Below are 72,089 nucleotides of genomic sequence, written 5' to 3'. Positions count from 1 at the left end.
TAATTGTCAATTTAATTCACAAAACCTTTTATGAAGAGTTCTCTTTAAAAAAAAAAGTCAGTATTAAAAAATTAATGAGTTACTAGCAAATGGAAGGAAAAAGCTTGTATTACATTCAGCACCCAATACAAACCACAGATGGAGTAAATTCCCTAGATTTTTAAGTAGTAAATGGGAGAATCAAGCCAATTCAGCATTCACTACTTTCTATTACTGTTTGCAACACATTTGTGCAAATCATTTAGAGTGAAACTGCTTGAAGGTGTCATTGGCAAAAAAAAATTCCTGAGGACTCAAACAGAATATTCAAAACTGGAAAGAGAAGAACACTAAACAGTTCTAAGCCAGGGCAGACTTCAATTACATGGATTATTTCAGGATTAAGGAGATTTTTGGGAGGACTATTAATCCCCCCCAAAATAATTTCATTAGTAACACTAAACTAAAATCACAACCTCTTGGACTCTTAATGGTAAGTCAATATAGAATGTAAATGTTAGGTGAAAATTAATAATTCATTACTTGAACAGAGGAGTACTCCCAAACAGCACAATCTGCTTGACCAGTCCAACCCCAATCAGTGTGACGGGGAAGATAAAATACACCAAAAAGCTCTAGTGTCAAGACAAAGGACAGGGAGGGCTCACTCAGCAATTATGGTCATTCAGACTTGACTTAGGGAACCAAAATCAACTTAAACAACAAATTCGCCACCAATTCACCAGAATAATCAGAGTAGGAAAGCAATGAATGCAATCAGATCTTAAATAAACACATTTTCTCCCCGTTTTTTTCTTTCTTCCTGGGCCCAGCTCTATTCAGGGGCAGGAAATGGAAGATGCAGTCAGTCCCCATCTATTCCTTGTTGTTTCTGCTGTTTCTTCCTCTTCAGTGGAAAATCTCTTGTGGTGCATTGAAATTATGCCCAAAATAAAATCATCAGTGCTAGCTTAGGTTTGGAAGCAAAATCAAGCTATATTTACAAGCAAGCTAAAATGTAGAAGCATAAAACAATGCACATGTACAAAATTTATATACTTATAATTATCTATAAATGATTTAGGGCTAAAAGGATGAGCAAAGGGCTGCAGCACCTCTATGAGGACAGACTGAAAGAGTTGAAGCAGTTCAGTCTGGAGAAGAGGAGGCTCCCAGGTGACCTTCTTGTGGCCTTCCAGTATCTGAAGGGGTCCTACAAAACAGCTGGGAAGGGACTTTTTAGACTATCAGGGAGTGACAGGACAAGGGGGAATGGAGCAAAGCTGAGGTGGGGAGATTCAGAGTGGACATGAGGAGGAAGCTGTTGAGCATGAGAGCAGTGAGAGCCTGGACTGAGTTGCCCAGGGAGGTGGTTGCAGCCCCATGGCTGGAGGTGTTTAAGGCCAGGCTGGATGAGGCTGTGGCCAGCCTGTTCTAGGGTAGGGTGTCCCTGCCCATGGCACAGGGATTTGAACTAGATGATCCTTGTGGTTCCTTCCAATTCTGACTGATTCGATTCTAAATCAAAAAGAACAAAGGCTCCCTTGAATCATTCCCCCACCCCTCTGGAGAAGGCAACGAGGGAATAACGCTCTCCCCAGAGGGAAAGCAGAGAAAGAAAGGTCTGGTGTTAGTACTTAACCATAGTAAGAATCTCAGCCAAGGTCAGCATAGCAAAAAGTACCAGCCCAAGCAAAGAAAGACAGAATAGTTTTGCAGCACACTTTACCCTAACCCAGCAAAGAGAACGAAATAGACTTATTTATTATTTTTCTTTTGCATCCAATCTGATTTACCTTTTACTATTTTTTTCCTATTCTATGTTTATAATTTCAAATTAGGCTAGAGGGATAGTTTTAAACCACTAAAACCAAAGAAAAAATAACTTTTCCTCTTAAACACTTAGGTTATCACAGAGACACTGATTGGCTCAACTTTGGCCAGAGGTGGGTCCAGCTTGATACTGGAGGAACTTCTGGAAGCATCTTACAAGCATCCACACCTGTAGCCCCCTCCCTATCTCCACACAGTAATAAATACATGCACCACCTGTGCCTGGCAAAGAGTTATAAAACCTGTAAAAAAAAATTACAGGTGGTCATGGACTTCTGATGCAAATGAAGCCCACAGTCCCCGAGGTAAGAGCTGTCCTTCAACACACCCTTCAAACTGATGAATGTGCTTAAAACACAATATAACAAAGACCAAGAAAAAACTTGAACACCAAACCTCTGATAGCTCTAACTATTTGTTTGTTAGCTTTCTCTCTGACCCTGCTTTGAACAGGTGAACTGACTTGCCTCCAGGAAAATATTCTAAAAATAAGCCTTTCCCAAAGCAGTGTGGTATAGAACTGCTTGATTAAGAAACAAGGATCAATTTCTTCACCTTTTTTCTTTTACCAATCTTATCTATGGGGCCCTTGCGCTTACTGCCACGATCCAAATTGTTGACACTGCTTTACTGCAAACTCAGTCCCTACATTCTTTATTTCTCCTTCCAAGATACTCTGGAAAGTGATAGCTCTGCAGAAAATGTGCACTGATGTCAGAAATACTCCCTCACTGGAAGAAATGCTTACAGCTACTTTGCAGACAACAGTTTAATGCAGGAGAGCAAGTTGTCCAGCCTGCCTTTGTTCTGAATACTTTCTGCACTACTAAACAGGACTTGTGTATCACAGGGAGAATTATTTTACCCCCATTAGATGAATTACTATCCATTTTGGTTAAGCAGCCACAAATTGCTATAAAGTCTTCTGCACTATGAACTCAGACACCTAGGAATATTTGAAATCTTCCAAAGCAGGCAGCCCAGCTGGGAGCTTTCCCACTGGGATTAATAGTGTTGTGGTAACTCTTGATCCATGTCTAATCTAATTCTACATATATCACATCTAAATACTTTAAAGGAGTTTACTTCTGTCTTTCATTTGCTTGCTTGGCAATACTCCTAATTAGATACCTATTTCTTCTTTTCCAGTCCTTAGCTTCCTGTTGAATAAGACTTTTTTTGCCCAAAACAATAAATCACCTCAAAAGATACTTAAACACATTAGGTAAGAATTAAGATATATTTGTTTATAGAGCTAAATTAATACCTTCACATAGAAAGAGAAAGGTTATTCTGATAAAAATAAAATGATCTTCATATAAAAACCATCACATAAAAATAGTTTTGTAGCTCTTTATGGACTCGCCCTCAATAATCAATATGCCATCAAAAACAGCTGTCCTTCAAACAGAATATAACAGACATTGTGTAAGATAACTTTGAACATTCAGCTACTACTTCTATATGTATTATTTTGAAAGCTATTCAATACTAGGGAAAAATCAATACAATATGATTAGTTTAGCCTGGAGAAGAGGAGGCTCAGGGGTGACCTCATTGCTGTCTACAACTACCTGAAGGGACATTGTAGCCAGGTGGGGGGTGGCCTCTTCTCCCAGGCAACCAGCTGCAGAACAAGGGCACACAGTCTCAAGTTGTGCCAGGAGAGGTCTAGGGTGGATGTTAGGAGGAAGTTGTTGGCAGAGAGAGTGATTTGCATTGGAATGGGCTGCCCAGGGAGGTGGTGGAGCCATCATCCCTAGAGGTGTTGAAGCAAAGCCTGGCTGAGGCACTTAGTGCCATGGTCTGGTTGACTGGCTAGGGCTGGGTGCTAGGTTAGACTGGATGAGCTTGGAGGTCTCTTCCAGCCTGACTGATTCTATGATTCTGTGTCAGTGATATGAATCCTAGATGTAATTATTTTGTCATTTTACATTTGATTACTCAAGAATGTGAATGTTCTTTATATAAAGATAGCTTGCTGTATACACCCTCCATATAAGAAGTGTATTTTAAATCTTCACCTGAACACTTTTCTATATTCAGTTCAGTAGATTAATAAATAATCAGCTATGTTTTCTGAAATTGTGATTGGTTGTTTTGCATACTCATAAAATCATAGAAGCACTTTTTGTTAAACTACTGACCTCAAGCAGAAGGCTCTGCCTCTGTGCATGTGTACATGTACAGAGACATACTGCAAATGATTTGTGAAGTTATGGTCTGTCAGAGTTTCTGAAAAAAGGACATGAGATAAAAATTTTCCTTCTCATTTTTGCTCTGTAAATCAACTAAATCTGACCTAGTGCTGCAGACAGAAATAAAGAATATCTGGACAGAACAGTGAACAATTGAGACAGCAAAATGAGAAAAAGAAGCTGTAGTCCAGTTCTAATCTTCAGTGGCCAGCAGCAGTAAGACAAATAGCAGTTGATATAAACTGGAACAGAAAGGGCTTCACCTCAATGTGAGGGGAAAATTCTTTATAGTGAGGTGATGGAGCACCAGAACAGGTTGCCCAGAGAGGTCATGGAGTCTCTTTTTCTGGAGGTTTTCAAAGTCTGCCTGGATGCATTCCTGCGTGGACTACCCTGAGTGATCCTGCTCTGGCAGGGGGGTCAGACTCAGTGATCTCTGGAGGACCCTTCCATCCTCGAAGGTTTTGTGGTTCTTGAACACCTCCAGGGATGTTGACTCCACCACCTCTCTGGGCAGCCTACTCCAGTGCCTCACCACTCAGTGATTTTGTGACTCAGGACAACCAGGCCACAACCTCCCTTCAGGTAGTTGTAGACAGCAATAAGGTCACCCCTGAGCCTCCTCTTCTCCAGGCTAACCAATCCCAGCTCCCTCAGCCTCTCCTCGTAGGGCTGTGCTCAAGGCCTCTCCCCAGCCTCGTCGCCCTTCTCTGGACACTCTCAAGCATCTCAATGTCCCTCCTAAACTGGGGGTTTATGTACTGGAAGATGACAAAATCTTGACAAATACTTCAAAACCAAGCATTTTATACAGTATATTTTTTATGAGGTATGTTTGTTTCAGATGTAATTTGAGTGGAACAACATTTAGACACTGATTAATATAACCTTTATCATTATAATTCTTTCTGGCATAGAACAGGAAGTTGTGGAGAGTTTATTTTTGTTTGGTTGGGGTTTTTTTTTTGTGTGGTTTTGGTGTTGGGCTTGTTTTTTTGTTTGGTTGGTTGGTTTGGGGTTTTTTTGTTTGTTTGTTGGGTATTTTTGTTCTAACCAAGCAGAGACATCATTAAATGTGTTCTGCAGAAACAAGTAATGCCACAGCCATGGGGTGGAATTTTAAAGCCCTGGAGATTTATCAAATGTTTGAAGGATTCCCAACACTTCAATATTTTAATAGCTCAAGAAACACAGAAAGGAGGTGGTTGAGTCACCATCCCTGGAGGTGTTCAAGCAAAGCCTGGATGATGCACTTAGTGCCATGGTTTAGTTGACTGGATAGGGCTGGAGAATAGGTTGGACTGGATGATCTTGGAGGTCTCTTCCAACCTGCTTGATTCTATGATAAGTTTAAAATCACATAGAACTACTGAATCATAGAATAATTTATGTTACAAAGAAGACCTCTAAGATTATGCTTAGATTATAGACTTGATTATGTACTTAAGGATCTAGACTACAAAAAAAAAGAAGCCTGCATAAGGACTCAGCTGAATCCAATGGGATTAGGGCTTTCCAAAGTGTTAATTGGATATAAATTTCACAGAATACAATAAGAGTATCACAATAATGCTGAAAGTCAAACTATTTAACTACTTGAATACATATTTTAATTTCTATGTTTTACTTTCAAGCACTAATAAGACATTCAGAAATCTCAAAGCTGTTTTATTATCTCTGTGCATTCTTTCTCCTTTCCCCTTCCATTCCCATGTTTTAAATACTTGTTTCTGCACTTACATATTTTGCAGATATGCTTGCAATAACACAGTCACCTTGCCAATATAAATTTACTTCATTGCACCAAAAATCTTAGCATGTTAATCAAAGTAAAGTGTATAGGAACGTAAATATTATTAGCACAATAAGGATGATGTTCTTCTATTGGGTGAGAGAATATAAAATCTGAATGGGCAATTAACTCTGTCTGCACAAAGAAACTAAAGAAATGAGTCAATAATTGAAAATACAGTGCTACACTTCATGTATTAAATATTTGGGGATTTCAGACTACTTGGATGAACTCATCAATCTTAAGAGAAAATCGTTGGACTGGATGATCTTGGAGGTCTCTTCCAACCTGGTTGATTCTATGATTAGTATCTTTTCTTAAAAACCATAAATGGCACAACTGAAAAAGCAGTTTGAACAATATTTGCCACTCCTTTGTAAAAGGTGCCTGTAAAATGGCTTTCTTTAATTTAGCATTTTTTTCCTTATGAGATAAAAAAATTAACTTTTAATAATTTTATAAGCTTCTTTAAGCAATTTTTCCCCCCTGCACACAGCTAAACACTTTGTGATTCAGTCTATGCAGAGGCAAATGTAGTGGTAGATATATTCAAATAAAGTGATGGGTTGCTTACACTGAAATATCACTTTCCTTCAATGACATTTTGATTTTCTTGAATCAGCAGACCATGAAAGCTCATTTGGGCAGATAGTAGCTCAAAATAAAATCTCCTCTAGCTCTGTAATCATCTTTTTTAGTATTTAGGCTACCAAAAAGACAGAGCTCATCTTCTCATTCTATTTTGAAGACAAAAAAGCAATTTTGAGCTGAACCACAGGAGGTTTAGTGAGGCCTGGGCATCAAAAACTGCTGGACATAGGTGATTTGAATTCTTAGATGGGAAGAAGGTACATGTGCAATACAGAAGCAGGCACTAAAAAAATTGAAAATGATAGAAAACTGCTTGAGCTTGAGTACATAATCAGAAACTCACTGAAGTTTGTGAGATGCAGTGTCAGCAGGGGGAAAAAATTATTTTCTTTTGCAGCCTCAGAATGGTTGGTGGAAAGGCACAGTTGTTTCTCCAAAAAGATGGAAAGATAGTGAGAGGAAGAGTTGAGCTGCAGAACTTAAAGGCATCAGAGAAAACATAGTATCGGTGGCACACAAAGGAATTCAATAAAAATAAAATCCCTGAATATTGTGATATTTCTCTCTCTTGGTTTTAATTATTTTTAATTGAAAAATGAAAACACAAATGAACAAACAAAAAAAGATCCTTTTACAGGAAAGGTGTTTTAATGCTTTCCTGTACCAAGAGTTGTAATGGAAAATAAACAAAAATGCAACCAAAACCACACAATGAAGAAATCATAGAGTCATAGAATCAACCAGGTTGGAAGAGACCTCCAAGATCATCCAGTCCAACCTAGCACCCAGCCCTAGCCAGTCATCTAGGCCATGGCACTAAGTGCCTCAGACAGGCTTTTCTTGAACACCTCCGGTAACAGTGACTTCACCACCTCCCTGGGCAGCCCATTCCAATGGCAGTCACTCTCTTTGGCAAGAACGTCCTTCTAACATCCAGCCTAGACCTACCCCGGCCCAACTTGAGTCTGTATCCCCTTGTTCTGTTGCTGGTTGCCTGGCAGAAGAGACCAATCCCCACCTGGCTACAAACTCCCTTCAGATAGTTGTAGGCAGCAATGAGGTCACCCCTGAGCCTCCTCTTCTCCAGCCTAAACACCCCCAGCTCCCTCAGCCTCCCCTCATAGGGTTTGTGTTCCAGGCCCCTCACCAGATTTGTTGCCCTTCTCTGGACACATTCCAGCACCTCAACATCTCTCTTGAATCAAGGAGCCAAGAACTGGAATGTTGTTTTGCAGATCTGGCCAGATCCTTTTCCTTGGCCAGGCAGCATAAATATCAAAGCATTGTCCTGGTACTATGTAATTCAATTAAAGAGACATTAACAGAGAGAAAGAAAGGACAAGATTAAGATACTGAGAACATAGCATGAGAGATCTGAGAACACAATCTCACCTCTTTGAAAGATCACCACTCAGCTGCAGTTACAATGAACAATGACTCCCCCTGATGCCTGAAGGTATGGCTTGCAGAATGACCCAACAATGAAACAAAGAGTATTTACAGAATTCAGAGAAGGTGTTTTGGGCACTGCAAATGACAGTCATCCCACCTGATTTTAACCATCTAATCACAGAATTTCTATGTGAGTTTGTTGTGTAAATGGTTTCCAAAGAACATAAATTGTTTCTCTAGGATAGCCCATCTTAATTCTGTCAGGGAAACACAATCTTAATATTCAGCCTTGAGGACTAATTCAGCATAAACATTTCATTAAACTAAAATTCCAGTGAAGCCTCAAAGGCAAGACACAAGGCCAAACATCATGTTTAGTTTATGTGTACTAAGGAGACACATTTTCTGTATGGAGGCAAGTAACAGCTAATAATGCTATTAAATGTTAGCAATTCAATCCAGATACGCTACACAAAGTCCAAATTATGCAATTGTAAGAGCTCATTCAAAAATGATACCCATAGAACTGGTATGCACACATTTTCTATAACCTGTATCTTTATTTTACATTTTACCCACTTGTCCTGGAAGGCTAACAGGCCTATTAGATATCCTGACTTGCCCTACTCTTCTGCTGATGGGAGAAACAAGGGCAGGAGAAAAACAAAGGCTTGGGCCATTATGTCCCATCCCAAAGTGATAAACAGGTACCCACAGGTGTTTAGGTACTGTTGGAATCTTGTCTATAAGGGTGATCAAGCCCTGGTTTGACCTAATATGGTCAGTTTTGCAAGCAGAGAGGTCATTCTTCCCCTGTACTCTACACTGGTTAGACCACACCTTGAGTACTGTGTTCAGTTCCTGGCCCCTCAATTTGAGAAGGACATTGAGATGCTTGAACGTGTCCAGAGAAGGGCAACGAGGCTGGGGAGAGGCCTTGAGCACAGCCCTATGAGGAGAGGCTGAGGGAGCTGGGATTGGTTAGCCTGGAGAAGAGGAGGCTCAGGGGAGACCTTATTGCTGTCTGCAACTACCTGAGGGGTGGTTGTAGCCAGGAGGAGGTTGCTCTCTTCTCTCAGGTGGCCAGCACCAGAACAAGAGGACACAGCCTCAAGCTACGCCAGGGGAGATTTAGGCTGGAGGTGAGGAGAAAGTTCTTCACTGAGAGAGTCATTGGACACTGGAATGGGCTGCCCGGGGAGGTGGTGGAGTCGCCGTCCCTGGAGCTGTTCAAGGCAGGACTGGACGTGGCACTTGGTGCCATGGTCTGGCCTTGAGCTCTGTGGTAAAGGGTTGGACTTGATGATCTATGAGGTCTCTTCCAACCTTGGTAATACTGTGACACTGTGATACTGTGGTCTCTGGGGACAAAGGAGCCATTACACTAGGGCAAGCATTGAGCTAAGTTGCAATTGCCTAGCCTTACTTTGCTTAAAGATAGTTGCTTGAGGATGCAGTTGACCCTTTCAGACTCCAGGATATATTGAGCTTACCAATATATCAACCAAATCTTTCTGCACGACTGCATGGCATTCTCTTGTCCTCCAATCTTACAGATCACATCACTTCAGGTTTAGAATCAAAAAAGTTTCTTTATAAAAGAAGTGCCCAGCACTTACCAAGATCTCTCTGTGAGGTTACTATACCCTTGAGAGAATGAATGGCTCCTCCTAATATAAAATCATTGCCAAACTTACTTAGTGTGCATTCAACTTATGTGTCCAGGTCATTGATAAAAATATTGAAGAGAAATGGTCCTAAAATTGTACCCAGGGGACACATCGTAATTTGTAAGAAATGCTGTGGAATCTTCATCATTTATTCCATTTTTTAATAATATCTTAGACAAACAACTGTCAGAAAGAGCTTATAAATGTTTTACCTTCTGGCAGAGGAATGGACTAAAGTACTTTTGAAAATGTCTTTTTAGACTGATTTTTTTCTAACTGGTGTAATTGCACACTTTTAATAGAAATGTTACAATAAGAAAGATTAATTCCACAAGTATACCTTTAAAGTATCAACCTGGGGAACAGAAATGTGAAGTACAAAGAGCCATTATGAAGGAAGAGTGAGAGAACTGGGTTTGTTCATCTTTGAGAAGAGAAGGCTTAGAGAAAGCCTCATAACTATGCAAAAGTACATAAAGGGAAGGCTACTGATTTCCCATTGGAATGGGCTGCCCAGGGAGGTGGAGTCACCATCCCTGGGGGTGTTCAAGAAAAGACTGGCTGAGGCACTTAGTGCCATGGTCTAGATAACTGACTAGGGCTGGGTGCTAGGTTGGATTGGATGATCTTGGAGGTCTCTTCCAACCTGCTTGATTCTATGAAGAGGCTTGGAGATATTCAAGACTTGCTTGGATGTGTTCCTCCATGATCTGGTATAGGTTCAGCCGAGTAGTCCAGGTCATCCTCAGTGAGCTGAAAGAAGCAACTCACCACAGATAAACTCAGTCTAAGGAAGCCTACCCAGCACCGGTGAGCAATGTGTGAGCAATGTCAGAGCAATCATGAGCCTAGCCCTACCTAGCCGGGGGGCCCACCAGGCCCCCCGGCCTTTGAATCCCCTCCACCATTCACCCAGTGATGCACCACAGAGCACTCACCAGTGACGATCCGAGGAGGATCCTTCTGCCCACAATGGGCAAGCTTGGGGCTTGCCTATCCTGGGGCCACTTATAAAGGGGAGTGGGTGGGTGGGGGCTAAGTGGTGACACCTGGGGTGGGAGGAGACTGCAATAGAATCCAGATTGAAAAGGGGAGTGGGCAGGGAGGGCAAAGTGGTGACACCTGGGGTGGGAGGAGACTCCAACAGAACCCAGGTGGTATGAGTTTGGGGGAAAAAAAGGGGAAAATGCATTGTGCAGGAGAGAATGAGGTGTATATGGGGGAGAAGGGAGGGAAATGGAGAGGAAAAGGGTGCAGATGGGAACAGGAAGATGGAATGGTCTATTTGCAGTCATCTTGAATGTTAAATTGCACAGCAAGCGAGCTGTGAGTCTGGGCAGTCCTGTTCTTGTGTTTCTTTTCCTTTGCCTTTCTCACATTTGTCAGCTTAGCTTATTTTTTTTTACAGACTGGATAAAGAGAAATATTTTTGCTTAGTGATTTTGGAGATCAAGTTGAAGTATGTAACAAAATTATATACAAATCATTACTAAATAGAAGTCAGCAGTAAGATTTAGTAACATTTCACCATGAACACCAGTTTGCAAGTTATGCAGAGATGTGTACCAAGAAGCCAGAAACATGCTCTGATTTCAGATTGAAGAATAGAAGACTCCCCAGAGACCTAATGGTAACCTTCCAGTACCTAAAGGTGGCCAACAAGAAGGCTGAAGAGGGACTGTTTACCAAGGCCTGAAGTGGCAGGATGAAGGGCAGTGGCTTTAAACTAGAGAAGAGATTTAGGTTGGATGTTAGCAGAAAGATCTTTATTGTGGAGGTAGTGAAGCACTGGAACAGGTTGCCCAAGGAGATAGTTGAGGCCCCATCATTGGACATAGCCAAGGTCAGGCTCATCAGGGCTCTGGGCAAACTGAATCAGTGCAGGATGTCCTTGCTGACTGCAGGGGAGTTGGACTAGATGACCTTTGGCGGTCCCTTCCAACTCAAATTGTTCTATGATTCTATAAGTGTTATTCTGTGGTTTTCTGTGTTTTGTATAGCTTGAAGCTGCACCTGTGCCAGCCTTGTTTGTGTGGAGTGCAGTTGTTTGTGTAGAGCAGTCTCTCCACCTGAGGACCCCTGACTCATTCTATGACACTTGCACAGAATACTTCAGCTTCCAACGCAGCACTCTTAAGTGCAAAACTTGGGGTTTTGTGCAGAGGCTCAATAAGCTCTAGCTTGTGTAACAACAGCTTGCAGCTTTGTCAGGTACACAGTCTTTATAGTTGCAAAACTGAGTTCAGAGCAAAGTGTAAGATGAGGCATCCTGTTTTGAGCACTTCTGAGAAAAATGGTGAGACATAGCATAACTTCTCAGAATGATTTAAATCTTTACAAGGAAGGAGACCTATCAAATTGAAAAATAAAAAAACAACAAAAAAAAAATCACAAGCAAGAAACAAACAGCAAAACCCACCACAACTTTAAATAAAATAATAATAATATATATATAAAAAGTATACAAACCCAGTATTGAACTCAAACCCCTTAAAGGCAATGGAATCACTTTTACCACTGATACTGTGAACAGGCACTGAGGAAGTACCAACCAGGAACTGCATTCAGGAGTTGATTTATGGAACTGGGTAGAGGAACACACAGGTTGGGATCAAAGGCAGAAAGGGCAGAGTCCTCCTTGGCTGTCAGTCACTGATGAGAAGACCTGACCCTCATGATCCCTTAGCTTTGTACTGAATATGACATATGTGGAATGGAATACTTTGTTGGTCAGTTTAGGGTCACTTGTTCTGTCTGCTCCTCTACACATGTGCCATCTCTTACTGCACCCCGATGTAATACAGACACAGACTTAGCGGTGACTTTGGTCTCCACAGGAGCAAGCACAAACAAGAGCCTTTCTGCATGCCAGCCCTTGGTAGTAACTTCAAACATCAAGCATTAGCACTTGTAGAAGCAGATAATGTCTACAAAAAATGTCATTAACTTGAGAAAGTGCATTTACTTAGAAGAGACTTAGCCAAAAAGTAAAACCGTTAAAGAGAATTAGTTCTGTAAAGAACTCATTACAAGATATATTATTAAAATAGATTATTAAATACTTAGCACTGCTCTTGCTAATATGCATGAAAAAAAAATGCAAATAGCAAATTTAATTTTAAAGTAAGCCAAGAAAAGCCCTCAAACTCATTCAAATTTATTTTGTATTAAATAATTTCCTTAATTATTACTCTGGCTCAAAATTAGTAAAATAAAGTTTATTTTCTGAGAAGAGAAAAAAATACTTATTAAAGTTTGAAATAAAAGCATAATTAACCCCTGAAACTCCCTTTGAATCTATCCTTCCAAATTCTGTTCAGAAGTAATCTAATGGTTGTTAAGTGGGAGTCAGAAACTGCAGTGTGATTCATTTACATATGAGTAGTACACCTAAGTCCTTTGTAGTCAGTCACAAGAGTGATATTCATTTGATCTATTTTATGCATCCAATATAAAAGATTGAGTGCTTATTGGAAGTGCCTCTTTCTCTCTATTGAGTATAATGTACATGTAGACTGAGTAACTTACATTTGGTCAGATGAATTGTTGCTGCTTACTCACTGTATTACCTTCACAGAATTGCTTCATGTTTCCTTCAGCTATGGTATAATTTCACCACTGCTTTGTTATAATATTCTTATTAAAAGGTTTATCACATTTGTATGGGAAGGTAGTTGAACTATATAATTCACTTAATAGAAAAGTTTCTGATCTTTGCAGAAAGTTGAGGGCAGATGGAAAACACGTAACAAGTTGCAATGGTTTAGTGCAAGGGCTAAACTCCCTGGTCCTCCAAGTGAGGGAAAAGGTAACATACAAAACTAAGGCTTGAGATAAAAGTGATGAGAGTTCAATATAGCATGAGATATCATAAGCACAATGCACAACTATCTTAGAATAATCTAATTGATCTAATAATCACAGAATCATAGAATCATAGAATTGGCAAGGTGTAAGGGACCTCAAGGATCATCTAGTTCCAGTCCTACTGCCATGAGCAGGGACACCTCACACTAGATCAGGTTGCTCAGAGTCCCATCCAGCCTAGCCTTAAAAACCTCCAGGGATAGAGCCTCTACCACCTCCCTGGGCAAACTGTTCCAGTGTCTCACCACTCTCATAGTGAACTCCTTCCTAATATCCAATCTGAATCTATCCATTTCTAGTTTTGCTCCATTTCCCCTCATCCTATCACTGCCCAGCATCCTAAATAGACCTTCACCAGCTTTCTTGTAGGTCCCTTTCAGACACTGGAATGCATGATTACCTTAGCTTAGCCATTTGCAAAAGAGTAGTGAAATACAGGGGAAAAAACTCAACATCATAAAACAGAAAGGCAAACCCAGCAATGACTGGCAATGTCTTCTTGCCTATGGCATGAAGGGGTAAAATGAGGCATGGCAAAGTTTCCAGATGGACAAGTTTGAAGATTCAAAGCTTTTGTTAAGCATCAAAGCCTCCTTGAAGCAGCAAGGCTTCCTGATCCCCAAGGCAACAATGCAAGGCTTGGCTAGGCAAAGCAAAGTGAAGCATGGCAGCATGGCAAGGCAAAGCAAGTTGTTTGCAACTTCTGCCCGTATTTATCAATTGCCTGAGTCTTGATTGCTCCATTTTGCAATAGAGATTCACTGATCAGAATGGCACTTTGCCAAAACCATGTTAGGTGAAGCCAGGGGCTTGCTTTAGCCAAATTTGGGAAAACACAAACCTATGCATGAGGCTCATGTATGTACCTTGTTTACCACAGGATGTAAAAAGGAGCAGACTCAGTGCCTGCAGGCCTTTTGTCTTTTTCCTGTGTCTCTCCCCACTCCAGAAGGAAGAAGGGGAGAGGGGATCATGTCTGGACAAGCCAGAACACATATGAAGCCTTTTTATTGGCCTTTCACAACAATGAGGAGGAAAGAATGTCAGAGAAGAACTGTTATACAAAATGATCTTCCAAATCCTTCCAACCTTGCATCACTTGGGAAGTTGTTGGAGGAGGCAACAGGAATGAGGAATGAGGAAGTTATGTTCAGCTCAAAGAGCTGGTGGCAGGGAGATGTTGTTTCATTAATTTTAGTTTTGGTTCCCACTACCCTACTCTACCTTATTTAGCAATGATTAAATTACTCTTTTCCTAGTTGGAGTCTGTTTTGTCTGGAATGGAAATTGGCAATGGATCTCCCTATCAACTATCTTGACCCACAAGATTTTCCATTTATTTTCTCCCTGCATCCTGTCAACATTCAACTGTAATCCTCATTCCAACCTCTGCAACAATCACTGTAGCTATATTTCCAACATAATCACTTAAATTCAGTTCCCAGAGAAAGAACATCTGTTGCAAGGTGTAAAGCAGACAATGGTAGTAAAAAGAAAACTATATTGTGAATAGCTGGGATGTTACTTCCACCCCTTTAAAAGCATACAGAGTCATATTAAGTGGTATATTTAGAGTCCTTCTGTGTGCTTCAGGTGAAAATTTGAAACGTACTACTGAAAAAGAAGCACTTTGTAGTATTTCTGGGATTTCAGACTCAAACTGTTCCTAATACAAAAAGCTCGTTACTTAATAATCTGTTCACGCAAAAGAAGCACAAATATGGTTTAAAAACATTTCTCAGACCAAGAAACAAGTTTTCCACTCCTTTTTTACCCCAGAGTCTAAAAGAAGAACCATCTCCTTAGAATACAGTACTCAAGGTGTGGCCTCTATCAGGAACAGTGTGGCCAGTAGGACAAGGGAGGTTATTCTTCCCCTGTACTCAGCACTGGTCAGGCCACACATTGAGTCCTGTGTCCAGTTCTGGGCTCCTCAATTCAAGAGAGATGTTGAGATACTGGAATGTGTCCAGAGAAGGGCAAAGAAGCTGGCGAGAGGCCTGGAACACAAACCCTATGCAGAGAAGCTGATGGAGCTGGGGGTGTTTAGCCTGGAGAAGAGGAGGCTCAGGGGTGACCTCATTGCTGTCTACAACTACTTAAAGGGACATTTTGGCCAGGTGGGGGGTGGCCTCTTCTGCCAGGCAACCAGCAACAGAACAAGGGGACACAGTCCCAAGTTGTGCCGGGGAAAGTATAGGCTGGATGTTAGGAGGAAGTTCCTGGCAGAGAGAGTGATTGGCATTGGAATGGGCTGCCCAGGGAGGTGGTGGAGGCACCATCCCTGGAGGTGTTGAAGCAAAGCCTGGCTGAGGCACTTAGTGCCATGGTCTAGTTGACTGGCTAGGGCTGTGTGCTAGGTTGGACTGGATGCTCTTGGAGGTCTCTTCCAACCTGGTTGATTCTATGATTCTATGAACATAATCTGCAAGGCATGAGAGTCATATTTTTGCTTGAAATTTTAGTGGTTATACTACAATTAATCCAAACTAATTTTAACTATGAAATAGCTAGTGAGAAGAGATAGGTATCTCCACAGAATGTTATCTAAAACATTCACTTTGCCTTAGCCTGAATTTGCTGATTCAGATGCTTATCTGTCTGCCTTTCATTATAGACTGTCTGACATGCACATGTAACACATATTTGCTGTTTACTTTTAAGGTGGATGGAAGTAGGGCTATTGATACTCAAGAGGTTAGGTTGGTAATGACAAAAGGATTTGCAGCTTGTTGTGACAAATATACCCTTTCCCTTGAACTGAAAGGATGATGTTTTTTCCTTGCCCATTCTATGTTTTCACTCCCCTCTTCTGGTATGATTACAGAATAGGAGTCCGTGGTGGTTTTATGGTAGTCACTTCTGGAAAAACTACTAATGTTTGGAATGTTTTCTTAACTTGGAATATCTCTGCTTTATTTATCATCCCGCTCCAGCTGTCAGCATGTTACAATGAGCACTTCCTATTATTATACCAAGCTTCTTTGTCTGCAAAATACAGCTTCTAAAAACCAAGTAACTAATACTGCATAGGTGATTATGTGAGCCATTGTGATCACATAGGAAGAGAGTAGGAACAGCTGGTCAGATAATGTAGATCATAATACACAAATATCCTCACTAATACACAGCAGTGAGTTAATTATTCTGCGTGAGCCATTATTGTCCTTTGTTCCTGATTGCACAGATTGCAACCAGCCATCCAAAAAAGTCTGTGAATCCTGGATATCTTTTTGAAGTTAGTGTGAATAACTATTTGTCTAAAATTTGTTCATAGGATGTGGTCATAATTCACCATTATCTCATTTTCTTTGTTACCCCGTTTAGTATAGTGCAATGAGAGCCAACGTAGGCGTGAGAACAATACCATCTAAGATGAGCAATCATCAACTAAAAATAACAACTTATGACTAGTCAATGTGAGCAGCTGTGAACAGGCCATAGTCAAACACTTATGAATAATGAAGACATTGACAGGCTCAGCATTAGTTTGCAAGCATTTCATAGAAAAAAAGATAAATTCATAATTAATAGTATTTATAATGAAGCATTCAGTTAGCTCTGCTTCTTGACAGTTGTCAGGACATTTCCTAATCACATTTTTTTCATTGAGATCTGCATATCTTGCTCTTTTAATCTTCCAAATATTAATTCTCAGTCTTTGATTATAGTCATACAATGATAGAATCAACCAGGCTAGAAGAGACCTCCAAGCTCAGCCAGTCCAACCTAGCACCCAGCCCTATCCAGTCAACTAGACCATGGCACTAAGTGCCTCAGCCAGGCTTTGCTTGAACACCTCCAGGGATGGTGCCTCCACCACCTCCCTGTGCAGCCCATTCCAATGGGAAATCACTCTCTCTGTGAAGAACTTCCTCCTAACATCCAGCCTATACCTCCCCTGGCACCACTTGAGACTGTGTCCCCTTGTTCTATTGCTGGTTGCCTGGGAGAAGAGGCCACCTCCCACCTGGCTACAATGTCCCTTCAGGTAGTTGTAGACCCTCTCATTCCACTTGAAATCTTCATTCTTTCTAGAGGTATTGTTTTATTATATAATTATGATTATCTATATTCTAAAGGATTCATTTTTGTCATATTTAAAAGCACAAAGTTCTTTTTGCTTTTCAGTGGGAGAATTCTGTGGGAGGCTTTAGTGAAGTAATTTTAATGCAAAACGTTGGTTGGACTTTTGGTTTGTTGTGGTGGTATTTTTGTGGAGTTTTGTTTGGTTTGTTTCTTTGGTCAGTTGGTTGTTTTTTGACATTGTCTTCCTATCATAACATTGTAAAATTAATAGCATAAGTTGATCTGTACCTGAAGTTCTTCACTGTCCTGAGAAAACCTTCTGATTTTCAGAGTTAGATGCCTAAAACAAGATCAGAACTAGATTATATAAGACTATGAAACACACTGGTAATCCAAGCAAGAATTATCATGAACTTTACTGCCAATTCTCCTGCAAAGTTTGTTCCAATGAACTGTTACTGTGGACTTGAAAATAAACAACATACAGTAATAAACAAATATATAAAACATATTCTGTAGGGGAAGAATTAAAGAAGGAGTCAACTTCAAATATTAAATCCATCATCATTCAGACAAATATATACTGCTGAGCAGAACATGGTCCAGAAGGCAGATTAAAGCCTTCATGGAGTTGGCCAGCAAATTGTGACTTGGCACTCTACATCATAGTCTCAAAAGCAGTGCAGATATTTGTCACAGTGAGTCCTCCAGTTCTGTGTCCTCCAGTTCTGATTCACTAGGTGTCCAGTTTAGGAAATCTGTTGGCATCACATTCTGTTCAATTAGATTATTCAGTTCAATGGAAGAAAAAGGGAATCAATACTTCAAGTCTCCTTGGAAAGAATATAAATTAATCAGGATATAGAAAAAAGAAATGAAGAATAAAGAGGCAGAAAACAGCAAGAAGGATGATAACTTTTCCTTAATCCTTTTTTACATATGTGTGACATATATTTGCTTAGTTCTACTTTGTTTTTTTCCTGTCTGTATTCCTTACATATTATGCAGTATATGCTTTTAAAAAGAAAAGAAAATGTCATGTCAAAACAAAAGGTTGGGATGTTCTGTTCCTTGTCCTTTCTCATTTACATTGCAGGATAGATCTTTCTTGCTTAATGTGTAGCTATTCAATATTTTTGTTGTATTCCTGTTGCTCAAGACATGGCCTCAAGCCAAATTATTGCACACTGTTTAAGCCCTGCTCTTGAAGGTAGAGTTATTGATTTTGTTAAGGACTTTCTTATAGCAGTCCCCACTAATGTATATGAGCACTTCACAAACAATTTGTCCTCACAACTATCCACTAAGGAGTCTGGAAATGAAGGGGAGGGAGGGGTGAAAGATCATATTCTCACCTTGGTAGGGAATTGAAGCATATTGTGTCTAAGTTTATTTTGAAGTGACCTATATGAGACTCATTTTTGTTTAAATACTACATAACACTTTGTGTGTTCAACCACAGTATTTTTTGAGCTCAGATGCTCTCTTTGGTTTTTTTTTTTTTTTTTAAAGCAATTCCATTTTTTAGTTTAATTAGAAGTTCAGGTTCAATAAAAAAAGTTGGATGCTAAAGAGTGTGTTGGTGCGGTAGCTGCTAAGTAAAATTCCAGATTAAAAGGAAGGTCTCTAGAGGACAGAAAAGCTGATTGGAAAAAAATAATGAGTAAAAAAGCCCCAAAACAATTCTACCCACAGAGCCAGAGCTGGCTAACAGATCATAGAATCAAGCAGGTTGGAAGAGACCTCCAAGATCATTCAGTCCAACCTAGCACCAAGCTCTACCAGACCATGGCACTAAGTGCCTCAGCCAGGCTTTTCTTCAACACCTCCAGGGACGGTGACTCCACCACCTCCCTGGGCAGCCCATTCCAATGCCAATCACTCTCTCTGGGAAGAACTTCCTCCTAACATCCAGCCTATACTTCCCCTGGCACAACTTGAGACTGACTTTTGTTCTGTTGCTGGTTGCCTGGCAGAAGAGACCAACTCCCACCTGGCTTCAGCTTCCCTTCAGGTAGTTGTAGACAGCAATGAGGTCACCCCTGAGCCTCCTCTTCAGATAAAGTGGAGAAGCTTTCACTGAAGCAATCCTTCTTTGAAGTTTACTTGGACATGCAAAGGGAGGTGCAAATCTGTACTGAAATTCTAAGGTACCTTTCTTAAATATATGACTATACTAAGCATTTTAATAGGAGGAGAATGCTGTATTTCCCAGGAAGTACCTATACAGCCTTTCAAATTGTACATCCATACTGCAATTTAATCCCCCCAAGATTAAATTTTCACTGATCAGTTATAAACAATCAATTTACTTGTGCACTAAGTATGAGATGGTCACCTCACTGGACTATTTTCTCAGTTTTGAGGATGAGATTTGTGATTGCAGCTTCTGATTATGGAACAATTCAGTAAAATATCAATCTTAAATACCATCACTGTCTCGGACGGGAAAGTTTGTTTGGGGGGGGGAGGTTTAGAAGTAATGATATGCGAGGCCGATGTTTTGTAAAAAGGTATAAGTAATTTAATATTATACACTAGAAATCCCCTTCCCCAAACTTATTTGTAATTATCCCGCGTAGATTCTTGGTTCGTAGTTGAGATTTAATATACAGAATGACTAAAATGAAGAGAGTCTATGATATGAGAGAGTTTATTGAAGTCTTGAGAAGTTATTCAGTTTCAAATAGAAGTTTATCAATTACTCACTGTCCCAAATGCAGTTCAGAGAAGTTTCGAAGTCTTTATGGATTTTAAGGCGCGTTGTCCGAGGCTCCACGGGTCCGGTCGAGCTGCATGCTGACTCCCGGGGCTCGTAAGGATCGGGCCCTTGTCCGGAACGGTGCAGTCTTGAGCTGGTTGCTTGCGATGCGAATGCCGCGTGTGTGTGTGTGTGTGATCAGCGATCAGGGTATCGAGCAAAAGAGGCACAGGGTAGAGAGCGAGGGGCCAGTTAAGTTAAGGAGCAAGAGGTAAGGAGCAAGAGGTGCAAGTGGGTACATTTTTTTTATAGTGTTTCAGAAGAGGTGTGTTCAACCAACTCAGTCAGACTCACGTTAACTTTACAGATTGGTACAAAGTTGTAATCAACCTATACAATTGGCTAATTCTTACCAAAAACAACTTATGGAACCACCCAGGGGTCAGCCCCCAGCAGATGTTTGTCGAGTGGTCACCGTGCCTGAGAATTCGAACCCCTTTTCCAAAACATAGCCATGTTTATGTCTTTGCTTCCCTGAGAGAGAGATTCTCTCAAGGCCTGTACGCCTGCTGATACAGCAGCTGCGTCAGTGCAAGCAGATAGGAAATATTGTTTTGACTTTTTCGATGGAAGGCCTCTGAGCCACAATTTTGTGTACAAATGAAAATTCTGCAATAAGGCAAAAGGGCTCTGATCCCTTCCACGACATATTCCACCCCCTGGCTCATAGGCCAGAAAATCGAAAAGAAATGGAATATACAAACTATACACAACTATTATATATACAATACCTCTAAACCTTAAAACATACAAACAATGTACCTAATACATAAACATAACTATAATCTAAACCAGTTTAAGACAGATCAATCCCTATATACCCACCCCCTGAATAACAAATAGCTTTCTTAAACATTCACAAAACAAGAAATGTGTGTAAGCAACTCAGAAGTCTGGGACAATCCATCGCGCGCTTATGCGATGGGTTTTCCCACTCACATCGGTTGCTTCCCATGCGTACAACCCATTTGATTTCGATAGGGTCATAGGCACAACTCCAATCGAGGGCAAGTTTACCATTACTGGTTGTCCTACCTGTAACTTGTGTAGTGAGTGTTGATGGTGTTGGGATTTATCTGGCGGATAATTAACATTTCCTACTGGTTCATTAGGACAAAAGGCTTTGATCTTTGGACTACCATAATTGCCCCATCGATTATTTACAATGAAGACTGCACGTGATAAACGTTTATCCCAATCACCTCTTGATACAATGGCATGTTTCTTGATTAAAGCATTTGACCTTTCTACCACACCATTAGCTTGAGGATAGTAGGGAGTATGAAATACCCATGTAACTCCCTCACCCCTAGCCCAGTCTTGTACGGATGATGCTGTAAAGTGAGATCCATTATCACTCTGGATGTACTCTGGCATTGGTAAAAAACTGAACCACTGCTTCAAGGCCTCAATAGTCTGAGTGCCTGTGGCAGCATTAGTTGCTGTAGCCATGACCAATCCTGAGACTACTTCCACCCCCACCAGTATGTATTTCTTCCCATGTGAGGGTTTAAATGGACCCACATAGTCAATTTGCCATGTGCTCCATAGCTTCTTATCTTCTCTAATGTGTTGAGCTGGTGCTAGGTTGGGGTGATTGGCTTTCAGCCTAATTGTGCACTGTGGACAAGCTGAAATGATTGCCTGACAGGTGGTCATAGAAATTGGCCATCCTCTGGATCTACATTCGTAGTAGAGGTCTGCCTTTCCTGAATGGCCTCTTTTAATGTGTAGCCATTCAGCCAATCTCCACCACTCATCCTTTTCATCATTGACCATGTTTATTTTTGCTAGGTAATCTGCCTGATTATTCCAGGTTGCAGCTGGAGTTTGCTGTTTGGAGTGCCCTTTAACCCAACCTACTTGAAGGGGTCTGGATCGGCCTATCTCCAGCAGCCTTTTCCAGTCATCAGCCCTCCAAACTTCTACGTTTGAAACCTTCCACTGATTCGCTTCCCACTGGCAAATCCACTCAGTGGCGCCTTTGAACGTGGAGTAGGAATCAGTGTAAATGGTTGTTGCTCCATGCTCCGCTGCTAGCATGAGAGCACGCAGTTCCCCTACCTGTGCACTGCCATCACCTTCCTCAGTGATGGTTTGGCCTGTGCTAATCTCTAAGGCAGCGGCTTTGTAGTGCCACTTCAACCCCACCCTCCGTGAGGATGCATCTGTAAACCACACTCCTGACTTATCTGAGTCTGCGGTTATTGCTGGGGCCACCTGAATAGGAGAAGGTTTATATGGTTGACCCAGCAATGCTCCATCAGGGTTTATGGGCTGCTGCAATTTGGATACCTTTGTAGGTCCTTCTGTCAGTGTCAAAAGCTGTGAGATTCCCTCCAGGTAGGCATACCACTTTCTGACGGTAGCCTTTTGGGCAATCCCTTCTGGTGGAGGAGATCCTTTAAGGATCGATTTCAACAGTGGGAATGGGCCTTGCACTATAATATCTTGTGTAGTGCGAAGCTTCTCTGCCTCTTTGACAGCTCGAGTTAGGGAAAGGAGTCCCTTTTCCCATTCCGAGTACCGTATCTCGGTCTCTTTGAATGCTGTTGATGAAAATAAAAGAGCTCTGCTAGGACCATTGGGTCCCCTTTGGAATATTCCACAGTATGAGGCATGCTCGGAAAAACCCCATTCAGCCCTTAGGGCATCTTGTGGGTGTAAGGGCCCCAACTTCTGATATGCCTTCAGTTCATCTTTGAGAACTCTCAGGCTCTCAGAATGTCGTGGAGTCCAATCCCAAACTTTGTGTTTCTTAAGCAAATCATACAGAGGACGAGCAATCACGGAGAAACCTGGGATGTGTTTTCTCCAGTAGCCCAAGGTGCCCAACAATTGTTGTAGCTCCTTTCTGTTTTGGGGCATTTGGCCCTTTTCAATTTCTTGTAAGGTATCCTCTGGAACAGACACTGCACCTGCCACCCACCAAGATCCTAAGAATTTAACCTCCTGGCTTGGACCTTGGCACTTCTCCTTTGGAATAGTTAGTCCTTGGTCAGTCAACAATTTTCGAATGTCCTCAGCTACCTTTGCAACCTGTTCCTTGTCATCTCCTCCCACCAAGATGTCATCAATGTAATGATAAACTTTAACATCTTTAGGAAGCTGAATAGTGTCAAGCAAAGCTGCAAGTGTGTTATGTGCAATGGTTGCACTGTGTTTGTATCCCTGTGGAAGACTGTTGAATGTGTATTGAATACCTTGCCAGGTGAATGCAAACTGTGGTTTGTCCTCTTCTCTCAGTGGCACCATGAAGTACATGTCCTTCACATCCATAGCTGCCATCCAGGCGTGGGAAGCTGCTTGAATGGCTGTCACTGTGGAAGATAAACTTGGAACTGCTGCAGTGAGAGGAAGAGTGTTATTATTGAGTTTTCTAAAGTCAATAGTTAATCTCCACCTGCCATCTGGTTTTCGGACTGGCCAGACGGGTGAATTGTAAGGAGAATGTGTTCTGGTGATGATCTTCCTTTTCTCCAGGTCAGTTATCACTTCAGTAATGCCTTGCCTAGCTGCTGCTGGTAATGGATATTGTGCAACACAAGTAATTTGTGATTTTGGTAGTGGAGGAGCAGTTTGCAACATTCGGACACGAGCATGAGCTGATTTTGCCCCTTTTGCCCCCATTTCATAATAACCAAAGCTCCATAATGTACCATCTGGAAGATGCCATCTCCTGCCTGCCAAAACATCAAATCCCAGAATATTTCCTGGATAGGGACTTAAGGCCACTTCTACTATAGTGCTCCTTTTTTCCCCAGGCAACCATAATCTTGTTTTAGCCAAAGGACATAGGTTGGGCTGTCCTGTGACACCCATTATCTCTACCTTTCTCCTGGATGGCAGGATTCTTAGGCTTTTTGCCAGTTGCACATTTAGCACTGTAATTTGTGCGCCTGTATCTATTAGATACTTCACAGCAGTTCTGTCCGGTCCTGTTGGGATCATAATGAAAGGTTCAGGTTTGTCAGACCATTGGCATGCATACACGAAGCGATAAATGTGGCCTGAATCATTCACCGCTACTTCTAGTTTTTTTGTTTGCTTTTGGCCCCCTGCTGATCAGAAGTAAAAGACTGATCAGGCTTGTTAGGAGAGGCGGCTCTGGAACTCCTACCGTGGTTCCCTCCTGTCTCTCTTTCTTCAAGGAGGTGTTTCATAGCCTTAGCTACTATATCTTGCATCCTCTTTTCTAAACCTCCCATTATTCCAAAAAATTCAGCTTTCATGGGGTCTCTCGCCCGGTTCCTTTTCAACAAATCATGGGGTTTCACCCCATATTTGGTGTTCTGCCTCTGGTATGCATCTTGCCCAAAATAGGGACTCTGCCCCCAGGACATCCTCGAGCTATAGCGACGATTTAGCTCAGGGCTCCCCCTGGGACTAGACCGTGGGCTCGCTCTAGGGCTCCTTCTGGGACTCCCTTTGGGACTTTCCTTGGGAGAAGCACTCTGGGACGCTTTTGCGTGCCGTACTTCCTGCTTCTTCCCACGTGGAGTGACCACGTAGCTGCCTTTGTTTCCAGGCTGCTTTTTCTCAGAAAAGGATGCCGGCGGAGATGCAGGTTCATAATAACCTAAATTATACCCTTTGATGGATAATTCCTCCAACAGATCTCCCCATGTCATGTGGTAGGTTAAATTATACCCTGTTGCATCACCAAATCGCACTATTTCCTCAATTTGCTCTTTTCTTGCATCGCATATGCTCCTTAAAGTTCCTGACAGACCTTTTACTAAGGGTCTTAATCGTCGTGGGTCTATCGGGGCATCCATAGGATTTGAATAAATTCCCCCCTCATACATAGCCTGCACACACGCTAACTTAGTAACTGCTTCATCCAATTCAGCACAAGTTGTGATACGAAATTTTGTTGGTTCATCCCTGTCTACAGGATCAAAAGAACTAGCCCAATAAAAGATTCTAGAACTTAATGCAACATCCCCCTCGGGACCATTCCCAAGGAACACTGCAGGTCCCCAGGAACTTCTCCCCACTTCCTCGCGGGACAAGATTACCGAATCGGCACCACTCTCCACCACCCTGTATACATAGTCAGTTATGGTTTCATGAGGCATGCGGGAATACATTTCCCTAAACTCACGCATCTGCAGTGCCGTGTATGGTCGGATTCGCGCAGTCGTCGTTCCTTTGCCCTTTTTCCCGTAAACGGTTTCCGATTTGAACACGGGTCTCACGGGGAAGGGTCTCATTCTCCCGTAGATTTCCTCCATTTCCTCGTCGCTGCTGCTTGGTGTGTTTCCAGGCAACGGCTTGAGGCGGTACTTTTCTTTCCGGCGAGGCTGCGGATGTACGTAGTCATAGCTGCTGCTGTGCGATGGCGGCTGTGGATCAAATGGCGGATATCTGGCGTGGCGGTCCGTTTGAGTCGTGGCGGTATGAAGAATGGTCACTCGTGGCGACAGTGGCTGTGGTGGCGGCGTCCGCCGCTGATTTAGGGACGCTCGGGTGCGCGGCAAAGGGTCTGGTGAAGGCTGCAATTGCGGTTCCTGCTGCCGCGGCTGAAAAGATTTTGCCAACAAGTGTAGTTGTGAACTTTCAGTCCTTACCGGCGAAGAAGTTGACAAATCTCGGACAGCTGTCGGTTCTGACTGTTCTTCTGAAAAATGCATTTGGGGGTCCTCAGGTACCACGGATTCTGTATCGGCAACGGCACTCTCTCTGTCCCTTCGAGATAGCTGAAGCTCTTCTTGTACCGCTTCTAGTTTCTTGTTTTGCCATTGCATCTTAGAACGGAGATTCTGAATTTCAGCTTGTAACTTTTCGATCTCCTTTTCTTGCCTTCCGCTTTGCCGTTCCCAGCTCTCTGACTCTTTTTTCAAGCGATTAATTTGTTCGTTAAAACGCTCTTTCGTTTCTTTCAATTCAAGTTTAGAACTATTGATACCATATTGCAAATTATCAAATTCATATTGCGCTCGGATTGAGCACGCTGCTACTGTAACGATGTGCTCTTTATCTTTATCTTCCTGCAAAGTCGTATACAACGTGGCTACCGTATCTGCCAACTTGTTCAAAATTTGTTCTGAGCTGACTAAATTATTTATATCCAGTGCCGGTTTTAAATGTTCCAATCCAATAATATCTGCCATTCTGTAAAATAAATCCGTCTTTCCCGACCCTGCTTCGTCTGCAGCCATTATGTCTCGGACGGAAAAGTTTGTTTGGGGGGGGGAGGTTTAGAAGTAATGATATGCGAGGCCGATGTTTTGTAAAAAGGTATAAGTAATTTAATATTATACACTAGAAATCCCCTTCCCCAAACTTATTTGTAATTATCCCGCGTAGATTCTTGGTTCGTAGTTGAGATTTAATATACAGAATGACTAAAATGAAGAGAGTCTATGATATGAGAGAGTTCATTGAAGTCTTGAGAAGTTATTCAGTTTCAAATAGAAGTTTATCAATTACTCACTGTCCCAAATGCAGTTCAGAGAAGTTTCGAAGTCTTTATGGATTTTAAGGCGCGTTGTCCGAGGCTCCACGGGTCCGGTCGAGCTGCATGCTGACTCCCGGGGCTCGTAAGGATCGGGCCCTTGTCCGGAACGGTGCAGTCTTGAGCTGGTTGCTTGCGATGCGAATGCCGCGTGTGTGTGTGTGTGTGATCAGCGATCAGGGTATCGAGCAAAAGAGGCACAGGGTAGAGAGCGAGGGGCCAGTTAAGTTAAGGAGCAAGAGGTAAGGAGCAAGAGGTGCAAGTGGGTACATTTTTTTTATAGTGTTTCAGAAGAGGTGTGTTCAACCAACTCAGTCAGACTCACGTTAACTTTACAGATTGGTACAAAGTTGTAATCAACCTATACAATTGGCTAATTCTTACCAAAAACAACTTATGGAACCACCCAGGGGTCAGCCCCCAGCAGATGTTTGTCGAGTGGTCACCGTGCCTGAGAATTCGAACCCCTTTTCCAAAACATAGCCATGTTTATGTCTTTGCTTCCCTGAGAGAGAGATTCTCTCAAGGCCTGTACGCCTGCTGATACAGCAGCTGCGTCAGTGCAAGCAGATAGGAAATATTGTTTTGACTTTTTCGATGGAAGGCCTCTGAGCCACAATTTTGTGTACAAATGAAAATTCTGCAATAAGGCAAAAGGGCTCTGATCCCTTCCACGACAATCACTTAGCTTCAGTTTTAAAACACTGGACAGATTTCTTATCTCAAAATGTGAGAAAAGTAAACCAAAGTGTCTGTACTCATAACCACAAGTCAAACATCAAGAAGGTTGGACTTTTATTACTTAGCATCAGAACAATCAGATACAATCCCAAGTTATTCAATATAAGAATAATAATCTTTGTTTAATTACTTCTTCTTTTGAATTTCAAACATATTTTTAAACATTTTCCATATGTTTTCAGTAAAATACAACCATGAAACCTGCCAAGCAATTGCAATTGGCTCAGGGGTGACCTCATTGCTGTCTACAACTACCTGAAGGGACATTGTAGCCAGATAGGGGGTGGCCTCTTCTCCCAGGCAACCAGCAATAGAACAAGGGGACACAGTCTCAAGTTGTGCTGGGGGAGGTATAGGCTGGATGTTAGAAGGAAGTTGTTGGCAGAAAGAGTGATTGGCATTGGAATGGGCTGCCCAGGGAGGTGGTGGAGGCACCGTGGCTGGAGGTGTTGAAGCAAAGCCTGGCTGAGGCACTTAGTGCCATGGTCTAGTTGACTGGGTAGGGCTGGGTGCTAGGTTGGACTGGCTGGTCTTGGAGGTCTCTTCCAACCTGGTTGATTCTATGATTCTTGAACTCTGACACTGGAGCTATGAACGTGAACTTGATTTCTAGATAAAATGACAAATACTACTAAAATTGTTTTTTTTTTCATGTATTCTTTACATTGAGTTTCCTTTCCCCTCTGCTGAGAAAGAAGAAAAAAACAAACAACAAACCAAACAAAATACAACAATGATTTATCCTTGGAACAAACAGATCCCACATAAAGGGATGAAGAAATGTGGATTCAGAAATTAACAGAGAACTTGTACAAAGCTGTATTACCTATGGTAAAATTAAGATATGTTATTCTGAAACAGCATTTCAAGTAGTTATTTTACAACTAAGAAGTAAAGCATAGTAATTTTGTGGTTTGTTTTTTTTTTTTTCATTTGAACCTTAAAAGAAAAACATTCTCCTTTGCAACTGAATTATAGCTGGCTATTATCAGGGAAAAAAAGCAGTCTTCAAGGATGAAATCTTAAAGACATTAAAATAAAGCTTCATCAGGAAACTTGGAGGCAATCACAGAGATCACTAATCTCCACAATAATACTCATAGAATACTCATTGAATCAACCAGGTTGGAAGAGACCTCCAAGATCATCCAGTCCAACCTATCCCCCAGCCCTATCCAATCAACTAGACCATGGCACTAATGATACTATAGTGTAGGAACAATTTTGCTGTGTCGTATTTATTCCCAAAGTCTTTGTTGGAGCACTTTCTCTCAAGGAAAGACAAAGTCATTGCGTAATCAAGATCCATTATCTGTAACACTTCAGAAATAAACATACTATAAAACACTTCTAATTGAATAAGAATTGCTTCACTTTTCTGATTTGTCAAAGTATGTATTGAAAGCACATAATTAGTATTTCAAAATAAGAATAAGATCTCAAATTATTAGAATTCTGTCTGAGCAGCAGGACTTAAAACACTGACTTTCATTGTGTGGGTTGCTAGGAGAGGAGCATTTGTAAACTTCACAATGTGGTATTATAATGATGTGCTTGTTACAAGCCTAGACTCATAGAATCAGCCAGGTTGGAAGAGATCTCCATGATCATCCAGTCCAACCTATCACCCAGCCCTGTCCAATCATAGAATCATAGAATCAACCAGCTTGGAAGAGACCTCCAAGATCATCCAATCCAACCTAGCACCCAGCCCTATCCAGTTAACTAGACCATGGCACTAAGTGCCTCATCCAGTCTTTTCTTGAACATCTCCAGTGATGGTGCCTCCGCCACCTCCCCAGGCAGCCCATTCCAATGGCAATATCTCAGTAAAGAGAGATTCTGGTATCTGATGTTGTTCTATTTTCTCTTCAATTTTGTGTTTGAATATCAATTATTATTTATTAATATTTAAAATTTGGGAAAATCCCATAAGACTGGTTTGGAGTTTCAGTTGACAGTTATTAGTTGCACACAAAGTATTTATAAATATGGAATTAAACAGCTTAAACAATCAGAACTTGGAGAATAGGAGCACAAAACCAGGAAAAATTCTAACTAGGCTTTTGGTGCCTTAGCATTAACTCTGGCATATGTACTTATGATATATTGATCCCTGAATAAGTTTTCTGTACAAAGATTCTTCCAAAAACTGTGGTTATGATCCCAAGGGTAAAAATAGAAAATATATTGCAGGAAGAGAGAAGAAGAGGAGAACTCAGTTGCTGCAGGCTGCAAACACATGGCCACTGTGAGCAATGCTTTCTGCAGGCAGGACCCAGGTAATGGGTCTCAGCATGGCTGGAGAGATGCTATGGGAAAGGCACATTTTCAAATCGTTCCCCCATTAAATATGCCTTTTGAAATTCAAACTGGTGAATAGGCAGGTGCATCACTTGTTTTGGCCAATGAATTCAAAGTTTCATGCCTCGGTGTGACTACACTGGCACCTGGAGGAGCTGCACAAGACACCTCACATATGGTGCTGGCTGCTAGCACTCAGGGAATCTTTGCTGAAGCCAATCTCCGTTGTTTGGTCTGCTTATCAACTCAACTCCTGGACCCTGATATGGGAGGAGGAGAGCAGTGACCAAAACCAATCTGACAGGATTTCTGCTCTGCCAGGACACTCTCCTTGCAGAGGGCCACTCCTGCAGCCACACTGCTGCCAAAGCCAAACTTTGATCCTTAAACCAAATACACAAGTATCTGAAAAGCCTGCCTCAGGAAAGGACTGGGTGTGCAGTTGAGCTGAAACAGGGCTCCTGGACCTGTAGGTGAGGGGTGTCCCCAGGTGAGGCTGGTCAGGGTTAGTAAGCCCTAGTGTTGTCATTGGAGCCCTGGCATTTCCAATAGAGGCTTCTAGGATAACGCTTGCTCTTTGTCTGCTTGTGGACATTGCCTCTGCAGGGGCTGCATGGCATTTTGATGAGACATTTATTCAGAAGGCAGCTTGCTGTGCAGCATCTAGCATCCTCCTAGAGATTTATCTGTTTTGAAGATGCCTTTAGGATGCAGTTATTGCATGTTCACTGCTAAGGGATTTGCAAGTAGTCTTTTCAAATACAGTTTAAACAAAGCCTTTCTACCCCCATGTCTCAATGCCAAGTCCAAGCTTTATCACACATGTTCCAAAGAAATTTATATTCCAATTCCGATTCTGCTACGGCTGGAAAATTGGACTGCTTCAATCCATTTATCAGTCGGAAACAAATCATATACTGCCATTGTAGGTTCCCTTTTCACTCCTTTTGTGACTGTTCCTAAAGAAATGTTGGTTTATACTAAAAGCACATGTAAGAGGAGCATTTATGTTCCTTTGAAAGTATCATGATCAAAGGAGCCACAAACAACAATATACAGAGACAAAGATGGTATACAGATGTTAAGGGAGGTTATGATATCAAGAACTATTTCTTATGGGGCTGATGAGTTAGGGCGAAGCAGTACATCTTCCGTGACAAAGTTATTCATCTTGAGTATTTCCCTTACATTTAAATTTCTGGGGATTATTGAGCGTGTCCAGAGAAGGGTCGCTGGGGTAATCAGAGGGCTGGAGCAGCTCTCCTATGAGGACAGACTGAAAGAGTTGGGGCTGTTCAGTCTGGAGAAGAGAAGGCTCCCAGGTGACCTTCTTGTGGCCCTCCAGTATCTGAAGGGGGCTTACAGAAAAGCTGGAGAGGGACTTTTATGCTATCAGGGAGTGATAGGACTAGGGGGAATGGATCACAGCTGGGGTGGGTAGATTCACATTGAACATGAGGAGGAAGTTGTTGAGCATGAGAATGGTGAGAGCCTGGACTGGGTTGCCCAGGGAGGTGGTTGAGACCCCATGGCTGGAGATCACAGTATCACAGTATCACAGTATCATCAGGGTTGGAAGAGACCTCACAGATCATCAAGTCCAATTCTTTACCACAGAGCTCAAGGCTAGACCATGGCACCAAGTGCCACGTCCAATCCTGCCTTGAACAGCTCCAGGGACGGCGACTCCACCACCTCCCCAGGCAGCCCATTCCAGTGTCCAATGACTCTCTCAGTGAAGAACTTTCTCCTCACCTCCAGCCTAAATCTCCCCTGGCGTAGCTTGAGGCTGTGTCCTCTTGTTCTGGTGCTGGCCACCTAAGAGAAGAGAGCAACCTCCTCCTGGCCACAACCACCCCTCAGGTAGTTGTAGACAGCAATAAGATGTTTAAGGCCAGGCTGGATGAGGCTGTGGGCAGCCTTATCTAAGGTAGGGTGTCCCTGGGCATGGCAGGGAGGTTGGAAGTAGATGATCCTTATGATCCCTTCCAACCCTGCCTGATTCTATTCTATGATTCTATGACTTTTTATTATCAACTATCACTATTTCTTTCTAATAAGTATTAGCAATACTGCAACAAGCATCAAGAGCCTGTCTTTAGTTGTACATAGTTTTCTGCATCTACCCATCTTTAAAGTGGTTTCCCCACTGCACTCTCATTCACCTTTACCTTTTCATTCTTTTTCTTTATTTCTTCATTACAGGACATAGCATTAGTAACTTTTGTCTCCCTTTGAATTTAATAGAGCATGTCAAAGTTTCTCTTCCTTTGCAACAGATTGCAATTGATTGCAACTTTTTTTTTTTTGCTGTGAGGGAGGTGGTTGAAGGCAGCAGAATTACAAACACATAATCAGTCAACATCCAAAGAAAGACTGATGCAATACTGAGTGCTTTGATCCATGGATCCTCATTTTAGAGCAGTGGAGTTTAAAGCACAAAGTGGGTAAACATCATGTCTAATGTAGGAAACTAAGAGAAGGAAAAAATGTTTTGACACAATTATTTCAGTCCTCCAATGCATTATTCATTGACTTATCTCTGTATAACTCAATATTTGTCTGTTACAAAAAGTCAAAACCTTTAAATTTTATTCCCTTTAGTAAATGTAAATCACAGTATCACAGTATCATAGTATCACCAAGGTTGGAAGAGACCTCACAGATCATCAAGTCCAACCCTTTACCACAGAGCTCAAGGCTAGACCATGGCACCAAGTGCCACGTCCAACTTTGCCTTGAACAGCTCCAGGGACGGCGACTCCACCACCTCCCCGGGCAGCCCATTCCAGTGTCCAATGACTCTCTCAGTGAAGAACTTTCTCCTCACCTCCAGCCTAAATCTCCCCTGGCGCAGCCTGAGGCTGTGTCCTCTTGTTCTGGCGCTGGCCACCTGAGAGAAGAGAGCAACCTCCTCCTGGCCACAACCACTCCTCAAGTAGTTGTAGACAGCAATAAGGTCACCCCTGAGCCTCCTCATCCTCATTTTAAATCACAAATCTTAGACTTGGATTTTCTGTTAATTTTTTGGAGGGAAAAAAAAAGAGGTTTGAGTTATTACCTTATGGTCATAGCATTGGGATTTAATCCAGCAAGAAACACCTCATTTCTATTAGTGTACTCAGTTCAGGTATTTTCAGGTTCAAATCTTGCCATCTATAATAGGTTTTTTCTGTGCTCTTCAATAAAAGTTTTGTTTTGGTGTCAATGTCTTAGGGCCATGAGGATGATCAGAGGGATGGAGCAGCTCTCCTATGAGGGCAGACTGAAAGAGTTGGGGCTGTTCAGTCTGCAGAACAGGAAGCTCTGAGGTGACCTTCTCATGGCCTTCCTGTATCTGAAGGGGGCCCACAACAAAGCTGGGGATGGAGTTTTTAGGGTATCAATGTGGTGAAAGGTGCAAATTATACCTAAAACACACATCCATCACATGCCCTAAACAGCTGCCCAAATACCCACCTTGCCCCACCCCCTTCCCAGTCCTTCTTCCCGGGTGGGAGAAGCAGGAAAGCAGACAAAAGCTTTGGCGCCTCTCAGTCTCTCACAGCCTCCATATTTGGCCTTATTTTGCAGCTCACTTTGTTTTGTGATGAACACAGGTCAGGATCCCAGGCCTCTGCACCTGCCTTTCTTGGAGCAATAACTCAGGACTAGTTGTAGGGCTGCTTTTACCTGTTGCTGTTGGTCAAAGACGCTGCCCAAAATGCTTCAAGCCCTGGCAAACTTCTTGTGTGCTGCTGCTGCTTTTGTTTTGTTCGCTACCTGTTTGCCTTACTGCCTCTGTGTGCCCCCACACTTCACATTGCACCTAAGTCTGGCAGCCTGACCCTGCCTGATGGAGTCCGAAGATAGGTAACGACCCAGCAGTGACCTAGCGACGAGTCTCGACTTTGGGACCTGCTGGCCTGCCGCTCCGGCCCGCCCTGCCAGCCCCAGGGCAGACTCCTTGCTGTCCGCAGCGCTCAATCCAAGCTCATCCAGTCCAACCTAGCACCCAGCCCTAGCCAGTCAACTAGACCATGGCACTAAGTGCCTCAGCCAATCTTTTCTTGAACACCGCCGGGGACAGCGACTCCACCACCTCTCTGGGCAGCCCATTCCAATGCCAATCACTCTCTCTGACAACAACTTCCTCCTAACATCCAGCCTAGACTTCCCCCAGCACAACTTGGGGCTGTGTCCCCTTGTTCTGTTGCTGGTTGCTTGGGAGAAGAGACCAACCCCACCTGGCTACAGCCTCCCTTCAGGTAGCTGTAGACAGCAATGAGGTTTTCAAATGATGATACAGAGTAGCCTTAAACAGACTGAATTACAGGAATCTAACTATAATGGTAAAGGCAGGAATAAATGAAATAAAGCCTGTTTCTGAATAAAAAGTTAATGTTGTCTCTAACAAGCAGAGATGAAAACAATCATTTTTTGACAGTCACTACAACACCCTTTAACAAAAAGATGTTTACAAATAACATCTTCAAGAAAAATAACCTTATTATCAAGTGTGACCTAATTTTGCATACTTCTGTTTTTTCTCAGCTACTAGATTAATTTGTAATATGAATGTGTATGTGGGGTGAAATTTCTTTCTTTCCCCTGTTGAAAAGATATAAGACACATACTAATTACATCCAGAGAGGGAATATGTCCTTTCTTTTTTTTAATTGGATATAATGTTAGAATAAGCTAATAATTGCAAAATAACTTATTCCAGCAGCAAGTCATCACAGCATCAGTACATCAAGACAAAATTCTCCTTTCTAATTGCTTAGTTTGTAAAATATGTTGTGCATAACGAGGGTACAAACAAAAACAGATGTACTTTGTCAGCCAAAGGGGAAATATGTGCATAACAAGTTAACCCAGGAGACGCTTACAGTATCGTAGAAATGCAATCATTAATGTACATTATTATTCTTCGTCACTCTTGGCTTGTTACTTTTACCTATTTGCATTGGCATGTGACATCTATGCAGTATACAGTGCTTCAAATATCTAATGCATCATTCAAATAAGAGTGATGAAGAAGTTGATTGTGATGGTTTGGGTGTTCCCCGCCCCCCCACCCCACACTTTAGAAATCACCCAGACTAGACTCAGCCAGCTCTGGAAATTGAATGAAGCTTATATTTACAGCTAGCACAATATACAAGCAGATATTTACAGTATATACAGTTATAGACAGAAATAGACAAGGTAAAAGGCAATACAGAAACACAACAGCCCTCCCAGAAACCTGAGTCTCCAGGGGGGGCTCTCAAGCACCCCTGCACCTTCCCCCTACCCCTCTCAACCTTACCCCAATCCCAAGGAGGAATGGAGGTTCAGCCAAGAGGTTAAGTGCATGTGGCCAAAAGTAATAAAAGGAAACATGTGATCTGTTGCTTAGGTTCCAAATTCTGGCTTTTACAAGAAAAAATAAAATGAAGTCTCATAGAGAAATCATATTTGATTTGTGTAGCAACGTCTTGGTTGTGACAAGTTGGAGATTGGCTAATGAAAAGAAAAACAGATGAAAAAGACTAAGCAACAGAAATTCTTAGGAGTATGCAAAAACATAATGATTTCAGGATCTTTCTGCACTTCTTATGGAAGGCAATAAAATAGGACAAACTTAACTAGCCATCTTAGTTTGAAAATCCCTCCCCCCCCCCCCTTTTTTTAATATTAAGGGTCTAATTAGTTGCTTTTTCTATTTATTGAACTTTCTCCTCTGATGCACCTTGCAGGAGACTTATTTACTCCCTTTAATATGTGTTGTATGTCTTGATATGGGAAAAGGGATAGAGAACATAGAGTGCAGGAACCTAGTTAAACCATTAACTGCATGAGCACTGATATAAAGCATCATCAATCAGATAAACACAAAGCAGGTGGGTTAAGCTTGAGAGGGTACTGAAACACTCTCATGGAGAAAAAGAATACTGTATTCAAAGATGAGAACATTGGAGACTCCAGCCAAGAATGTGACCCACAACTAATGCCAGGTGGACAAAAGGTAGAAAGGTCAGACTGAGGAAGACATTGTCCTTCCTCCCAAAGACCCCAAAAGGTGACCACCAGGTGGCAATGAGGATGCTTAAAGAGGTGGGACACCATGGAAATTATTTCCAGGGATGATTGTAATAACTCCACCTATTCCCAGAACTAATTCTCATAACCCTACTCCTGTACTGAATGTGCATGATTTTGCAGTATAAACATTTCACCTGAACAAGGTGAAGGTGTGCAAGGGCTTTGAAGGAGGACCTCCCCTTGTCACCCAGCGCCAATTAAACATATCTTTCCTGATAACACTCTGCCTGTTGTGAGGTCTCATTTTCCATAAGCCAGTCTTCACTGGTGATTCCCTTCCTAATTTCATATACCTTATCTCATAGCTATTCTTCTTGTCCAAGCTCTAGCATCATAGACCATTGTTAGAAAATGTTTCAGTCTTGACTCCTTTCAGTAATTTATCATCAGTTTGAGCCTTTCCCTTTTTTTAGTCCCAATTCTTAAGCTGATTTCCAAAGCAAATGCATTCCTTATTTGGAGAATGTAAGACAGAAGTTTAGGAGTCCTGGGATCTCTCCATGACGAAGAAGAAAAATGTACATCTAGCCTCCATGAAATGCGATTCACCTTCTGTTGTTCTCATGCCTCTGCAGTAGAGAGAAATATTGCAACACTTCTATCTCTATGAACTGAACTTAATGCTTTAATCTGCATGGAAAGGTTAAGGTGTTTTGTACATTTTAGATGGATATTTGGTTTAGTACATTCACATCATTGAACTTAGTGTATTAAAGTTTGATTCTTAGAATCATAGAATCATAGAATCAGGCAGGTTGGAAGAGACCTCCAAGATCATCCAGTCCAACCTAGCACCCAGCCCTAACTAATCAACTAGACCATGGCACTAAGTGCCTCAGCCAGTCTTTTCTTGAAGACCTCCAGGGACGGTGCCTCCACCACCTCCCTGGGCAGCCCATTCCAATGGGAAATCACTCTCTCTGTGAAGAACTTCTTCCTAATATCCAGCCTATACCTACCCTGGCACAACTTGAGACTGTGTTTTGTTTTATTCCTACAACATTTGAAATCTGGAAGAAATGAAGACAGAATACACCCAGTGATCAACATACAATTAAGGTGATTATTTCGTCTAATCTTAGAGAATTATTTCAGTGGCAGAAGTGATCATGTACATTTAGCTAATCTGTTCTGTTGTTGAGTTTATTAAACATTAATAAAAGTACTTAGCTCATCTTTTCTGTTGTTAAGTTTATTAAACATTAATAAAAATACCCTTCATGTCACTACAATTATCTTTGAATTATTCTGCCTGATCTTTCCTCACAAAAGTCCTAATCCAATGTTGATTAAGTCTAATAAAAAAATGTTCCTTTGACTTCAAAGGGCTGGCTCAAAGAATGCAAAAAGTGAATTGTAAATTCTGTGAACAAAAGCACATTACCTTCTCAACAAGACTAGAATAAATAACAATGCATCACAAGAGAGATCATGAATAAGTCATGATTCACTGAAACCAAGAAGAGCAGTCTTTGAACTCTACTAATTCCATTTTAAGTTTGCACTTAGAGGCTATTAAATTTGTGAATGTTGATTTACATTTTGGGTGTTATTAGGTAGGGAAGATTCAGCATTCCTCAAATACCGAAAAAAGGATAGAAGGGATAGTACATCAGGCTAGCATAGCTAAGGCATATACATTTCTATAGCATATTATAGTGAAGTTAGAAATTAACATAGGTGGAAAAGCACAGATGTGTCTGTTTAGTTGCCTCCTAGGTTTGGATCCCCATAATGACTGTAAGGAAATAACTCAGCCTAGAAAAAAATCTCTTTGGAATCATAGAATCATAGAATCATAGAATCAACCAGGTTGGAAGAGACCTCCAAGATCATCCAGTCCAACCTAGCACCCAGCCCTATCCAATCAACTAGACCATGACACTAAGTGCCTCAGCCAGTCTTTTCTTGAATACCCCCAGGGACGGTGCCTCCACCACCTCCCTGGGCAGCCCATTCCAATGCCAATCACTCTCTCTGTGAAGAACTTCTTCCTAATATCCAGCCTATACCTACCCTGGCACAACTTGAGACTGTGTCCCCTTGTTCTATTGCTGGTTACCTGGGAAGTTGGCACGCAAATAAGAACATTACACTTTTTATGTGTGCAAACCCAGGACAACTGTTTTTTTTTCTGCTATGTATAATAAATGTTTTATGCACAATGTGACTCTCTACAACCTATGCAGGTTTATGCTGCCTGTAAAATGCCTGCTGGTGTCACTGCTAAGAGCTCTGTATAGGAAATTAAAGAAGAGTATGCAGTTGAGCACCTGAAAGTTAAACAGCAACATTTATACTGCCAACTTCTAGACACACAGGTATGGTAGAACACTCTTTTGAAGCAGTTATCAAGATCTATCTAAAGGTACTCCACTCTGTGTCAATGCACACATATTTACCATTTGCCCCACTTTATTCCATGTTTATGTTAAAGCTTCTTTACTCAGCTGTGAAATGGAAATAATTTGAATGTCTTACTGAAAGGAAAAAAAAAAGAAAAAGCTATTTTATTAGTATATCCTCACAGAATCTGGAACTGGAATAAGCACTCTTGATGTGGTGCTGATGATTTTAAAACTTAGCTGCAAAATGAGACAAACCATGTTTCAAGGATGCTTGTTTCTTCAGAAGACCTTAATCACAAGTAGAATGACAGAGATCCAACTCTTACCCACTTTCACCTCATTCTTTTAATCTCTAAATAACAGCTGCAACTGTTTCCATTTAAAACCAAGGAGATTATGTTTTCACCCACTTTCAGGAAAAGTTGGCAGCCAAAGCCATTGCTGAAAAGCTTGACATAATTGGTAAAATACTAAAGAAATAGTAAGGAAAAAAGGTCAGAAAGGGCTGATATCCATGATTTTGAAAATGGACCACTGTGCAACTAGATAAAGAAAACATGCCCTGAATGTAAAAGCTTGATATTCTGGTCTCATAACTATGTCATTTGGAAGACACATTTTGCTGCTGTAAGATGCAAAGCTGTCTATTTTCTACACTGACTATGTAGTCCAGAACACATTATTAGTCATTAAAGTAGTATACATAGTAATTTATGTCTGATGGCCTAACAGTGAAACTATGGAGTGAATCTTTTGTCACTTGTTTTTCTCTTATTCCTGTAAATCTCATATTGACAGAACTAAGATCTGCCTCAAAGCCTACAGCAAACCTTTCCCTTCTTAATAGTTTATGTAATTTACTAGGAAATGGCCTGCATGAAGCTGAATCCCTTCAGACCAGCATGAAAGCTGAAGCCAGTTATCTCATTTTCTGGATGAGTGCTTTAGCCTCAAAGTAGTATACAAATGTCAGTCCATCCTATATGTGTTTGAAGAAGTGAGAATCATCATGTAAACATCACCTTTAAGAGGCAAAGTACAGATCTTAAATCCCATTGGACATATATACTTGATGTATATCTAAAGTTGGGAGTGCTGCACTCAGTAGAACCAAAGGCAGTCATTGAATTATAGAATCAGCCAGGTTGGAAGAGACCTGCAAGATCATCCAGTCCAACCTAGCACCCAGCCCCATCCAATCAACTAGACTGTGGCTAGTCAGGGTGCTAGGTTGGACTGGATGATCTTGGAGGTCTCTTCCAACCTGGATGATTCTATGATTATTTCTCATTGGCATATGATATTGTAGCAATTACTACAAAAGGACTTAAAATTGCAGCCATAAACATTTCACTTTTCTCAATGAGTTAAGATCATGGGCAAGCCTGTGAAAACAAATGAAATTGTTTCTGGCAATTAAATACTGTTATTTTGGAAATAAAACACTATTACTCTGCTGTACCTTTACAGTGTTCTCCAAAATATGCAGGAGAAAATCTATAAAATCTGTAAATAACAATAAATATATAGAAGTCAGAGATCTGAAGTAATGTAATCATCTGCCAAATGATATTAGACTTAACCCATGTAGAATTCAATATACATAACCACTTCAAATCTTATCTGATGTTTGGTTTGGGTTGTTTGGTTGTTTGGTTTTTTTTAATGTGTTGTTTACATTTATACAGCTACTTGAAGGGAGGTTGTAGCCAGATGGGGTTGGTCTATTCTCCCAGGCAACCAGCAATAGAAGAAGGGGACACAGTCTCAAGTTGTGCCAAGGGAAGTATAGGCTGGATGTTAGGAGGGAGTTCTTGACAGAGAGAGTGATTGGCATTGGAATGGGCTGCCCAGGGAGGTGGTGGAGTTACCATCCCTGGAGGTGTTGAAGAACAGCCTGGATGAGGCACTTAGTGCCATGGTCTAGTTGACTGGCTAGGGCTAGGTGCTAGGTTGGCCTGGGTGATCTTGGAGGTCTCTTCCAACCTGGTTCATTCTGTGATTCTAATTCTATGATTCTATATGGTTTATGTTTATTTGATGTATTCAAAGTTAAATAATTTTGGGCTCTTCTTGAGTCTCAGATGAAACATATTCCTAGAAAGCAAGGTAGGTTTCCACTGATAGCTGATGCCTTAATACAACATGAGGATACTTGTTTAAGTGGACAGATGCAAGTAACTGATCAAATTATTGAAGAAGACAAATCTGTTGATGAGAACCAATCTATTTACATACATAAGTTTCATTTCTAGACCAATACCTTTAATTTCTCTATTTGAATAAGATCTCTAGCTTGTTTGGTTTTTCCTTGCTAATGATGGAGTAAATAAATTAACACCTAATTAACTTCTCAATCTTTATTTAGATTAAGTACCAAAGGTCCATAAGAAGTCATCTGAGAAACTGTGCTAATAGCTGCAAGCCATCTTCTCTAGGATCATACTAAGGGCTACTCAAAGTTGATTGATTTTTATTGTTGTAGGTTTTTTGGGTTTGATTGTTTGGGCTTTTGTTATCTTTTTGGGTTGCTTTTGTTTGTTTTTTGTTTTGGTTTGTTTGTTTTTTCTTCTTTTAATTTTGTGAGGGAATCTTTTCAGGAATATTTATGTAAAGCCAGTTAATTAAATCTAGATGAACTACTGAGAAAATATGGTAGAATTATCACAGAATGACAAAATGTTAGGGGCTAGAAGGGACCTCAAAAGATTGTCCAGTCCAATCTTTCTGCCTGAGGAGGATCACCTGGTTTTTTTGTTGTTTTCTTTTTTATCCCACTTCTCCCCCATCTCCCTACTTTCCTCTCCATCTCCTATTTCCCCCAACCTCCTTCCTTTCCTCTCCATCTTCCTCTTTCCCCCCATCTTCCTCTTTTCATCTCCTTTTCCTCTCTATGTCCCTCCTTTCAGCACCACCTCTCCTTTCCCACCGCAGACTGCATCTTCCCTTTTTTCCCCCCAAACCCAGAGCACCTGGGTTCTTTTGGAGTCTCCTCCCACCCCAGGTGTGAACACTTTACCCTCCCTCTCCACTCCCCTATTTAAGCTGCCCCAGGAAAGGAAGAAGCCCCAAGTCCTGCCCAACTGGGCAGAGGGATCCTCCTCCTGTCATCACTGGTGAGTCCCTATGGTGTGCACTGGGTGAATGGGAAGTGGACAAAGGCCGGGGGGCCTGGTGTGGCCCCCCGGTTAGGTAGGAAGACACTTGATAGTCACTCTAACATCATCTGTGGGGGCCAGCTGGCCTCTTCACTTGGCTGAGCTCCTCTATGTTTAGCTGCTTCTTTTTGCTCACTTATGATGTGCTTAAGTACTTGGCTGAACTGAAAGCTCATGGAGTAATATTGTGTTGTCATAGAATATTTTGATTGGAAAAGTCATCTAAAGAAGTGGTCTCTCTAAAGAGAAACCCTCTAAGGAGAAAACAGTAAAAGTCTATTTCAGCTTCATCAAAAAGGGGCACTTAATTACAGTGCTATTTTAAAACTTTGTGACATCCCTGTACAGAGAGGTCCCAGATGGAAATAATGTCATAGGGTGAAGCTCTGAAACAGCAGTAATTTAGTGTCTTCTGTGCCCTTTGCTGGGTGTAAGTATGCTACCCTGGCAAGAGAAGGGAATTTTATGATCTAGTAATGAGCCTTTCCCAACTCCAATAAGTACCTTGCAGGGATACTGTGATGATGATTTTGTTAATGTTTGTGCCGATCTCTGACCATGTAAAGTATTGCTAAAGCACTAAACATTACTGTTATGCAATTAATACTACTCAGATCTGAATTGATTATATAAAATAAGTTCCACTTCCAATTATGCTAATGAAACTGCAAAGGGGCTGTATATCCAGGCAGAATCACAGAATATATATGTTTGGAAAAGATCTCCAAGATCTTCCAGACTTTACTATGGTATTCAGTGCTGTTGCAGTACCTTTGAGAGTCCTCCTGCCCAGCAACCATTAAGCACATTTATGTTGTGGTTTAACAGCAGTCAGTAACTAAACACCACACAGCTCCTTATTGAATCCTTTCTCTCAGTGGGACAGGGAAGAGAATTTTTAAGAAGTGAAACTTGCAGATTGTGCTAGCAGTTTAATAACTAAAGTAATAAAAACATATAATAATAGTAATGGAAAAGAATGTAACATGATACTGTGATACTGTGATAGAGAGAGAGAAATAAACCCCAACAAAGAGAAGTGAAGCACAATGCAATTACTCACCCACTGCTGACTAATGATTGTACAATGATCCATCCACCCAGCCAACTCCTCCCAGTTAATACACTGAAATTGATGTTCTGTAATATGTAATGTGACTCTGACTAGTTTGGATGAGCTGAGCCCCACACCCAGATGCTTGTACAGTCCCAGCACATCTGCTTGTGAGTTTGGTTGAGAAGCAGAAATGGCCTTGACTCTCTGTAAGCACAGCTCAGCTATAAAAAATTATCAACATGGCTTTCAGCACGAATCCAAAACAGCCTATGCTAGCTACTATGCAGAAAATGAACTGTATCCCAGCCAAAATCAGCACAAACTATTATGTGAAAGAGTAAGATATTTAAGCATCTGTTCTGTTTCTTTCTGATACTGCTAAATAGAATCAAAGAATAAAATTCTGGCTATGTTACAATTATTAGCTTATGATATAAAAATAATAAGGCTAATTTGGTCAGCATTTTTTACTTCTGCATTTGATTAGGGTTGATTTGATTAAGGATTTAATTTAGATGGCTTGGAGGTGGAGTCTCCATCCCTGGCAGTGTTATAAAAAAAGCCTGGCTGAGGCACTTAGTGCCATGGTCTAGTTGATTGGATAGGGCTGGGTGCTAGGTTGGACTGGATGATCTTGGAGGTCTCTTCCAACCTGGCTGGTTCTATGATTTATTGACATATCATGTAAGCTAATACTTGGAGCATAGCATCATGTTAATTATCAAAGGCAAGAACAGCAATAATATTTCTACATTAGAAGCTGTTGAATTTAAACGTGATTATATGGTGGTGGCATAGATGAAGCACATTATTCTCTCCATTTGAGACTTACCATTGAAACAGTCTAATGATCTTTATCCTGTGGCAGAGCTATGCAGACAAAATGGTAAGTTGTACTTTAAAAGGGAAGATTCCATTTGCAGTGCTTTATTGAATTTCAGGCAACTTTGCCTTGCAATTTCATTAGCTACTGAGAATAAGTCTTTTTCACTCTCTGGTCACCTTTTCTCCATGGAAGAGATAATTTACTGAGGCAGAAGTCAAGAGGAAAATGGATAAATGAAGCAAAAAAAAAAAAATAGTTAATTGGTATGTAGATAATGATCCAAGGCACAAGAATGCATCTCTTAGATAAAGGTAATAAGACAAGCTGCATCTGATAGAAGAAACCGATAATGAAAATATTGAATAAAAGTCTTACTCTTTTATAAAGATTTATGCTAACCTTATAAAAAAGAAACTGTTTAATTCAGCTCCATTAGTCTTAATTCAAATTCAGTTTCAATGTCTTTCTGCTTTATCAGCATGCCATTTGGCATGTAGAGCTTAATAATTCTTCTGAAGCTACATGAAGATTAATCTAGACCAAATATCAAAACTGCATGTTTAATGTTTTCTTTGACATATTCTGTTCCTTGACTTTGGCTTATTATTCACTGGATATGTCATCAACATCAGCGTTTCCCTTCAAGCTGTTCTGATAGTAAATAAAGAAGCATAGGTAGTTTTGAGTGTGACTTGCTAACCAGTTTTAGAGGCCTGTATTAAGATGGAAAGAACTGCTCTTTAAAAGTCTTTTTTTAAACCTTACAGTGGGTAATACCTTTGTGTTTAAAATTTGTCACATGCAATTGAAATTCAGACCATATTTTAAGGGTAAATTTAATTAATTCTTATTTATTTGGGGTTTTTATCAAAAAGCATTTAAAAAAATTAGAGCATTCTTTTATAGTCAGGAGAATATGTTTTTGGGTGGATTTTTTTACTCAAAGGAAGTATGAATGGAAGGAGAAATACAGAGAGATAGTGGGATATGCAGACTTAGATGGGAAAAACTCTCAAAATGATAAAAGTGTACCTAAGAGGTTATTAAAGGTGACTGAATTTCAAAACACATAAAAGTAATCCACAAAGTACTTAACTACCTGATTTTTCTATGCTCACCTCACTGTGCTCTTAATTTCTTAAAGTCTTTTTCAGCTGTTGCCCAAGCAAGGAATGTTAATTACCTACTTTTCTTGTAGCAGAGATGTTTGCCAAGGACACAGTGTCTGCCAGTTTTATTGTTGGTTTCTGGCTGAGACAGTAATCTTGGACTAGTTTATAAATGATGGGGGGAAAGGCACTTTCATAATTTAAACCTCTCATCCAAAAATCAGCAAGTGTAATAGACAGCGGTATCTGGAATATGATTATCAACTACGAAGTTTACAGCAAGATGAAATATTTTGCTTGACCATTATTTTTAATTGTCTTTATAAGGGATGTAGCACAAATTGATTATTAAAGTTAGATGAGATAGTCTGCATACTTCAATGTCTGCTTTTAGAGATGTCTACAGGTGTCCAGAGAAGGGCGACGAGGATGGTGAGAGGCCTTGAGCACAGCCCTACGAGGAGAGGCTGAGGGAGCTGGGATTGGTTAGCCTGGAGAAGAGGAGGCTCAGGGGAGACCTTATTGCTGTCTACAACTACCTGAGGGGTGGTTGTGGCCAGGAGGAGGTTACTCTCTTTTCTCAGGTGGCCAGCACCAGAACGAGAGGACACAGCCTCAGGCTGTGCCAGTGGAGATTTAGGCTGGAGGTGAGGAGAAAGTTCTTCACTGAGAGAGTCATTGGACGCTGGAATGGGCTGCCCGGGGAGGTGGTGGAGTCGCCTTCCCTGGGGCTGTTCAAGGCAGGACTGGACGTGGCACTTGGTGCCATGGTCTGGCCTTGAGCTCTGTGGTAAAGGGTTGGACTTGATGATCTGTGAGGTCTCTTCCAACCTCGATGATACTGTGTGATACTGTGTATTCAAGTCTTGACACTGCTGGAACTTTACAGTTAAGTTACTGTCTGTCCTGAAAGGCCAATGGGCATAAAACATGTCCTGGCTTGCCCCACCCTTCTGCTGATGGAGGAAGCAAGGGCAGGAGGAAAACAAAGGCTTGGGCCATTATGTCCCCTCCCAAAGTGATAAACACCTACCTGCAGGTGTTTAGGTACTTATTGGTGTCTTGCCCAAATAAGGGTAAGCAAGCCCTGGTTTCACCTAATATGGTCAGTTTGGTAAAGTGCCATTCTGGTTGGTGAATGTCTGTGGTGGAAGGAGCCATTACACTCAGGCAAATAATAGAAATGGAGCTAAGCTGAAAGCAGTCAGTGCTCTGCTCTGCCCTGCCTCACTGCTCAGCTCAGACAATGTGTTCTGCCTTATGCTTTGGACTGGCTTACCCTTGATGTCTTGAATGAAGGCTTGAAATACCTGGAAACTTAAGTGCTTTGGGTTTACCAGAAGAGACACTGCCTGAGTGTGTTCAAAAAAGCCTGGCTGAGGCACTTAGTGCCATGGTCTAGTTGATTGGATTGGGCTGGGTGCTAGGTTGGTCTGGATGATGTTGGAGGTCTCTTCCAGCCTGGTTGATTCTATGATGCTATGATTCTAGGCAGACCTTGATACAGACCTTGAGGAGCATCTTGAGGAAAGGTGAAGAGAAGGCACTCAGTTCCTGCTTTCTGACCACCACAGCCTGACTTCCTGCTGGAAGGACTTGCCTCTGCTGCAGACTGATGCTGTTCATGACAACATGCCAAGCAGTTCCAACATTGCTGCAAAGGAGCCAGGGACTCTCTAAATTCTATTTCACTGCCATGAGTAGAACAGAATTTCCCTAGGGCTCCAAGCTGCCTGTTTATAAGTGAGGCAGAGCCATTTTGTGGCTGAACCTTTTCCAATTTTCTGATTCTCCTAAATGACTGAATTGCCCATAAGCATCCTTATGAAGATTTTCCTGACCTAATTAGAACCCCAAATTAAGTGGTTTGTATATAGTTTTGGGGTGGGGCTTTTCACAAATAAACATAGCTGGGATATTCTAGTGAGAGGTATTAGATTATAGGATCTGGAAAGGAAACAAGGGTGATTTTTTGTAATCCTGCCTCATTAATTGCCCCAACTAATTCACCATCACCTTCCTGTCTATCCACAGATCTAACACAGAGTGGTCCTTTGCTTCTGTGTTTCTGTAACAACAAAGATCATGCTGTATCAATGGACTCATAAGCTCTCTACAACTACTGTAGAAATAGAAAAATGCAGTTTCCATTGTCCTGTATTAGGCTGCCTCTGGTGAGACACCAAAGAAATATTTGTAGCTATTCTGTAGGGCAAATGATGCAAATGATGAAAACAATGACAAGTCCTTTTGTTAACAATGCATGCAAATATGATTAGTTACTTCAAATTTATCTAGCACTTAGTGCATGAATAACACTGCATGAGCACTTGAGAGTCTTATTGCTGCAATGTTAGTACAATTGAACCTGAATGACCTTTATCTGTCTTTTCTTTCTGGCTATTATGATGTTAGATGTGTCCAAATTTGAAGATCCTTGAAATGCTATCTCTTCTCTTTCCTTTCACCACATTAATACATAATTTCAAACACTTAGGGCATTAACTAAGACTGCATCTCTGGACTTCAGGAGGACTAACTTTGTCTTTTACAAAAGCCTCTTTGGAGGAATCATGCAGGCTCAAAACTCTGTAAGGCAAGGGGACCCAAGAGAGCTTGCTACTATTCAAACATCACCTCCTCCAAGATCAGGACAAGTTCATTCCTTTGAGTTAAAAATCAAATAGAGGAGGAAGGGAACCAGTATGGATGAGCAAGGAACTGTTAAAAATTAGGCATGTGGAAGAAAAAATGTATGTGGGAAAAGGGACTGGTTATGTGAGAGAACTACAGAACATTGTCGGGGAATATCCTTCTATTGCTGTCTGTATTGTAAATACCTGCTTGTATATTGTGCTAAGCTGTAAAAATAAACCTTCATTCAGTTTTCCAGAGCAGCTGAGTCTAGTCTGGGTGATTTTCTTAAGTGTGTGGGGCAGGTAACACTCAAACACAGAGTTTATGAAGCATGTTATGATTTTATATAGCTACTTTTGAAGAAATTGGAGAGAGACAATGAGTTGAACTACTAGCAGTGTTGCCACTAAGAACACAAGTTTCTGGTGGTTCCAATGAAGAACAAACTGTCTGATTTATAAAGCCTGCTGCTCTCAAGGCTGGCATGTAATTCCCAGAGTGGGGTATTAAGGTCTAGCTTAAGCTTTCCTAACCCACTACTTTTTTTTCCTAAACTAAATAATTTAATTTGAAATTCCAACCAACTAAACATCCCCGAGGAGGGGGACATGAGGGTGTCAGTGAATGAGAGGCTTAACATGGGCCAGCAGTGTGCACTTGCAGCCTGGAGGGCCAACCAGATCCTGGGCTGTATCGGGAGAAGTGTGGCCAGCAGGTCCAGGGAGGTGATTTTTTTCCCCCTCTACCTCACTCTGGTGAGACCCCACCTGGAGCACTGCATCCAGTTCTGGAGCTCCTATTATAAGAGGGATGTGGAGATGCTGGAGCATGTCCAGAGAAGGGCCCCAAGGATGCTCAGAGGGCTGGAGCACCTCTCCCATGAGGGCAGACTGAAAGAGTTGGAGCTGTTCAGCGTGGAGAAGAGGAGGCTCGCGGGTGACCTTTTTGTGGCCTTTCAGTATCTGAAGGGGGCCTACAAAAAAGCTGAGGAGGGACTTTTTAGGCTATCAGGCAGTGACAGGACCAGGGGGAATGGAGCAAAGCTGGAGGTGGGGAGATTCAGAATGAATGTGAGGAGGAAGTTGTTCAGTATGAGAGTGATGAGAGCCTGGACTGCCCAGGGAGGTGGTTGAGGCCCCGTGCCTGGAGGTATCATAAACTGCAATGCTGTAGTATCAGGAGGTAATAAAGGGGGAAAAGCAAGCTTGATACAAGCAAGTTCCAATCAGGAATCCAATCCAAACCCCATCTGAATCCCCTTATTGCACCCCAAGCAGAAGGCCACGCAAGAAGGTTGCAAATCATCTCAGACTCCAATTGGTTACATGCACCTGCGTTAGGACTACGTTAGGATTGCACACTACTTGGCACAGACATTCTTCACGTTCTCTCAACAACACACCTATTGTGTCTGGCAATTCTAAGTCATCAGAGATAGGTGAAAACCACAGACTCCAGGCTTACACTTGTTTACATTTGTTACACCAGTCTCTAAGGTCATTCCAACCCTCTATAAGCACTTACTGAACTCTCTCCTGTCCATGGCTGGACAATAGCTGCACCACAGTCACACAACTCTATAAAATCACTGCATTTATTATTACTATATCCAGTATTGAGGTGTTTAAGGCCAGGCTGGATGAGGCTTTGGCCAGCCTCATCTAGGGTAGGGTGTCCCTGGGCATGGCAGGGGGGTTGGTACTAGATGATCCCTGTGGTCTCTTCCAATCTTGACTGATTCTAAAAACAAAATCACACAAAAAAACTCCATAAAACCAACAAGTGAAAATATTTTCTTGGGAAGTGACACTGTGTAATCAACTATCAATTGATGTATTTGCTGAGAAACTTCCATTTCTTGAACAAAAACATCAAGTCAAGGTGAGTTGATGGTATCAGAATACATGGCTTTAAAAATCAATACTGTTGTTATGAGATGACATTTTTCCATGATTAGTTATATATCACTTTAAGCAAAGGCCAAGCATTAAATATGTCTGGCCTCATCTTTGGGAACTTTAAAAGACAGATGAACTAATAACAGAGAAAACAATTGAAAATGGATTTCCTTGTTAAGCCTAGAGAAGAGGAGGCTCAGGGGGGACCTCATTGCTGTCTACAACTACCTGAAGGGACATTGTAGCCAGGTGGGGGTTGGCCTCTTCTCACAGGCAACTAGCAATAGAACAAGATGACACAGTCTCAAGTTGTGCCAAGGGAAGTACAAGCTTGATGTTAGGAGGAAGTTCTTCACAGACAGAGTGATTGGCATTGGAATGGGCTGCCCAGGGAGGTGGTGGAGTCACCATCCCTAGAGGTGTTCAAGAAAAGCCTGAATGAGGCACTTAGTGCCATGGTGTAGTTGACTGGCTAGGGCTGGGTGCTAGGTTGGACTGGATGATCTTGGAGACCTCTTCCAACCTGGTTGATTCTATGATTCTGGCAATACATACTCAGAGAGTAAAATATAAGGCCAGTTGTCTGCTTCAGCTGTCTGGCACACTGTAGCCAACTCACAAGTAGTTCAAATTAATGGCATTTAATGAAAATTGAATGTGTTTAGTGCTAATGTTTTTAGATGCTCCACCTATGATTTCTTTCACTTCTCAGTTATCATCTGCTACCTCATTTGACTTTCATCCTTTTTCAGAGCTACCATGTAAGAAAAAATAACAACAAAATCAAAAAATATACCAGTAAAAATCTATTTTCAACATAGTGTTGGAACTACTTCACAAGATATGAATAAGAAGATCTTTTTATTTTCTTCAAAATTGTTTACTTTTTATCCTCCAAATTGCATAGGACAAGGATTGCAGACAATGGGGAATGCAGCCTTTAAAAGTCCAACTGGAGAAGAGGAGGCTCAGGGGTGATCTTATTACTGTCTACAACTACCTGAAGGGGCATTGTAGCCAGGTGGGGGGTGGCCTCTTCTCCCAGGCAACCAGCAATAGAGCAAGGGAACACAGTCTCAAGTTGTGCCAGGGTAGGTATAGGCTGGATGTTAGGAGGAAGTTCTTCACAGAGAGAGTGATTTCCCATTGGAATGGGCTGCCCAGGGAGGTGGTGGAGGCACTGTCCCTGGGGGTCTTCAAGAAAAGCCTGGCTGAGGCACTTAGTGCCATGGTCTGGTTGATTGGCTAGGGCTGGGTGCTAGGTTGGACTCGATGAGCTTGGAGGTCTCTTCCAACCTGGCTGATTCTATGATTCTAATAGGTTGATTTGTAAGAGTTAGAAAGGGAGGAACATTGCACTGAAATTTGCAAAATAAAGAAGAGCAAGAAGGAAAATCAGAAAATGAGCAGCTCTAAGGAGGGTCAAATGTGTCTTTATTTGAAAGAAGTGGAGGAAAAAAGTGGTCTTTAAATGCAGTTATAGTAAGGTAATAGCATATCTAGAACAACCACTAAAGAGGTTTAAAATTCAATTTTACAAAGAGATCTTGTTCCAGTTGATCAGTTAAATATACTAAGCCTGTTACTTGTGGAAAGAGAAATTGTCACTTTTCTTTTACAGAAAGGTCTATACTCAGGAGTAGGTTTTTGTTGATTTTTTTCCCTCTCTTTACAAAGTGGCAATTATAAACTATAATTACAAATTATGAAAGTAAGAGGTTTTGCACAATTGTGATGTCATTTACATTCTTGTGGCCAGGAAGACTAGATAAAAAATTCATGTAAGTGAATTTCACCTCAATATTCAAGGCTGATTCAGCAATCTGAAGCGAACAAAAAGAACAAGAGTGATTAATACTATAAAATACCATCCAACAGACTGACACTTGCTCTCATCTTGGTGTCATCTGCAAACTTACTGACAGTGGACGCAATCCCCTCATCCAGATCATCAAGGAAGATATTAAACTGGATTGGGCCCAACACTGATCCCTGGGGGACACCACTAGTGACTGGTCTCCAGCTTGATGTGGCACCATTTGCCACTGCTCTCTGGGTGTGATCATCCAGCCAGTTCTTAACCCAGCACAGAGTGCCCCTGTCCAACTCAAGTTGATACAGTAACATAGTAGAGATGCTCTACTGAGCAGCAACAGATTTCACACATTCTTATGAATGCAGGAGAGCCAGAATAAGGAGTATGCCAGGTAATCAGAAGGATTTGATTCACTTATCTTGTTATATTCTTGGGCAAAATACATCTAAACCAAATCCAGTCTTTAATTCCAAGCAAAATAGTTTTTAAAAGGTTTAGCTTTAGGACATGAAAGAATGAGGAATTGTGGAGTTCATAGAATCAGTCAGGGTTGGAAGGGACCAAAAGGATCATCTAGTTTCAATCCCCTGCCATGGGCAGGGACACCCTACCCTAGATCAGGCTGGCCACAGCCTCATCCAGCCTGGCCTTAAACACCTCCAGCAATGGAGCGTCAACCACCTCCCTGGGCAATTCAGTCCAGGCTCTCACCACTGTCATGCTGAACAACTTCCTCTTCAAGTCCAGTCTGAATCTACCCACAGCTCTGTAAGTGAAGATTTGGCCAATCACAAAAATTACTTAAATTGATTTGAAAGTGACACCAAAAAGCCTACATGGACCTTGAATCCCATCATGATGTGCATTGACCAGAGTGAATTTGCTCTGTGAAATACACATTGGAAACTATTTTCACTAGACAAAATGAATGGGCTGTTAACAGATGTAGTATGAAAAGGTATTTGGCTTTCAATATTAATAACTATTAGGTCTGTTATCTACATTTCCCACTACACTTTCAATCAAAAGTATTTATGATTACTTTTAGCAGACTCCCCTGTTACAGTATTTTCAAGCAATGAATTTAAGTTGCCAGTGTTTGACTTATCTATTGCCTAAGTCAAAGCATGAGATGCTTGTTTAATGAAAGAAACAAGGTAAAATTTCCAAAAGGCCTAGCTATGTCCTGACAGGAATGTTCTCCAGAACTCAGAGAAAAGGTTATCTTGCTACTCTGCATATTGTGTGACATATATAACATTTGACTGGCCTCAATTAAGTGCTTGATATGTAAGAGGTTATGAAATTACTTTGATTTTTTCCACCACACATGTTTAGGTGGCCACTAATTCTGTACCAATATTTGATGTGCTCTTCTTGTGTATACTAGTTAATTCCTGTGTATACTAGTTAATTAATGTAGGATGATAGAAAAGAATCATAGAATCAACCAGACTGGAAGAGACCTCCAAGCTCATCCAGCCCAACCTATCCCCCAGCCCTAGCCAGTCAACTAGACCATGGCACCGAGTGCCTCAGCCAGGCTTTTCTTGAACACCTCCAGGGACAGCAACTCCACCACCTCCCTGGGCAGCCCATTCCAATGCCAATCACTCTCTCTGCCAACAACTTCCTCCTAACATCCACCCTAGACCTCCCTCAGCACAACTTGAGACTGTGTCGCCTTGTTCTGTTGCTGGTTGTCTGGGAGATGTAACTGGCAAGCAGTCATGAACATATATCCCCCATTCTTATATATTCCAAGTACTAATATTCCAATTTAAACTACTCTGAGAATTAAATCTACAGTAGATAGTCTTGAATTTGAAGAAAATTCCACAATAACTGTGAGAAGAATCTTATTTCTCAAGAGAGTGATATATGTGGCTTATTCCAATAAAATGTTTTCCCAGTGTGACAGTTTGGGTGTTACCCACCCCCACCCCCCCACCCCCCCACCCCCCCACTCTCATGAAAACCACCCAAACTAGACTCAGCCAAGCTGGAAATTAAAGAATGAAGCTTTCTATTTACAGCTTAGCACAATTTCCAAGCTGGTATTTACAATATATATAGCTATAGACAGAAATATACAAGTTAAAAAGTAATACAGAAACACAACAGCCCTCCCAGAAACCTGAGTCCCCAGGAGGAGCTCTCAATCACCCTTCCACCTCCTTTCCTCCCCTCTGCCTTATCCCAGACTTTGCCTTATGTTCAAGGTGAGTTTGGAGAATTGGCATGGAGGGTTAGGAAGCAGAAGGATTAGAGGATTAGTTACACAGACAGCAGGTTAGGGAGAAAAGGGAGGCAGCCAAAGCCAAAGAGCAACTGCATTATCTTTTTATAGAATCATAGAATCAACCAGGTTGGAAGAGACCTCCAAGATCATCCAGTCCAACCTAGCACCCAGCCCTATCCAGTCAACTAGACCATGGCACTAAGTGCCTCATCCAGTCTTTTCTTGAAGACCTATGTTTGTGTTCTTGGTTTTATACATCTCAGCAAGCCTATGAGTGAAGCAGACATCACCATTGTTTCCTTTTCACAGCCTATAACCTAATTCCTCTCACTAAAATATTCTAGCTAGCTTCATACTGGCACACACAGCATGCCCTGCAGTCCCAGCAGTGACTACTTGGTATTTGACTTAACAATGATATCAAACTTTAGTGATTTTATAACTTGGGATAAAAAAATCCAAACGTGAATCAGTGTTTTGCTCAGAGTCAAGGACACCCTCTAAAGAGCAACAGATGACATGCAGGAAAACACAGTGCTGTCACGACTGAAAACATAAGCAGCAGAAATAGGAAAATGGGGAATTAGAGTGAATGACAACTAAGTAATTATAGATGGTAATCAGCTGTGAAAGGCAATGATGGCAACCGTTTGTATTTGGTATATAAAGAGGAATTGAAAAGAGGCATCCTCAAAGGTTTTGGCTGAGATTTTCACAGATATGGATGCTTAAGGCCTCTTCACCAATTTCAGAAACAATTTATTTTAGTGTATTGCAGCTATTGATATTTCTCTTTTGTTTAAGGATCTTGTAATGCTGTTGCATGTCCCACTTCTATTTATTGTGTGGAATGAAAGCTATTCCAAGAGAGCCTGCTACACTTCCAAAGACTTTGTTCATGTTATAGTCTTTTTTTCCCCCTTTTGTCTCTGCATAGTCATGCCAAGATAGATTGAAAGAGTACACAGTCCTTCGATGCTACAGATTATTCAAACAGGAGGTATGCAAATAATTCTGTGAAAGTAAGGTAGTGTTGCATATGATACCTGAAGGGAGGTTGTAGGCAGGTGGGGGGTGGTCTCTTCTCCCAGACAACCAACAACAGAACAGGGGGACACAGTCTCAAGTTGTGCCAGGGGAAGTACAGGCTGGATGTTAGGAGGAAGTTGTTGTCAGAGAGAGTGATTGGCATTGGAATGGGCTGCCCAGGGGAGGTGGTGGAGTCACCATCCCTGGAGGTGTTCAAGAAAAGCCTGGCTGAGGCACTTAGTGCCGTGGATAGGGCTAGATGCTAGGCTGGACTGGATGCTTGTGGAGGTCTCTTCCAACCTGGTTGATTCTATGATTCTATGATTCCTCAGAATGCAATAGTACCTATTAAGCAGTTGAAGCTATAAGGATTCAAAGTCTAAATGCAACACTTTTCTTTAGACACTGAAGTTGCTCCTTGATTTTAAAACAGGTGAGTCATGGTGACAGTGTTAGAAGTCAGGAGGAGAAATCAGTCTGTTTTTATATTCTTTGATAGTCTTTTTTCAAGACTGCTCTAAATTTCATTCTGCCTCCTTCAGTTACTGTGGTATGGGGTCTGTTGTTCTCCACAGTGCCTGTTTCTGTTGACAACTAAATTAGTTTAAAGGTGTCACCTAATTTTTCAGTGCTTAAAATCTGATGATTTGAGCCCTGTATTCTTCATATATGTACAAAAGACAATTCCTCTTGCCATAGAAGCCAATGGACAGGATTCTGCTGCTGACTATGTGTCTCTAATGACACTATATCTTTTAAAGTGTTCTGTTTGCATGTCAGTGGTTGTGATTTTGTCTGGAGAGGATGATTGGCTGGTTGGATGGGTGGGGGTTTTAGATTTTTTTGTTCATTCCATACATTGCAGATCTCTAGAAAATTTGGTGTTGCACCTACTAGATTCCTTCAGAGCTATTGTACAGCCTAAGTCATATCAAGAGCTTTATGATTAGCACACCTTCAGGTGTGTTAGCCAAGCCCCCCAGTTTGGTATCATCAGCAAACTTGCTGAGCAGACACTGTTTGCCTGTCTGTCTGTCTCCTCACCAATATCATATTGAACAGGACCAGACCCAGCACTGGTCCCTGGGGGACTCCACTAGTTACAGATCTCCAGCTGGACTTGGCAATATTGATCACCACTCTTTGCACTCTATTGTTTAAACCACTTCTTAATCTGTCTCACTGTCTGATCTTCTGTCCCACACTTCCTGAGTTTGCTCACAAGGATGTTATGGGAGAGTGTCGAAAGCCAAGGTCAAGGTAGACTACATCCACTGTTCTCCTGCATCTACTCAGTTACAGCATCACAGAATACTATCAGAATAGTCAAGTATGATTTCCTCTCAACAAATCCATGCTGACTACTCCTGATAATCTTCTCTTCCAAGTGCTGAGACTCAACCTCCAGAATGGGCTGCTTTTCCAGGGATGGAGGTGAGGCTGCCTGGTCTATAGTTACCTGGAACCTCTTTCTTTTCTTTTCTGAAGACTGGAGTGACATTGGCTTTCCTCCTGCCCTCAGGCACCTCTCTTGTTTGCCACACTGGCAAAAATGATGAAGAGTGGCAGAGTGACAACATCAACCAGTTGTCTCAACACTCTTGGGTGTATCTCATCAGGGCTCACAGACTTGTGGATACTGAGGTTTCGTAACTGATCTCTAACCCAGTTTTCATTGAGTAGTGGAGAGTCATCCCTCCTCCAGGTTTCCTTGCCTTCATCTAGAGGCTGGAGCTCATAGAGAAGTTCAGTCTTGTGAGTGAAGAAGCTATTTAGCAACTCTGCCTTTTCTGCATCCTCAGTTATCATGGCTGCTTTCTCATTCTGCAGCAGGCCCACACTTTACCTATTCTTTCTTTTACTGCTGATATATTTGAAGAAGCCCTTCTTGTTCACTTTTATTTCCTTTGCCAGTTTTAGTTCCAAGAGGGTCTTGGCCTTTCTTGTTGCCCTCCTGTGTGCCCTGACAAATTCTCTATAGCTCTTGCAAGTGACAAGCCCCTTCCTCCATGAATTGTTTGATTTTTCTTCCATGAGGTTATCTTCAGAAGGCCCTTGCTCATCCATGCATGTCTCCTAGCATATCTACTGCATGGAAAGCAAAAGCAGAGAGAGATGTTAGTCTTTACTTCCTATCAGCAGGATGATATTCAGTCTCAGGGAAGCAGGGCTCTCTAGGCTGGGTTCCCTTGGAGGACAGATGCCATGGATGAATCTCCCCAAACTTCCACCTTCTATTTCATTCTTATATCTGAGCTGACATCATATGGCATGGAATATCCCTTTGCAGCTGGCTTAGTTGTGTCCTCTCACTGTACTCCCAGAACAGGGAGATGTTGGGAAAACCCAGCCTGGGTGCTCAGTTCAGCAGTAGCTAAAACTCTTCTGTGTTATCAACACTCAGCTACACCACTGCAAAGCACAGCACTAGAAAGATATTTTGAGGAGAATTAACCCCAGCTCACTCCAAACTCACTATAACAACAAAATGCCTGAAATTGTGAGAGTGATGCTAAAACCTTTCCTCTTCTAATGTGGCTACAATTAATAATTTATTTTGTATTTTGTTTTTGTGCTGACTACAGTTACAAAGCCTATACAAAATCTTATCCTATAAAAACTACAAAAAGAGCTTCAGAGTCTTCTGAAACCAATGTAATCTCTTTGATAGTGTAACTAATTTTCTCAAGAGGGCATGTGCAATTGTTAACACACTGATTAATACTCCTAAGGGAAAGCTACAGTTTTCTGTTTGAGTAATTTGTCACCTAGCCACTACAAAAATAACATCTATAAATTTGCTCTGAGACCTGCTTAGCTTAAGCACAGAACAAATGATTTAGCAATCATAACTTACACTTGAAGAAGCTGCTATCTCAAAAAATACTACAGCTACCTCTCTAACATATCCATTAACAACTATCCATGATGATTGCACATCATGTGGAAAAAAACTGCTTCTGTTTTGCTCCAACATAGTACTTTTGAATGCCACTTGGAATCATAGAATCAACCAGGCTAGAAGAGACCTACAAGATCATCCAGTCCAACCTAGCACTCAGCCCTATCCAGTCAACTAGACTATGGCACCAAGTGCCTCATCCAGTCTTCTCTTATCATGCTGGTGTTAGTAGGGATGTGGGTATGTATGAGCCTGTGTGTGAACATTCTGAAGCAAAATCATCTTCCCCTCATATACCTCTTACATTGTGCTTTCCTACACCATTGTATAATTATATCCTATACAAAGACTGGAAACATTTTAGTCAAAATTACAGTGCTCAAAGGCTGTGTTCCAAAATAGTGTGTGTAGAACAGGATCAGAAACCTTGTTATTACAAAAGATTTCCAAAGTAGATATCCCTTTTATGAAACTCATAAATTGCATCATATATATATATATATATATATATATATATATATATATATATATATAAAAGAAGTTCTATACCTCTTGAGATTTAGAAGTCATTAAAATGTTTATAATACCTGGAGTACTGTGTGCAGTTCTGGAGCCCCCAACACAAGAGGGACATGGAACTGTTGGAGCAAGTCCAGAGGAGAACCATGAAAATGATCAGAGGGCTGGAGCAGCTCTGCTATGAGGATAGGATATGAGAGTTGGGGCTCTTCAGTCTGAAGAAGAGAAGGATTCGAGGAGACCTTAGAGTGGCCTTCCAGTGTCTGAAGGGGGCCTACAGGAAGTCTGGGGAAGGACTATTGACAAGGTCTTGTAATGACAGGATGGGGAGTAATGGGTTTAAACTGGCAGAGGGGAGATTTAGACTAGATGTCAGGAAGAAGTTCTTTACAGTGAGGGTGGCAAGACACTGGCACAGGTTGTCCAGGGAAGCTGTGGCTGTAGGTGTCTAAGGCCAGGTTGGATGAGGTCTTGAGCAACCTGCTCTAGTGAGAGGTGTCCCTGCCTATGGTGGGAGGTTGGAGCTGGATTTTTTGAAGTATTCAGCATTTTAAAAAAAAATCTCTTCCTTTGGTCTTAATGCTCTTAAAGAACACTAATGGATCTCTCCAGTTACGAGTAAGATGTGTGACTTACATGTCTTTGGGGCTGAAGCATCCTCTGAATGAAAGAAGAAACGTTATATGAGAGATAAAAGAGATTTAGAAGTGCCACACTACTTTTATTCTCTCCATATATTCCTTACAGTTTTTCTAAGTGATTAGCAGTAACTTTGATCCCATGAAAACTTACCAGATATAATATTAATAATTCTGGTCTACTTTGGCATTCAAAGCTCAGTTTAAAAATTTCTCTTTTGAGAATCTTTGTTACATTCCAACAATTAATTGCAGGAAGGATATTTTTGGCTTACTAGATCCTCTTCAGCTCCAAGTATTTAGATTCAGAGATTTCATACTAAATAAAATGTGCCATGAAAATTGTGAGGCTATTCTAATATAATGAAATGATTTTATAATGGAACTAAGCTGAAACAAAATCTTTATGTGCTTATAGGAGGTTATATGGAGAATTAAGCTGCTATTTTTCTACCCAATTCAACCAGAGATATACTATTCTTAGGACATACTTGCTCAAAAGCAATCTGAAAGTTTCAATCATCAATTTTATTAGAGTGGCCACTAAAGGCAAATACTGTCTCTAGCTAAACAGATAGTTTACAATCAAAGAAAGGAATACAGCATAGGAATTAATCTAATAACATTTCTCATTTCATCATACCTGAAGGGTGGTTGTGGCCAGGAGGAGGTTGCTCTCTTCTCTCAGGTGGCCAGCATCAGAATGAGAGGACACAGCCTCAGGCTGCGCCAGGGGAAATTTAGGCTGGAGGTGAGGAGAAAGTTCTTCACTGAGAGAGTCATTGGACACTGGAATGGGCTGCCCGGGGAGGTGGTGGAGTCGCCGTCCCTGAAGCTGTTCAAGTCAAGGTTGGACGTGGCACTTGGTGCCATGGTCTAGCCTTGAGCTCTGTGGTAAAGGGTTGGACTTGATGATCTGTGAGGTCTCTTCCAACCTTGGTGATACTGTGATACTGTGATACTGTAATTGCATAATTAATTTGCCACACAGAAAAAAAAAAAAATACTCACCTAGCAGTAAACATTGATCTTGGATGATCTTGGAAATCTCTTCCAACCTGGTTGATTCTATGATTCAGGAATTTGTCAGTTTAAGAAAAGACAACAATCCCAAAGATCGGATCTTGAAAACAGGAAACTATTCTCAGGGCATCTGATATGTGCCTCTTTGCTAAAAGCAAACTACAACCCTGTACAGGAAGGCTAATAGGCCTATTGGATGTCCTGGCTGGTCCCACCCTTCTGCTGATGGGGAAAGCAAGGGTGGGAGGAAAACAAAGGCTTGAGCCATAGAATCATAGAATCAACCAGGTTAGAAGAGACCTCCAAGATCATCCAGTCCAGCCTATCTCCCAGCCCTGTCCAGTCAACTAGACCATGGCACTAAGTGCCTCACCCAGTCTTGAACACCTCCAGGGACGGTGACTCCACCACCTCCCTGGGCGACCCATTCCAATGCCAATCACTCTCTCTGCCAACAACTTCCTCCTAACATCCAGCCTAGACCTCCCTCCACACAACTTGAGACTCTGTCCCTTTGTTCTGTTGCTGCTTGCCTGGGAGAAGAGACCAACCCTACCTGGCTACAGCCTCCCTTCAAGTAGTTGTAGACAGCAATGAGGTCACCCCTGAGCCTCCTCTTCTCTAGGCTAAACAAGCCCAGCTCCCTCAGCCTCTCCTCATAGTTGTCTATAATTGGAAGTATGTGTGTGCTTGTGTTTGTCAAACTTCACTTCTCTGTCACTTGGGCCATTTCAAAAATTGAGTTTAATAGTACCACATTCTTTGGTGTTTCATTTCCCCCCTCCCCCCCTATTACTCCTATTCCCACTCCCTTGTTATCAGCTTCTAGGATTTAATGTACACTACTCTGATAAATAAGACAGCACTTCAGTTAATTTAATATGAAACTAGAACTCCTAATGAAATGCTGTCCTACTATAAATTTTATTTAAGGCTAAAAACAGTTGAAACAGTTTTATACCTGCCATATAAATATGAGTTATACAAATTCCTGTGTTGCTATGGATAGTTTGGAGTATGGCATGTCTTCCATTGCTTTGATATTATTCCAGTGAAGATAGAAATGAGGCCTTCTTATTATGTAGAAATAGCTTTCATCTTCCAGTCAGATAAGATTATCAGACATCTCTCACATATGCCTTCTATTTTTAATAACAGGTGTAAATGGAGCTGAATATTGCACTTTATCACCCTCATGTCACTATTGTAAGTCTTCAAATCTTCATGAGTAAAAGGGATACAGTTTTATACATGGTAGGATCAACGTGGCACTTTTAATCAGCTGTTCTGAACTACTGAATTAATTATGCCATGAGATTTCACATAATTAATACCAGTTTCACACCCAATAACTGTGGATGAATTATATTCATGACTATCACTAGAGTTACTGGTAACCTGAGAAGATGTTTTATAATGAGAAAGGGATCATGACCATTTTCATGCAGGGAAAGAAAAAAAAATAGAAGTGAGTTGGTTTAACTTCAACTAAACCAAAAATTGTTCTGTAAACCATATCCAGACACTTCAAGGACAGAAAAGATGTCTGGGAGAAGCCAGTGTGGATTTACCAAAGGCATGTTGTGACAGACCAACTTGATTGCCCTCTATGATGAAGGCTGTGGTTCAGTGAAAAAGGAAAGTATCACAGTATCACAGTATAATCAGGGTTGGAAGAGACCTCACAGATCATCAAGTCCAACCCTTTACCACAGAGCTCAAGGCCAGACCATGGCACCAAGTGCCACGTCCAATCCTGCCTTGAACAGCTCCAGGGACGGCGACTCCACCACCTCCCCGGGCAGCCCATTCCAGTGTCCAATGACTCTCTCAGTGAAGAACTTTCTCCTCACCTCCAGCCTAAATTTCCCCTGGTGCAGCCTGAGGCTGTGTCCTCTTGTTCTGGTGCTGGCCACCTGAGAGAAGAGAGCAACCTCCTCCTGGCCACAACCACCCCTCAGGTAGTTGTAGACAGCAATAAGGTCACCCCTGAGCCTCCTCTTCTCCAGGCTAACCAATCCCAGCTCCCTCAGCCTCTCCTCGTAGGGCTGTGCTCAAGGCCTCTCCCCAGCCTCGTCGCCCTTCTCTGGACACGCTCAAGCATCTCAATGTCCTTCCTAATCTGGGGGGCCCAGAACTGAGCACAGTACTCAAGGTGTGGTCTAACCAGTGCAAAGCACAGGGGCAGAATGACCTCCCTGCTCCTGCTGACCACACCATTCCTGATGCAAGCCAGGATGCCACTGGCTCTCTTGGCCACCTGGGCACACTGCTGGCTCATGTTCAGGTGGGTATCAATCAGCACCCCCAGATCCCTCTCTGTCTGGCTGCTCTCCAGCCACTCCGACCCCAGCCTGTATCTCTGCATGGGGTTGTTGTGGCCAAAGTGCAGCACCCTGCACTTGGAGCTATTAAAGCCATCCTATTGGACTCTGCCCATCTGTCCAGGCGGTCAAGGTCCCGCTGCAGAGCCCTTCTGCCCTCCAACCCAGCTTTGACCTAACTAGATTTTTGAGATAAACACCTAGCCTTGCACTATCCCTGGAGGCACACTGGTGAGATTTAACTTCAACAGATGGACTAGTAACTCAAAGTGGAAAGTGCTGAAGTGCTGGGCTCATAGCATTCAGAGGTGGCTCAGGGGTGACCTCATTGCTGTCTACAACTACCTGAAGGGAGGATGTAGCCACGTGGGGGGTGGCCTCTTCTCCCAGGCAACCAGCAATAGAACAAGGGGACACAGTCTCAAGTTGTGCTGGGGAAAGTATAGGCTGAATGTTAGGAGGAAGTTGTTGGCAGAGAGAGTGATTGGCATTGGAATGGGCTGCCTGGGGAGGTGGTGGAGGCACTGTCCCTGGGGCTGTTGAAGAAAAGCCTGGCTGAGACACTTAGTACCATGATCTGGTTGATTGGCTAGGGCTGGGTGCTAGGTTGGACTGGATGATCTTAGAGGTCTCTTCCAACCTGGTTGATTCTATGATCTTCTATGATCTATGACCTTCAGGGGCTGATACTCGTTTTTATTCATGACCCAGTGTGATGTTTTGGGTGTTACCTGCCCCCCCCCCCCACCCCCTGCCTCATGAAATCACCCAGACTACACTCAGCCAGTTGAAAATTATGGATTGAAGCTTTATATTTACAGTTTATAATATAATTCTCTGACCAAAATATTCCAGCTAGCCTCAAACTAGCACAATCCACCCCTGTCTATTTCACACAAAGTTTAGCTGAGAATTATTTATGTAATTGAAAATAATATTTACAACAATGAAAATTACAAGTTCAGTTCACACTTTGTTCCGGCTGTCTCGGATGTAGGTGATTCAAAAGCTCAGAACAGTTTGTCTCCTCACAGATGAGACAAGAACAGGGACTCCCAGGTGATGTTGGGTTTGTGCTTATGTACTGTAGACTCTTTTGTAGATTCTGTCTTATTGAGTGCCACGAAATACCTAGAAAACTCCTAACAGCTTGTAATATACATTCTGAATTTAAACTCTCTCAGCTAAACTTAGATTTTGCTCAGCATGAGTTACTGTCTCCTCTGGGGATTTTGTACAGTCTCTTCCCTCTGGCAAGTTGGTGATCACTTCCACCAGACCAGGTTGATTGAGGTTACCCATTCATGCTCGTTGGGTTATCAAAGCCATCCATTTAGACCAGGTTGCATCGTGGCATGATGTGGTGATGAACCTTTGCCTTTGAACATCCAGTTTAGAACTGACAATCTAGGAGCTAAAAGCAATTATGACCCAGTTCCAACCACTTCAGAAGCTGCTTTCACTCCTTCACAGGCTGCTAGTATTTCTTTCTGCGTTGGAGTATAATTTACCTCTGAACCTCTGTAGCTACAATCCCAGAAACCAAGTGGACAACCACGTGTCTCATTTGGAGCTCTCTGCCGAAGGCTCCAAGTTGGACCATTGTCACTGGCAGCCGTGTACAGAATGTTCTTAATGTCTGAACCAGTTCAAACAGGTCCCAAGCCCACTGCATGGACTACTTCTCGCTTGATCTGATCAAAGGCTGCTTGCTGCTCAGGTCTCCACTCGAAATTGTTTCTCTTACGAGTCACATCATGCAGAGGTTTGACAATTTGACTGAATCCAGGAATGTGTAGTCTCCAAATCTCAATACACCCAAGAAAGAGAGAGTGTCCTTCTTATTGGTGGGAACTGCCATGGTGGAGACTTTGTTGATCACATCCTGAGGAATGTAACGGCGACCATCCTGCCACCGCACTCCCAGAAACTGAATTTCTCTGGCAGGTCCTTTGACCTTGTCTCTCTTAATGGCAAAACCTGCTTGCAGCAGAATGTCAATGATTTTACCTTTCTCAAAGACTTCCTCAGCAGTTTGGACCCTAGGCTATATGCCTACCAGTCTAGGTTTGTCCACATTATATATTTCTGAATGATAGGATTCCAAGTAAAAACACAGTAAAAATTCTCAATCAGGATTTTCTAAGAGGTTCTACCTCTGCTAAACATTAAGAGGTTTTTCTGTGAAAAAACATCAGGAGGTTTTATCCCTGCTTAATCATGAATCCCAACTTTCACACAATACATTTATCTTTTGAATCCTGTCCTTGGTGCCAATCTATGTATTGTCAGTTGATGGAGTTAGGACAAGTGATGCAGATACCAAGTGAAAGAGGTGAATCTGTACTTACGAATGAAACAAAAGAAAGAAAGCAAAACAGCAATAATGGAACCAAGATAAGCAATGATAATAAAACAAAGGCAAAATATAGCAAGGTAATAAACCTACTAATTCCTGTATAAGGTTAGTGATAGTGATTTAAAAAGACATCAGGAATTGCCCCAATACATTTTACTACCATTCAGATCTACAATCACCAGGGAAGCCCTGGTACAAAGAGGATTTGGAGAAGCCTTCCTGCAATGAGGAAGTCCTATATGGTACATCCACTTATAGGTGAGGCTTCTAAAGTTGCTGCAAGAGGGCCCAGACTTCATATTGTTGAATAAACAAGTTTATGTGGTTCTAAATGCAGAAACCTCTGACTTTGTTCTCCTCTTTGATTTTCCCATAACCTGCACAGGACCCAGAGGAAAGACATGTGAGTGTTTTATCTATCTAGCTATACTCACACACCCTCACCCAAGTCTGGGCTTCATGGTCTTGGTAGTCTACCTCTAAATAAGAAAAGCTGGAAACATTCTTCTGCTTTGTTGTGTCTGGATTCTGTCTAAGCTACTTCTTTGACTAATAAGCATACATATTTGGATAACTGATTATAGATGCTAAGGGTAATACATATTTCACTAATGAGTAGATACTATCTAATGTTTGATTGTATTGTTAATCTAGAGGTCAACTTTCTTTTGGGACTTATTGCTAAGGCCACAGGCCTTCAGAATAGGAATGTTATGATTGATTTAACAGGAATTTACATAATTTATACTCTCAAAGAAGTATAAATGAAAGCTAAATGTTGTCTGGTGAGTCACCAAGGCAGTGCTGATTTCATAATTAGCTAATTTCAGAATTTGCTCTGAACACATCAGTGATTTTAAGTAATTCTACACCACTGAATACACTTCCATCATTTAAACTATCAGCGTTTTTGCTTTGATCTGCTGGACATTCCACTCAAATATCAAAGACTGAGCAAAGCTTTACTGAAAGGGTGAAGTGTTTGGTCATTGCATTATTATCCTAAAGCTGCTGCCTTCTTCCAAAAGCAACATCACTTGACATAAGCATCTGGCACTGAATAATCAACTTTTAAAAGTAATTCTTAATATATGCACTTTGGAGTGGCTGTTATATGATGAATTAACAACATATAGCTAGGCTTTGAAAGACTGCTTTACAAGGGTGTGTGTGATTGCCATGGCATGAAAGAACAAGGAAAAATGACACTATGCAGGTGTCAAGGTCCAGAGATCAGAGATTAAGAATATCTCTGTTCAGAGGAGCAAGATCTATACAATCTATAAGCTGTTCTTATAGATTTCTGTGTTGTGAAATTAAGGTGAAAACGAGACCATAGATGGCCACAAAACTATTTATTAAAGGATAAAGTTGGACGAAACAGAGGGAGAGAGAGAGAACGGGGCTGGGGAGAGAGATAAAGAGAGCAACGGAGAAGAGAAGAGGCAGGAGAGAGAGACGTGGCCCAGGGATGATCTGCGGAGTTCATCAGGGGTTCTTCTGGTGGTGCTCTGGTGGTGCTGCTGGTGGTGGTAAAGCCCTGTTGGTCCACACTTGGTCTGGTGGACGTCCATACTTTGGCAGGCATTGCTCCTGCCTTTTTGGCTCGGTGTCCAGGTGCAGCTCCCCAGGAAATCTTCCTGTGCATTCCTGCATTCCCAGGGGTCCGGCAGCAGCGCCGGGGGAGGGTCTCCGCCCCCTCCCTGCACTACACCTGTGCATACCTCGAATATACATCAGCCTTTTCTCTTCGGGGTAGCTGACTTAAGATGTACACATCCTGCTCATTCAAGCCAGGCTGAGGTCCAGGAATTTCCCAGGCATTGCCTGTTGATTTGCATCCCTGAGCTTTCGACCAAGTACCTAATCTGAGTCCTGGAGGTTAACAAAGGCAACCTATGAGGAGAGGCTGAGGGAGCTGGGATTGGTTAGCCTGGAGAAGAGGAGGCTCAGGGGAGACCTTATTGCTGTCTACAACTACCTGAGGGGAGGTTGTGGCTAGGAGGAGGTTGCTCTCTTCTCTCAGGTGGCCAGCACCAGAATGAGAGGACACAGCCTTAGGCTGCGCCAGGGGAGATTTAGGCTGGAGGTGAGGAGAAAGTTCTTCACTGAGAGAGTCATTGGACACTGGAATGGGCTGCCCGGGGAGGTGGTGGAGTCGCCGTCCCTGGAGCTGTTCAAGGCAAGGTTGAACGTGGCACTTGGTGCCATGGTCTAGCCTTGAGCTCTGTGGTAAAGGGTTGGACTTGATGATCTGTGAGGTCTCTTCCAACCCTGATGATACTGTGGTACTGTGATACTGTGATACTTTATCTTTGTTGATTATGGAGAGAGGATGCAATCTTCATGATGAACAAGAGAGAGGATTTAGACTCTCACAGCAGGCTGAGAGGGAATGAAGGGCAAACCAAGGAATAAAGCACTACATTAATGGTCTTCAGTCCTCAGTTGTATTTTTTCAGATCACTTCCTCCCACACCAATTGCCTTAGAGGTGTTACACCAGACCAAGAGCACGGACACTATTTGAAGTGATAATCAGAAGTGCTAAGATATGACACCACCCTGCAGGTAAAAAGAGTCAGAAACACTGTTTAGCAAGTTGCCCGCAATATCCCCACTGATCCTGCATAGGAACTCATTTCACGAGATCTCAAAAAGCCACCAGAATTTTTTCAGGCGACAAGCAAATGTTTTGTTTTGCTTTTTAGCTTTTCCCTACCTCTACAACCCTCCTTGCTTCTGTTATTTTTTAATTTCACTGTGAATTATTGTAATTCAGCCAGGTAACATCTCTTCTAATAGTCACAGCTGCAAAAGCCTATTTTTATTTACTGGTTTATATCAAGTTCTGGGAAGTATAACAGAAAATAACAGGAGTTTTTAAAGACTAGTTTTTAAAACATTATCTTACAGCTTTCCTGCAATTTGGCAAGGCTGTGTGTTTTAGGGTTTCTTATAGCAACATATCAAAGTGGATATTGCAAACACCCTGAACTTTTCAGGAATCCTAGCTTCCCACTTGTCATGTATTTTCACAACCAAGAGCTGTTTCTAAGATGCGTGTGAGAGCCCACACATGTCTGTGAGCATGAATGTATTTTCTAAGCTCTGTCTTCAAGTCCAAGAAAGGCTTCCCATGCATTTATTTATATAATGCTTCATAGTCAAGCTGTTATTGGAGGCTTAAAAGTAGATTATATCAACACATTCAGCATATATTTTCAAGCAGATATTTTGTTAAAGGTGTATTCTTTTGCTGAGAATAGCAACTTATTGCACTTGTGCTGAAATGCAATTACACTTTCTAGCATTTGTTCATAGTTTGAGACTGTCAAGTAGAATAGAATCACAGAATCAACCAGGTTGGAAGAGCCCTCCAAGATCATCCAGTCCAACCTAGCACCCAGCCCTAGCCAGTCAACCAGACCATGGCACTAAGTGCCTCAGCCAGTCTTTGCTTGAACACCTCCAGGGATGGTGACTCCACCACCTCCCTGGGCAGCCCATTCCAATGCCAATCACTCTCTCTGGCAACAACTTCCTCCTAACATCCAGCCTATACTTCCCCTGGCACAACTTCAGACTGTGTCCCTGTGGGATTAATGTAACAGTGGTCAATCAGTGGACCAGCCACAACACAAGCCCTTGGCCAAACTATCTGAGTCAGAGTGGACCTGAACACTGTGCAAGAGGAAAGAATGAGAATTTGCATATCAGAAGAAGCAAGGAGACAGGTCCTTTGCTACCTGATGAATAGGCCAAGACTGTCCTTCTTATCTGATGAATACGCTAACTGTTGCTCCACAGGAAGCAGATGTGGCAGACAAGAATTAAGATTGGAAGAAGAGACGGTTTTGCATGTGATAAAATGACTATTCAATATGTAAAAATGTTAAGCCTTCTGATGCCTTCTGACAAAGTATGTAAGTCCTGTATGTTGCCTAATAAAGTCAGAACTTCACTTGCATCAAGCTGCCTCCCCGTCCCTTCGTCACAGCATATCCCCTTGTTCTGTTGCTGGTTGTCTGAGAGAAGAGACCAACCCCCCACCTGGCTACAACCTCCCTTCAGGTAGTTGTAGACAGAAATCAGGTAGTTGTAGACAGCAATGAGGTCACCCCTGAGCCTCCTCTTCTCCAGGCTAAACAACCCCAGCTCCCTCAGCCTCTCCTCATAGGCAACTGAATAACAGAATCCCATAATAATGTCAGAAACATTTTTCCCCCTCTTGCCAGTCTAAATTAATTTACAATAATTTTTGGAACACTGATGTTCTAATTATGTTTGGGGATGTGTCAATGGATAGAATATTATTTTTAATTCAGCAGATGCTCTTTCAACATTTGTCATTTTTCCATCTAGCAAACTTCCTACTCTGAGATTTAACACATGCTCACGAAGCACATGCAGTTCATGATGAAGCACATGCAGTTCATGATGAAGCACATGCAGTTCATGATGAAGCACATGTAGTTCATGATGAAGTCACAGTCTGCAGAAGAGGAGGCTCCAAGGTGCCCTTCTTGTGACCTTTCAGTATCTGAAGGCAGCCTACTAAAAAGTTGGGGAGGGAGTTTTTAGGCTATCAGGGAGTGACAGGACTGGGGGGAATGGAGCAAAGCTGAAGACAGGTTGGTTCAGACTGGACATGAGGAGGAAGTTTTTGAGCATGAGAGTGGTGAGAGCCTGGACTGGGTTGCCCAGGGAGGTGGTTGAGGCCCCATGGCTGGAGGTGTTCAAGGCCAAGCTGGATGGGGCTCTGGCCAGCCTGCTCTAGGGTAGGGTGTCCCTGCCCATGGCAGGAGGGTTGGAACTGGCTGATCCTTGTGCTCCCTCCCAATCCTGACTGATTCTGTTATTCTGCTCATTTTTCCTTTTTAATATATTTTATGAAGTCTGATAATTGTTTAATAAAGTGTCAAAAATTAATCCAAAGGTTTACATCTGTGGCACTTAACCTGAATCCCTGGAGCATACCTGGAAGAGCTACACAGCTGGACTGTTTTGACTCACTAATTTAAGAGACATAGCAAGTACTTTGGACTACCTAAACAGTTATGTAGGCCTGATGCAATCACCCATGAACTAGTTAGAAGAGGAAAGTTATGAACAGAGGAAATGCCAGCCTGGGAACTAGGCCTGTTAATCAAAAGGATCCTGGAGAAGTTGCACTGGCATCTTTGAAATTCAGATAGATGCCTTGGCAATTGAGACATCCTGAGATACCACTGACAAAACCAAAGACAAGGAACTGTAAATGTAACTTATCAACTGAAAAGGTGAAAAACAGGCTGGAAAAGGGGGAAAGCATATTAAGACAGTAAATATTGGTAACTATCCTTGGCTACTTTAACTGCAAGAACAGAAAAAGAATTTAGAAAAAGAGGAATGGGGAAGCTACTCTGCTTCCATGTCCTTGGAAGATAATGAGAAAAGAGGCCCTAAGCATCTATCATTTTTTCTGAAGTGTCAGTAGACCAGCCTGAGCATCTAAGGGCAGAGGCCAATGGCATGAGATTTAACAAGGACAAGTGCAGGGTTCTGCACTTTGGCCACAACAACCCCAAGCAGCACTACAGGCTGGGGACAGAGTGGCTGAGAGCAGCCAGGCAGAAAGGGACCTGGAGGAACTGGTAAATAGTAGCTAAAGATGAGCCAGCAGTGTGCCCAGCTGGCCAAGAGAGCCAATGGCATCCTGGCCTGCATCAGGAACAGTGTGGCCAGCAGGACAAGGGAGGTTATTCTTCCCCTGAACTCAACACTGCTCAGGCCACACCTTGAGTGCTGTGTCCAGTTCTGGGCTCCTCAATTCAAGAGAGGTGTTGAGGTACTGGAAGGTGTCCAGAGAAGGGCAATGAAGCTGGTGAGGAGCCTGGAGCACAGCCCTGTGAGGAGAGGCTGAGGGAGCTGGGGTTGTTTAGCCTGGAGATGAAGAGGCTCAGGGGTGACCTCATTGCTGTCTACAACTACCTGAAGGGACATTGTAGCCAGGTGGGTTTTGGTCTCTTCTGCCAGGCAACCAGCAACAGAAGAAGGAGACACAGTCTCAAGTTGTGCTGGGGGAAGTATAGGCTGGATGTCAGGAAGCTGCTTGCCTGAGCTGTGTCTGCAGAGAGCTATTGCAGCCTGACCCGAGAGAGAAAAGACCCACAAAGGAGGCACTCTGAGACCAGCCTTTGCAGTGCTGTGATCCACAAAGCCCCGGTGACAACTACCTCCCTCTCAATGCACAAAGGACATACCTCCCCTAGATGGCCAAGCTGCAAAATCCCAGCACAGCACTCCACATGGTACAGTACCATCTTTGCTTTGTGTTACCCATGTAAATTTACATACATTTGGAAAGACAGAGGATCAAAGCAACAAGCCATGAATATCTTGCCTAATATCAGCAAGTTTGCAGATGACACTAAGCTGGGGGCAGAAGTGACTGAGCTGGAGGGCAGAAGGGCTCTGCAGCGGGACCTTGACCGCCTGGACAGATGGGCAGAGGCCAATGGGATGGGGTTCAATAGCTCAAAGTGCAGGGTGCTGCACTTTGGCCACAACAACCCCATGCAGAGATACAGGCTGGGGTCGGAGTGGCTGGAGAGCAGCCAGACAGAGAGGGATCTGGGGGTACTGATTGATACCCGCCTGAACATGAGCCAGCAGTGTGCCCAGGTGGCCAAGAGAGCCAGTGGCATCCTGGCCTGCATCAGGAATGGTGTGGTCAGCAGGAGCAGGGAGGTCATTCTGCCCCTGTACTCTGCACTGGTCAGACCACACCTTGAGTACTGCGTTCAGTTCTGGGCCCCCCAGTTTAGGAGGGACATAGAAATGCTTGAGCGTGTCCAGAGAAGGGCGACGAGGCTGGTGAGAGACCTCGAGCACAAGCCCTACGAGGAGAGGCTGAGGGAGCTGGGGTTGTTTAGCCTGGAGAAGAGGAGGCTCAGGGGTGACCTTATTGCTGTCTACAACTACCTGAAGGGTGGTTGTGGCCAGGAGGAGATTGCTCTCTTCTCTCAGGTGGCCAGCTCCAGAACAAGGGGACACAGCCTCAGGCTGCGCCAGGGGAAATTTCGGCTCGAGGTGAGGAGAAAGTTCTTCACTGAGAGAGTCATTGGGCACTGGAATGGGCTGCCTGGGGAGGTGGTGGAGTCGTCGTCCCTGGGGCAGTTCAAGGCAAGGTTGGATGTGGCACTTGGTGCCATGGTCTAGCCTTGGGCACTGTGGTAAAGGGTTGGACTTGATGATCTGTGAGGTCTCTTCCAACCTTGGTGATACTGTGATACTGTGATATGCATATTCCTTTGTGTGAACTCTATTACCCACAACTGAATATCAGAACCTTTAAATATATATTGTAAATTATATTTCATTAATCTTTGTAAGTAAGTTTTGGGTGATGTTTTGATATAGTATCACTGCCATAAAATATTAAATAGAAATATATATCCCTAATAACATTGAGAAAACCTACATAACTACTTGCAGAGTAAACATCAGGAAGTGAAAATGCCCCAATAAATCCTAAGGCATGACTGAGTTATTATTTTCCTGTTTTTCCTTTTTTCAGCTGTCACTCCAACATGGCTGAGGGCATGAAATTTCTCAGAGCACAAGCCACCCTAGTTTTTGTGAGTTGCACTTACATTGCAGTGCTATACTGTAATCAGCAATAAACCATCTGTTTATGTTGATTTCCTGTCATTTCAACATGATTTTAGGGAAGTGAGGTGAAGTCATTCATGTGGATGTAGTCATTGTGGCTCATTATGCTGAAGGAAATAATGAGAAAATAAATGTGCTGGAAGAAATCCATCTCTAGATAGATAAGCCATACACTTGAAACATGATTATCTGTATCTAAAGTCCATTCTTCATTCGCTGTTGTCATTGTTTCATAAAATATTTGACACTTGTACATATTTTTTTTTTCAGACCACATGGAGAATCTTGGCATGCAACACTAAATAGAATCAACCAGGTTGGAAGAGACCTCCAAGATCATCCAGTTCAACCTATCCCCCAGCCCTATCCAGTCAACTAGACCATGGCACTAAGTGCCTCATCCAGTCTTCTTGAACACCTCCAGGGACGGTGCCTCCACCACCTCCCTGGGCAGCCCATTCCAAAATAAATAAATTAGCCAAAACTAATAATTTGGGTATTTTCTATCTGATCAAAAATCAGCCAGTTAAAGTTTCCAGAATAATGTGAATAACACAGATAAGATACAACTGAATTTATGCTATAGTCCCTTATTATGAAGTCTGCATTGTATGAATTGCATATATTGCTCATGGGAAGTGTGATACTTTAATTTTACTTATTTTTTTAATTTGTTGGTTTTTTTTTTACTGTTGACTTTTTTTTTTCTTAGATTGGAAAAGACCTTCAAGATCATTGAGTCCAATCATTAGTTTCACATTGGCAAGTCCTTGACTAAAACAAAAGCCTCAGCACAACATCCAATCACTATGAATTGCTATGGTTGGAAATGACCACCAGGATCATCCAGTCCAACCTTCATC

This window comes from Pogoniulus pusillus, chromosome 5 (assembly GCF_015220805.1).
Source record: "Pogoniulus pusillus isolate bPogPus1 chromosome 5, bPogPus1.pri, whole genome shotgun sequence".
Taxonomy (NCBI): Eukaryota; Metazoa; Chordata; class Aves; order Piciformes; family Lybiidae; genus Pogoniulus; species Pogoniulus pusillus.
This window is presented reverse-complemented; position numbering follows the sequence as displayed.